The sequence below is a fragment of the Spinacia oleracea genome, chromosome 3 (assembly GCF_020520425.1).
Source record: "Spinacia oleracea cultivar Varoflay chromosome 3, BTI_SOV_V1, whole genome shotgun sequence".
In the NCBI taxonomy this organism is placed as follows: domain Eukaryota; kingdom Viridiplantae; phylum Streptophyta; class Magnoliopsida; order Caryophyllales; family Amaranthaceae; genus Spinacia; species Spinacia oleracea.
Window position 1 is genome coordinate 137,464,624 of NC_079489.1, and position 72,089 is coordinate 137,536,712.

Below are 72,089 nucleotides of genomic sequence, written 5' to 3' on the forward strand. Positions count from 1 at the left end.
ACAGTAACAATAACCCCTCACCTATCAACTAATAGAGAAAAAGTACAGGGGATGTGCCACATTTCCAAATGCTAAGAAGCTAGATACTGTATGTATATCATGTAGGAAAATAGCCCGGTTAAAAAAGATAAGCCCTTTGTTTTGTACATCAATATCAGACTCAGGGCATGCTTGGATTGAGGGTAATGTATTAAAGGGGTAATAAAAGTCAAACTAAGGTAATTGAAGGTGATGATGAGGAGATGAAGTGGTGGAAAAGGGAACAAGGTAGTGTTGGCAAGAAGAAAATAAAAAGGAAGGGGGAACAAATACCCTCATCATGGGGGAAATAGTTACCCACCATCCCACTAGGGTGATTATTACCCTCATTTGGGGGGTAATTACTTCCCCCCTTCCTCCCTTCTCTTCACAACACCACCACTACCACAACTTCTCATCACAATACCACCACACCACCCTCCTTGCAACCACCTCAATTCACCTTCATTGTCATTTTATTATGGTGGTTTGACTTTTATTACCCCCATAACCCATTACACTCAATCCAAGCGTGCCCTCAAAAGGAATAGTTTCAGACTGAAAAGGAATACTTTTAAAATAAATGGTTTACTAAGTGTAATCATTGATGCCATAATGAACTGAGCAATATTTCCACGGTGATCAGGACTGTTAGATGGATCTGTTGTAAGAAGAAGGGGACGTCTGCATTGTCACACAAAAGATGGCAATGCAGAGGGTGACACTGCAGAAGGATCAGTTAGGAAAAAATTAGTTAGAACATATGCAAAAAAGAGAGGATTTGGCAGAGCTGAAGAAACCAGAGAAAACTCGTGATTCAAAACAAAAAAAACTCGAAAACCAATACATCATCCACATCCACCAAACAAGCATATTAAAAACACAAATTGAATACATGAAGAAATCAGAACTAACAAGACTCGGGAATAAATAAATAAAACTCGAAAATGAAATTCTGCAAAGAAAACCCAGCTATCCAGAGTTTATCTGTCAAAATTTCTATCTACTTTTAAGCATTCCTACTACACTCAGATGTTGATGAGAGTTATAGGAAGTATATGTGTAGCTTAGATAGTTAACATTTGACATATTAACACTAATACTCGACTAATAAAAGAAAACTAAAATGAGAAAATTAAAACGAAACCCATAAACAACAAGAAAGGAATTAACACTTTCAATACACAAATCATGGAAATAAATCAATCAAAGAGAACAAATGAAATTTAATTTGAACTACAGAAGGATAAGTCAGAGAAAATTTAGTAAGAACATGCAAAAAAGAGAGGATGTGGCAGAGCTGTAGAAACCATAGAAAACTCAGGAATCAAAACAAAGAAAACTCGAAAACCAATACATCATCCACATCCACCAAATCAAGCATATTAAAAACACAAATTGAATACAGGAAGAAATCAGAACTAACAAGACTCGGGAATCAAAACAGAGAAAACTCGAAAATGAAATTCTGCAAAGAAAACCCAGCTATCCAGAGCAACCCTAAAACAGAAACTGCCGGAGAAAAGATCTGAACCCACAACCCCGAAATTTAAAAGCATACAAAACGAATCGATAAGCCGACTAACCGCAATGGAGCCGCCTGAATCCTAAGACCATAATTCCATCTTTCAATTAGACTATATGATACCTTTGATGATTCTAAAGCAAACCTATTATCTTCAAGTGAGTTTTTCTTCAAGTGAGTTTTGCTTCAGAAGCATAAAAGGTATTATTGGAACACCTTGCTAAGTACAGAACAACGATGATTATAGATCGAAGAAGAGGAAGGAAGATCAAAGAAAGGTAGCCATGGCAGATCTGGAGAGAAAAGAGGAGAGGCAAAGCTTAAGAAACCAATTAAAGAAAGGGAGATTAGGGAACGTGGCATTACCATAAGGCAATGGCTGAACGTAAAACAAAGCAAAAATACAAAACTTGTAACAAGCACACTTTGGGAGCAAAATTTTGGAGGAACTCATTTGCAGTGAGTAATATATATTTCAGACTACAATATGCTTACAGTAACTAACTAAAACTCAAAGAAAAGTACCTTTAAATGGTTAAGTTTTTCTATCATGCCAAGGTATGTACCCGGGCCTTCGGTCCTGCTTGATTCGTGCATTGTAAAACCACGGGCATGAGTTTCATATATTATTAGTTCTCTTTGTGGGTGCTTAAGAGGTAGATCTCCTTGCCAGTCAACTGAAATCATCAAAAACAAGTCAAAATTTTAGAACATCTAAAGATCCGCTAACGATAAAAACATCACTTTAGTCCTGCAACAATGTTCTAATTATATCTCTCCCAAACTTTCAGGTCTCTTCCAAAACGCAAGGTGCAAAAAATGGATAGTCAGACATTTGATTTTTTTTTATTTTTTTTAATGTGCATTTAGCAATTCTATCACATCAAATTCCTATACACGCTAATTTTATGACGGAGGACAATTCTAGGCGGGCTCACAGGAAAACATTTGCTCCCCGTCCCAGAATAATGAGTCACATTTGAATTTAACAGTTAAACCATAGATTTTCAAAAATTGCATCAAATTATGACACATAAAAAACAGTGTAAGGCGATCATTTTATAAGCATATGATATCATGATAAATGCTCAAAGTTGACAAAAATCGACTACACAAGTCAAATGTGGCATTTTATTACGAAACTGAGTAACAAAATCGTTGCATACATAAAATCCTGGCTACAGTGTACAGACTACAGGCTTATACGCCCATACGATCAGTTACTGTCTAATTCCCCCTTTAAAAAACAAACTGCAAAGCACATGGACGCATTCACTTCAATTGACCCACCAAAACCCTCAACGTCTCAAGCAGACTGTACCAAAAAAGACACGAGGACCATACAAAGTTACAAACCAAAATGGACCTCAATATATGTCTTAAATTCTTAATAATAAATGAAAGATTGAACCTATTCTTACTGAAGGAAATAATGCCCTTGGTCCAAGTATGCATTCTATGTTAAGTCTAATAAATGCGGTTCAGTATTAATTAACAAGTTAATAATTCAGTGAGATCAAGTGAGCTGAATGCCTAGCTAGAGGCCGCTTCAGTTCAAGTGGAATTAATGATATTAATCCACAGCTTACTCTTGACTGAACCCGTAGGGTCACACAAATAGTACGTAAACGGATCAAGTATTTAATGGCATTAAATACTCTATCTATGGATATTCGGAACCAACGGATCTTGGTTTCAGTGGGAGCTGAGATCGTCACAGGCAAGAAATGAATACTCCGGAAACGATGATATTACCGGAAACGGAAATATGGATCGTATCGGAAATATAAATATTATCCAAGTCGTAGATGTTGCCGGAAACGGAAACATGGTACGTATCGGAAAATATTATCGGAAATGGAAATATTACCAGAATCGGAAATATTGCCGGAAACGGAAATATTGTCAGAATCGGAAATATTACGGGAATCGGAAAATAATTCCGGAAACGGAAATATTAAATATTTGTTCGAAACGGAATTAATTCCGGAATCGGAAATGTTAAATATTGTTCGTATCGGAAATGAATTCCGGAATCGGAAATTTAATCGGAAGCGTATCGTACGAATAAGCATCGGACGAGGCCTGCCGGACGAGGCCCAGCACGAAGCCAGGCCATCGCCCAGCAAGCCAAGCGCGCCGCACAAACAGCCACGCCAGGCCCAGCGCAAGGCCAGGCCCAGCAGGCCGTGGCAGCGCGCACAGCGCGCGCAGCGCGCGCGGGAGCTGTGTGGGCTTGCAGCTCGCGCAGGCCTCGCTGCGTGGGCTGCTGCTCGTGCGCACGCATGGGCGGCCCATCGTGGCTGCCGTGTGTGCGTGTGTAAGTGTTTGTGTTCCTGCACGTTTCCTAAAACGTGCAGAGTTCGGTTAATGATTAAATTCCTAATTCTATTTGATAAATTAATTAAATTAGAGTTCTTGTAGGATTCTAGGTTTAATCAATTTGTATCTGAATAGGATTCCAATTCCCTTTCCATACCCCTATAAATATGTGGCCTGGGTTCACAATTTATAACGAGTTTCAAAGTATTCAAAGTGAGTTTTTGAGAGAAAAATTCAGCCACACATCTTGCTCAAAAGTGCCGAAAATTCTAGTACCTTAAGGGCGATTCTAGTTGGTCAATCTTAAGGCGGATCCGGACGTGCTGTGGACTATCTACGGAGGGACGACACTTGGAGTCCTAAAGACTTGTTCTGGTTCGGTTCGGGCGCAGCTAGGGAGGGCACGCAACAAAGAGTATGCATCTAAATTATGCTATATGATTATGTGTAAATAATATGTAATCCTGGGTTAATGGTTGTTTCCGCATGATTTATGTAATATCATATGTATCATAACCTAACAGTGGTATCACGAGCCCCTTATTATTTTCATAATCTAATTTGCATAAACATGGTTAAATATTACAAATTTGCAAGAATTAAAAGGGGTGATTAATTTTCGTAATTGTTAATTAATTGCAAATTGCGTTTATTTAATTATACGTACGCAGTTTTTCGGCAGTTTCTTCGTTACTCATCCAAATCGAGTGATTTTTGTCTCAATTCCGCATGTAAAAGGCATTCTAAAATTTTGACAAAAATCACTTTTCGAACCCAGAATTCTAAAATTCGAAGCCTAACTATGACTTTTCGAAGGTTTTAGTTTTTCGAATGCAAAATTTCGTAAATTTAAGATGTTAAATTAAATATTTGCGATTCTTGTTGATAAATCTTGAATTTTTGATTGACCTACTGTATATGTTTAACAAGTTTGAATGCCTAACCTTGTTAATTATGCAATCTAATTTGTAATTATGATTAATTTGTTGAAAATTAGAATAATTTAGAATTAATTTGATTTTCATAATTAATTATAATTTAATTAGAAACCTATGATTAAAAACCACCATAAAAATTGTAAATTTATGATAAATTTTAAATTTTTATGACCTAGACTTGAATCCATAACAATCGGAAATCAATTGAATAATAAATTTTCGATTTTTCGCCCTAAAATTATGAAATTAATAATATTTATTAATTTGTCATTAATTTTATAAATTTTAAATTTTTTATGCGATTCGTTCATATAACTTGCACGCACAAAGCAATGGACGCTTCGTGTTACCCTTAAGGGGTGTTGTATAGTGCGGGCATGCGACGACGAGCAAGGGAGCTCGTCGCCCGTGCGGCACGAATGCAATGAGCAAGGCATGGTGCACGTGCACAAGGCAGCAGCCCTGCCTTGTGTCGTGGGCCACGAGCAATGGACGAATGGGCATGGGCGAAGGGCGAGCCAAGGCAGTCGCGTGTGGGCAGCAAGCGAGCTGCGCCACAACGCGCACTGCCTCGCGCAAGAGCGCGCAGCCTCGCGCGCGGCGAGCACAAGCTCGCGTGCCACGAGCGCTGCGCCCAGCGTTGCTCGCGCGCACAGCGAGCGATGTCGCGCGCCCAGCGAGCGATGGCTCGCACGCACAGCGCGCGCCCAGCGAGCGATGTCGCGCGCACTGTGAGCGATGGCTCGCGTGCGACGAGCGCTGGCGCGCGCGCAGCGTGCAATGGAAATGCAGCAGCTATGCGACGAGCGCATGGGCTGCGCGCACATGGCCAACGATGGCTGTGTGCGAGCGGCCCATGGGCGTGCAATGCGTAGGGTGTTTGCGTTACGATTAGATCGTTTTGAATGTTTAATTTGAAAATTTCAGTTCACGTAATTTTAATTAATTTTAAAATTAATAATTTAAATTATTTTCTTGGATTTTAATTTTGAATATTGTAATTATAATAAATGTTATTTATTCTAATTATTTTACTAAAATTAAAATCATGAATTAATTTAAATACGACTGAAATTAAATTAAACTTTTTGGATTCAATTATAAATTTATATGAGCTTTAAATTTTAATTAAATTTGTATGTTTCCGGTTAGACTAGAAATACATTTTTATGTTTAAAATTAGTAAAGCATATGAATTTATTGGTTTAAGTGGGAGCGCTTTTAGTCATAAACTCTTGATTAGGTCTACAAATCCTTAAGGTTAAAACAACTTGATTAGAATTAATAAGGACTGAATAATTGGTAGATTATTGGTGCCCTTGATTAATTGCTGCAAATGTTTAAGTGATGCATAATGTGTTTTACTAACCAGCTATGTGGGCCATTCATGATAATGAATGGGTGAATGGTATATATATTGTATATGTACTGTTTTGCAGGTTATGAAGTGACTAGTATGGCCCAAATAGGATAGAAAATATGGTCTGCGTACCATTAATTTGAATGTAATTGGTCTGAAGTACCAAAGTTATTTTTCAATTCAAATATGGTCTGCGTACCATCAAATAGTTGTAATTAGTTATAGCTTATCCTGTTTGAAGAAAATGGTGCCTCCCACGGAGATTTTCAAGACGGACTTTGAAGTTAAAGCTTCAAGATGAAGTCGGGCCATACTAGATCACAAATATCTTATGCATGTTTTAAGTTATTTATTGCTTTTAAATATGTCTTAAAATGCATGAGATCAAAAGCTTGATTATGTTGCATGATTAAGGATTTTAGTTCACTTAAAATCTAACCAACATAGTAAGAGCCTTAAGTTCCAAACTTAAAAATTGAGTTTAAAGGTGCCATGCCAAAATATACACTTGCTTGGATATCCTTTACATCAATCTAGTAATAGTTTTCGCTCAGCGAGGTGTTACTTATTGGTCCTAAAGGGGCAAGGTACACAAATAATTGTGAGTACATGTTAGTTTTGGTGAAACTCAACGATATAAGTAAGGAGTCCTTTTATGTCGTGGCAAAATCGATAGGTTTACCTAATAAGTTCTTAGACGTACCTATCAACCAAGAATAGTTTCTAGACTATTAGCAAAAGGCTTTTGCTTACCTAAGATGTTCTAGGATTAAGTCGACAAACTGTGCTTAGTTCTTCAATGATTTTAGGATCTTGGAATCATTTTATTCACACCTGCCGGAACACATAACTTGAATAAAATGCTTAATAAACATTGAATTATGCATGTATGCTAGAATTTAAGTTTATTAAGAGAAACTGTGAATGGTTATTTATTTGTTTATTCTTTTCAATTGTAGTTTTAATATGGCAAACAACAATCAAAACATCATCATGGGTTCTGAGCTTATGGTCAAGCTAAACCTGACAAATTTTCTTGAATGGGAAGCTAAGCTAGTTGAAATAGTCAAACTCAATGGACTTGAGTATGTACTGTCATATCCCATGCCAAGCTACTATGCCAGAGACATGACCCCTGAGAGATTTTACGCCTGGGATGCGGATCTCAAAAAGGTTATGAGTCTCATGCTGAACAATATTCCTGATGATTGGGCTAAAAGGTTTGTAGCCTATGAACCTTTTACGCTCATCAAGAATCTGAGGGATATCTGTCGTGGAAGTACGGAGGACAGGGACCTGAACGTCCATGAGTTGATTGAATCAATGTCTGGTCTAAAGGTTAGTTCTCCCAACAGGTGTTATAGGATGGAGGTCCAAGAAACACATGTTCAGCTCCTTCGCACTAAACAGAGGGTAGGCGTCCCACTGAGGTTCCATGTGGATCTTATGTGTTCATATTTTGATCGCCTAAGTCTACTAGGAACACCAATAAGCGAAAGGATGGCAGTCTCTGTCTTGCTCAATTCACTACACAGTGGGTTTGGTCGCTTCAAGCAACTATACCTAAGTGAACCAAGAGAAGAAACAGTTTCAGAATTTATTCACCTTGTCAGAAAGGCTGAAGTAGTACTGGACTGTGAAGCCAAAGATTTACTCAAGGCTAGAAAGAGACCATTCAAGAAAGGTGGAAAGTCCAAGGGCAATGCTAAATCAAAGCAGGACAAGTCCACATCAAGCTGTCTTTATTGTGATGGAATAGGCCATTACAAAAGAGAATGTCCAAAGCTAAAGGAAAATCAGAAGAACGGAACAGTCGTTCCATCTTCAGGTATTTTCGTTATAGACTGTATACTTGCTAATTCAACTTCTTGGGTATTAGATACAGGTTGTGGCTCACACTTATGTTTCAATCCACAGGGACTAAGAAGAAGTAGAAAGTTAAGCAAGGGTGAAGTCGACCTACGAGTGGGAAATGGAGCACGGATTGCTGCATTAGCTGTAGGAACTTACTATTTGTCGTTGCCCTCCGGGCTAGTTTTGGAACTGGAAGAATGTTTCCATGTTCCAAGTCTTACTAAAAACATCATTTCAGTTTCTTGCTTAGATGCAAAGGGATTTTCTTTTTTAATAAAAGACAATAGTTGTTCGTTTTATTTTAAAGAGATGTTTTATGGATCTGCTAGATTAGTCAATGGACTTTATTTATTAGATCACGACAAACAAGTATATAACATAAATACCAAAAAGGCCAAAAGAATGATTCAGATCTCACCTATCTGTGGCATTGTCGATTAGGCCATATAAACTTGAAACGCTTAGAAAGACTTCAAAAGGAAGGAATTCTAGAACCATTTGACTTAGAGGATTATGGTAAATGCGAATCATGTTTACTTGGCAAAATGACAAAGCAACCTTTCTCTAAAGTTGGAGAAAGAGCAAATGAACTATTGGGCTTAATCCATACAGATGTATGTGGACCAATGAGTACAAATGCTAGAGGTGGTTTCAGCTACTTTATCACTTTCACTGATGACTTCAGTAGGTATGGTTATGTCTACCTAATGAAGCATAAGTCTGAATCCTTTGACAAATTCAAGGAATTTCAGAGTGAAGTAGAGAATCAATTAGGCAAGAAGATTAAAGCACTGCGGTCTGATAGAGGCGGTGAATATCTGAGCTATGAATTTGATGACCATCTGAAAGAATGTGGAATTCTATCAGAATTGACTCCTCCTGGAACACCACAATGGAACGGTGTGTCGGAACGGAGGAACAAAACCTTGCTAGACATGGTCAGGTCAATGATGGGTCAGGCCGAACTTCCATTAGAATTTTGGGGACATGCACTAAATACAGCTGCACTCACTATAAATAGAGCTCCGTCTAAAGCTGTCGAAAAGACTCCATACGAATTATGGTTTGGAAAGCCTCCAAATGTGTCTTTTCTTAAGATTTGGGGATGTGAAGTATACGTCAAACGATTAATTTCAGACAAAGTTCATCCAAAATCTGACAAATGTATCCTTGTGGGCTATCCAAAGGAAACAAAGGGGTATTACTTCTACAATACATCTGAGAACAAAGTGTTTGTTGCTCGAGATGGTGTCTTTTTGGAGAAAGATCACATTTCCAAAATGACAAGTGGGAGAAAAGTAGACCTCGAAGAAATTCGAGTCGAACAACAAACTCTAGAGAATGCTCAAGATGACATTCAGGATGAAACTCAGAGATCTTTAGAAGAATCTGGTGAGAATCATGGTCAATCTAGAAATGTTACCCCGCGTAGATCGCAAAGATATAGATCTCAACCGGAAAGGTACTTAGGTATTTTGACGAACGAGAGCTATGACGTTCTATTACTTGAAAGTGATGAACCTGCGACTTACAAACAAGCTATGACGAGCCCTAGCTCCAAGCAGTGGCAAGAAGCCATGCAATCTGAATTAGACTCCATGTCTGAAAACCAAGTATGGGATTTGGTCGATTTGCCAGATGGCTACCAAGCCATTGGAAGCAAATGGGTTTTCAAACTGAAAAAGGACAAGGATGGGAAACTTGAAGTTTTCAAAGATAGATTGGTTGCAAAAGGTTACAGGCAAGTCCACGGTGTGGATTACGATGAAAACTTTTCACCAGTTGCAATGCTAAAGTCTATTCGAATAATGTTAGCAATCGCTGCATATTACGATTACGAAATATGGCAGATGGATGTCAAAACTGCTTTCTTAAACGGCGTTTTAACAGAAACTGTGTTTATGACACAGCCTGAAGGTTTTGAGGATCCAAAGAATGCTAAAAAGGTATGCAAGCTAAAGAAGTCAATCTACGGATTGAAGCAGGCATCCAGGAGCTGGAATATACGTTTTGATGAAGCAGTCAGTGACTTTGGTTTCATCAAGAACGCAGACGAATCTTGTGTATACAAGAAGGTCAGTGGGAGAAAAATTGCTTTCCTAGTATTATATGTCGACGACATATTGCTTATCGGAAATGACATTCCTATGTTGAACTCTGTCAAGATTTGGCTTGGGAAATGTTTTTCGATGAAGGATCTAGGAGAAGCACTGTACATATTGGGCATTAAGATTTACAGAGATAGATCTAAAAAGATGATTGGACTTAGTCAAAGCACTTATATCAATAAGGTGCTTGATAGGTTCAAGATGGCGGACTCCAAGCGAGGCTACCTACCCATGTCTCATGGAATGACTCTAAGCAAGACTCAGTGCCCAAAAACACTTGATGAGCGTAGACGAATGAATGGGATTCCATATGCATCATTGATTGGTTCAATAATGTATGCTATGATATGTACACGCCCGGATGTTGCGTACGCACTCAGTGCTACGAGCAGATACCAGTCAGACCCAGGAGAGGTGCATTGGACTGCTGCCAAGAACATTCTGAAGTACCTGAAAAGGCACAAAGATGACTTCCTGGTCTATGGTGGAGATGATGAATTAATTGTTAAAGGCTATACGGACGCAAGTTTCCAAACCGACAAAGATGATTTCAGATCACAGTCTGGGTTTGTCTTCTGCCTCAACGGAGGAGCAGTAAGCTGGAAAAGTGCTAAGCAAAGCACCATTGCGGATTCTACAACTGAAGCGGAGTACATTGCTGCACATGAAGCAGCAAAGGAAGCTATATGGCTAAGGAAGTTCATAGGTGAACTTGGTGTAGTCCCCTCCATTAAAGGACCAATAGCCCTGTATTGTGATAATAACGGAGCTATTGCACAGGCAAAAGAGCCTAGACACCACCAGAGAGTCAAGCATGTACTTCGTAGATTTCACCTTCTACGAGAGTTCGTTGAAAGAAAAGAAGTCGAGATAAGCAAAATTGGAACTGATGACAACATATTAGATCCATTAACTAAACCTCTGCCGCAAGCGAAGCACAACTCGCACACTGCAGCTTTGGGAATCAAGCATATTGGAGAATGGCTTTGATGTCTCTGTTTAATGTTTTAAAGTTTTAGAGTTTAAATCTTTGTAAAACATTATTGGTTAATCATTCACAATAAATGAAAAGAATTCATTTTTCCATTTAATTTGTGGTTTATTAAATGATGAGTCCCTTCAATTTGACGATATATTCAAGATAGACTGTCAGGACCAGTCCTGTGACTAAGAAATGTCTATCAAGTGAACTTGAATGTCAAAGGTTGAAAATGGTCCCTAATCGGAGTTTTCTATAAAATTGGACGCATAGAAAACGTTAGACGATTAGAATGCAAGATGACTAGTAGTTCTGTTTCTTGAACTATGTGGACATGGCAATGTCATAATCATTTGCATAGATACTTACTTTGGGAAGACTAGTATCGGACAAGACCTATGAAACTTTACTGTAAGAGATGAAAGTCTGTCATAAGTAAATTTCATTAAATTATTAGACACTAAATCCTCAATACCTGAGTGATTTGAGATTACTTGTTTGAGAACTGGTTGCTTTGACGTTGACCAACCGTCGCACCGTAAAAGGAGGCTATAAAGGCAACGCTCAGGTAATCACCTATCAAACGAAGTCTAATCTCAAGATCGCAAGATTGGGATTGTCCTCCCATAAATCGGGATGAGATGCTTAAAAGTTGTACAAGGCCACTCGGAGAGCTAGAAACTGTGAAATGCATGGCCGTGCTCGGATGAATCATAGGCTATGATTATCTGTTTATTTGATCAGTTGAACTCTGAAACCGAGGAACACCTCTGGACATAATAAGGATGACAACTCTTACCTTATGTTCAAGAGCAAGCATCGAGCGACAAAGGAATTAGGAAATGCACACTTGTCCCTAAGGACAAGTGGGAGACTGAAGGAAATAATGCCCTTGGTCCAAGTATGCATTCTATGTTAAGTCTAATAAATGCGGTTCAGTATTAATTAACAAGTTAATAATTCAGTGAGATCAAGTGAGCTGAATGCCTAGCTAGAGGCCGCTTCAGTTCAAGTGGAATTAATGATATTAATCCACAGCTTACTCTTGACTGAACCCGTAGGGTCACACAAATAGTACGTAAACGGATCAAGTATTTAATGGCATTAAATACTCTATCTATGGATATTCGGAACCGACGGATCTTGGTTTCAGTGGGAGCTGAGATCGTCACAAGCAAGAAATGAATACTCCGGAAACGATGATATTACCGGAAACGGAAATATGGATCGTATCGGAAATATAAATATTATCCAAGTCGTAGATGTTGCCGGAAACGGAAACATGGTACGTATCGGAAAATATTATCGGAAATGGAAATATTACCAGAATCGGAAATATTGCCGGAAACGGAAATATTGTCAGAATCGGAAATATTACCGGAATCGGAAAATAATTCCGGAAACGGAAATATTAAATATTTGTTCGAAACGGAATTAATTCCGGAATCGGAAATGTTAAATATTGTTCGTATCGGAAATGAATTCCGGAATCGGAAATTTAATCGGAAGCGTATCGTACGAATAAGCATCGGAAGAGGCCTGCCGGACGAGGCCCAGCACGAAGCCAGGCCATCGCCCAGCAAGCCAAGCGCGCCGCACAAACAGCCACGCCAGGCCCAGCGCAAGGCCAGGCCCAGCAGGCCGTGGCAGCGCGCACAGCGCGCGCAGCGCGCGCGGGAGCTGTGTGGGCTTGCAGCTCGCGCAGGCCTCGCTGCGTGGGCTGCTGCTCGTGCGCACGCATGGCGGCCCATCGTGGCTGCCGTGTGTGCGTGTGTAAGTGTTTGTGTTCGTGCACGTTTCCTAAAACGTGCAGAGTTCGGTTAATGATTAAATTCCTAATTCTATTTGATAAATTAATTAAATTAGAGTTCTTGTAGGATTCTAGGTTTAATCAATTTGTATCTGAATAGGATTCCAATTCCCTTTCCATACCCCTATAAATATGTGGCCTGGGTTCACAATTTATAACGAGTTTCAAAGTATTCAAAGTGAGTTTTTGAGAGAAAAATTCAGCCACACATCTTGCTCAAAAGTGCCGAAAATTCTAGTACCTTAAGGGCGATTCTAGTTGGTCAGTCTTAAGGCGGATCCGGACGTGCTGTGGACTATCTACGGAGGGACGACACTTGGAGTCCTAAAGACTTGTTCTGGTTCGGTTCGGGCGCAGCTAGGGAGGGCACGCAACAAAGAGTATGCATCTAAATTATGCTATATGATTATGTGTAAATAATATGTAATCCTGGGTTAATGGTTGTTTCCGCATGATTTATGTAATATCATATGTATCATAACCTAACACTTACCACCCTCAATAAGTCCAAATTCATGAAAAAGACTAAATTGCTATCATGAAACTTTATGACATCTAAGAAATGCGGCTAACCATAAGTTCCCATTTATAGTTGGTTCTAATTATTTGATCATGACATCCAATAACAAAATACTACACCAATGTAATAAAGCAATAATCATCTCTAAATTAAGATGGATCCAGGACATAAAGCATGCATTGTCATCTACAAGATTTCAGCATGTAAATCTCCTAACATAGTGACAACAATGTCATTGGCAAGTAACAGAGCATGAAAAAAACATAAAGGAACGAATAGGAGGAAGAATTTCACCTCACAACATCTCACCCGAAAAATGAAACGCAAATATCCCAAATTTAATACGAAGTAAACAACAATACAACTCAATTCTTCTAAACATGAAGATATAACATTCCAATCACGTCAGGACAACCAGAGTATATAGCAACTGATATCCGAAGTTTAATTAATAAACAATCAACACAACTTGTTTTCATTTCTTGTTCATGTCATTTCAGTTTCTGTAAACATGAACAACATAACCATTCCAAGAAGAGTATACCAATATGTACCTAATCGAACAAACCAACAAAATCACCCCAAATTAAATTAATCTAATTTACACAATTCAAACTAATTACCAACAAAACCCTAATTACCAACCATTTCTCACACAAAATTAAATTAAATTCAAGAAATAAAAACTAAATTAAAAAATAGAGATACCTTGCGAACCAAGTGAGAAGCTCAGCACCAACTTTTGAATCAAAAACTTCTTGTTGTCGGCAAAAAAAAAATCAAAAATCAAAATAAAAAAATCGAATAATGTCAGAGATCTATCGAAGAAAATGGTGAAAACTTCAAAACATCGCATCAAATTTATCAAAGATCTGACCTAATAATAGCAGCAAAAGACTTTGTAAAGGGAGTTGCTCAGATGATGAATAATAGCAGCAAAAAACATCGCGAATATCTGACCTTTTAGAATTGAAACCCTAATTTTGCAAAAAACTTCAAAAGTCACCGATCACTTTGTAAATTTGGATTTGAGATTGATAGTTAGGAGTGATAATGGTTTGGTAGTTGATGGAGTGAATTATGAAAAAGAAATGAAAGAGCTTTGAACCCTAGAATGGCTGGGAGTGTTTGCTGAGAAGAGAAAAGGGGAAATCTGAATGAAAGAAGGGTTTAATGTTGAAGCAAGGACTGAGAGGAAGGGCACAAAAGATAAATGGTAGGAATATAAGGGCATTTTGGTCAGGGGACTCACTCTTAAAAGGTTGTAGATTCAGTTTAATGTTAGAGATTCCTTGTATTGACTAGACCTAGTTATTGGGCGGGTTGAGGTGGGTCACTAACTGGGCTGGTCATTTGCGGGTTATAGAAAAATACTTGCGGGTCACAAGGGTCAGGGTCACAAGGGTCAGGGTCGGGTCATAACCAAAAGCTAATATGGTATATAGCGGGTCAGGGTCATAGCCAAAAAAAGGTATTAAAACCTACAGAACACATCTATATAAAAAGTTACGTCTTTTGTGTTATATTGATCTTCAACTTTCTTCATCTTGTGTATAAAAAAGGGAATAGCAATTAGTTTTATTAATAGACTGTTTTGTTTCATAAAAAAGGGAATAGCAATTAGTCTAGAGAGAGAAAGTCTAGAGACAAAAATCAAACTTGTTCTCTTATAATACATTTTGAAGATCAGGGATCATGGATCCCCATCAAAAACCACCGGATGATTCATGTATGGTTGATATACCCATAATAGAAAAAGGAAATCAAGAGGCACACAATTTACAACATATTGGGTTAACTCAAGGTCAAGCCAAACAAACGTTTAGGGAGGCGGTAGCCTATTCATCGCAATGGTTCTCGGAGGCAAAAAAGATTATCAACACCACTATGGAATGGGAGGAACAGGCGGATTTACCACCGCAAGAAGATATGACTGTACAATTTAGCAAGATCACTTTGGATAGACTACGATCTTCATGGAAACTAACTTTAATGGGAAAGTGTTTGGGGATTCAGGTTAAACCGACGTATATGGAAACAAGGGTAAGATCAATGTGGAGGACCAAGGGAGCCCTAGAGGTAATTGATATTGGAAAATTAAAATGTGTTTCTTTTCCGTTTTGGTCAATCAGATGATTATGAGAAAGCTTTGTTTGGAGGGCCATGGTTTATTATGGACCACTATTTGATGATGACTACGTGGAAACCAAATTTCAGACCTTCTATCAATAGCTTTGATAACATGTCAGTTTTGATCCGTATTGAGGAACTACCAGTGGAGTACTATGATAAAGAAGCATTGTTCGAGATAGCAAAGATCATCGGAAAACCGATTAGGGTGGACTATGCGACGGACAAAATCACCAGAGCCAGGTTTGCAAGAGTTTGTGTTGATCTTGATTTGTCAAAACCATTGGTAACACGTGTCTGGGTGGGGGGGTGTTGGCAATCAATTTTGTATGAAAATCTTTCCACACTGTGTTTTGCATGTGGAAAAGTTGGACACGTAAAACACATGTGTCCCACAAATGAGTGCAGGCCCAGGGAGACAGTACAGGCCCAGAGTGGGGATCATAACCAATCGCAACCAGAGGAAGCTGGGCCACTAGAAGATGCAATTCGTGTTTTAAGTAAGAAAGCCAATAACAATACGGATAGGGTGATCCAGGATAAAGAAGAACAGGAGAGATATGGGCCATGGATTATGATCCAACAGAAAAGGAACAATAAGCCCAATAAGGGAAGATAAAGAGAGGACAATACCAGAATTAACGAATATAAGAAGGGAGGAATAGGAAGAGAAGGAATTGCAAAGCATAATAGTACTTCAGAAGCTCAAAGGAATATGGTGGGGCAATTGGATAACCAATGGAGGGAGAGAGTTTTTTCGGCAACGCCAATTCCCAAGAAACACAATAATGATGGAAACTATCGAACAACGGAATGAAGTAAAGAAGCAAATGAGAAAGGAGAGGCTGCCATATACTTGTCCAACACCTTTGAACACTTGGCTCATGAGGATGATTCAACTACTCCCATTTGCAATTCTCAAAAGGATTTAAATCTCACGGTAAACCAAGATTAAGGCAAAATTCACTCATTGCTAAAAACCTTTCAACTTCCTACACTCGTCTTCAGCAAGATTCATCTTTCATCCAAAAAGAAAATGAGCAACAAGGAGAAGGTGCAAAGTTCTTGCATGTCCACTCAACCAACACAAAGACAGTTCCAGAGGAGGGGGAGAAGCAATTGGATAGAGAGGGGGCCACGATTCATCAAAAACATGGGAGAAACATCTTCGATGGAAGGGGAATTGCAGCAAGCCCAATGTCCATTGACGCAATCGAAAACACTTCAGCTCTTTCCGGAGGAGATAGGGATGCTACCATGTGCGACGGAGAGGAGACCAAGGATGATGGAAGCGGATCTGTTTCACCCGAATTACAGAAGACAAATGGACCCGATAAGAAGCCCGACACCCAGGCCCAGGTTGACAATTGCGAACACGGAGATAATGCAGATACCAGCGGTAGGGGCGTCGCCGGATTTCAACCCGATCACCATGAGACCTTACCTAGTTCCACGGGTTCCAAACGCGGTAAAGATCGTACCCTTGCAGTTAGAAACTCAAGGACAAGACATGGGAAGGGAATTTCACCATACGGTCACTTACGTAACACAGAAGGAGGTGGTATGGGTCCAAGTCCAGGCCAGGTATTATCAACATTTGCTGGACCCACTGAGAATTTTCACGTACATCACTCCGATTCAATTGGAGGATGTGGGGATGATGGGGGTGTCGGAACACTGGCGGGATTGGGAGGAGTACTTCCGGCCGCCAATACCACGAACGAGGGAGGTATCTAGTGTGTGGTTGGAGAAGCCAATTCCAAGTTTAAATATGAAAATCTGTGTATGGAATGTGCGAGGAGCCTCAAGGGATGATTTTATACCTCATGCATGGGCGGTGATAGATGATCAACATCCTTCGCTTTTAGTTTTGTTGGAAACGAAAAGCGACGACCACAGAGCAAGAGAGGTTAGGAGAGAATTAAGGTTTGATGCATATAAAGTAGTATCTCCAGTTGAAAGAAGAGGTGGCATCTGGCTTTTCTGGAAAAAAACGGTGGATTTGATCTTGTTCTCGGCGGATATTAATCAATTCCATGGTTTGTTTCATTTTAAGAATGTAAAACCAGAGGTTTTAGTGACGGGCATGCATGCTCCAAGTGTTTCAGGTGTAAGGCATCAGTATTGGAGGGAAATGAGGGATAATCTTCCACCACCGGAAACACCTTGGATGGTGGTCGGAGATCTAAATGAAGTTACCACTGAGGAGGAGAAATTGGGTGGAAGACCTTTTCGTCCAAGTCAATGCAAGGATTTAAATGATTTCAAGGACGCAACAGGGTTGGTGGATGTGGGATACAATGGTTGTCCATATACATGGACAAATTCAAGGGAAGGTTTAGGCTTGATCAAGAAGACACTGGATCGTGCGATGGTGAATTCTCCATGGATGCAGACTTTCCCACACACCAAGGTACATCACTTACCACGAACTCATTCAGATCATGCTCCTTTATTAATTTCACTTTGTGATGATGTTGCAAAGGGTATGTATCCTTTTAGATGCAAAGAGGTGTGGATTGAGCACCCTCTGTTTCGTAATTTTTTGTTACTAATTGGGTAAGTAACAACAATGATTTTATCATAGGTAGGCAGGCTTTTTTAGAGAATATTAAATTATGGAATAGTAATGTTTTTGGAAATCTTAAAAATCAGAAAAAACGTTTGATCGCCCGAATTAATGGAATACAGATTGCTTTAGCCCATAAATATAGTAATTATCTGTATAATCTAGAGAAAATTTTGCTTAAAGAATTAAGGGATATTTTTAATAAGGAAAGGATTATTTGGGCTCAAAAGGCCGGTATAAATTGGCGGAAGTATGGGGATTATAACACTCGTTATTTTCACATGTTAGCGACCGTTAGGAAAACTCGGGGTAAGGTTTTTACCCTAAAGAATGAATCCGAGGTGTGGATTACTAATCCAGATGATTTAAAAAATATGGCAGTAGATTTTTTTGCAAAAATTTTCACTACGCAGCATTTAAATAGTCATTGGATCACAATCTCGAGTCCTAACAATGATTTGTTAGGTTATGATACATATGACATTACATAGATCATGCGGAAACAACCATTAACCCAGGACAACATATTATTTACACATAATCATATAGCATAATTTAGATGCATACTCTTTGTTGCGTGCCCTCCCTAGCTGCGCCCGAACCGAACAAGAACAAGTCTTTAGGACTCCAAGTGTCGTCCCTCCGTAGATAGTCCACAGCACGTCCGGATCCGCCTTAAGATTGACCAACTAGAATCGCCCTTAAGGTACTAGAAAATTTCGGCACTTTATGAGCAAGATGTGTGTTTTAATTTTCTCTCAAAAAACTCACTTTTGAATACTTTGAAACTTGTGTATAAATTATGACCCCTAGGCCTTTATTTATAGAGTTATGGAAAAGGAATCGTAATCCTAGTAGGATACGAATTAATTGAAATTAGAATCCTACATGAATTCTATTTAATTAATTTATCCAATTAGGAATAGAAATTTAATCATACACTGACTCTTGTAGATTCAGGAATCACGCATGAGCACAAACTCACACACACACGGCAGCCACAAGGGCTGCCCATGCGCGTGCGAGCAGCAGCCCACGCAGCGCGGCCCACGCATCCGTGGCCCTTGGCGCGCGCTGGGCCTGCCTTGCGGTAGGCCTGGGCGCTGCCTTGGCTGGGCTTGTGGCGCGCATGCTTGCTGGGCGATGGCCCCGGCTTCGTGCTGGGCCTTCGTCCGGCAAGCCTCGTCCGATGCTAATTCGTACGATACGCTTCCGATTAAATTTCCAGTTCCGGAATTTATTTTCGATACGAACAATATTTAATATTTCCGATTCCGGAATTAATTTCCGTTTCGAACAAATATTTAATATTTCCGTTTCCGGAATTATTTTCCGATTCCGGTAATATTTCCGATTCTGACAATATTTCCGTTTCCGGCAATATTTCCGATTCTGGTAATATTTCCATTTCCAATAATATTTTCCGATACGTACCATGTTTCCGTTTCCGGCAACATCTACGACTTGGATAATATTCATATTTCCGATACGATCCATATTTCCGTTTCCGGCAATATCATCGTTTCCGGAGTATTCATTTCTTGCCTGTGACGATCTTAGCTCCCACTGAAACCAAGATCCGTCGGTTCCGAATATTCATAGATGGAGTATTTAATGCCATTAAATACTTGATCCGTTTACGTACTATTTGTGTGACCCTACGGGTTCAGTCAAGAGTAAGCTGTGGATTAATATCATTAATTCCACTTGAACTGAAGCGGCCTCTAGCTAGGCATTCAGCTCACTTGATCTCACTGAATTATTAACTTGTTAATTAATACTGAACCGCATTTATTAGACTTAACATAGAATGCATACTTGGACCAAGGGCATTATTTCCTTCAGTCTCCCACTTGTCCTTAGGGACAAGTGTGCATTTCCTAATTCCTTTGTCGCTCGATGCTTGCTCTTGAACATAAGGTAAGAGTTGTCATCCTTATTATGTCCAGAGGTGTTCCTCGGTTTCAGAGTTCAACTGATCAAATAAACAGATAATCATAGCCTATGATTCATCCGAGCACGGCCATGCATTTCACAGTTTCTAGCTCTCCGAGTGGCCTTGTACAACTTTTAAGCATCTCATCCCGATTTATGGGAGGACAATCCCAATCTTGCGATCTTGAGATTAGACTTCGTTTGATAGGTGATTACCTGAGCGTTGCCTTTATAGCCTCCTTTTACGGTGCGACGGTTGGTCAACGTCAAAGCAACCAGTTCTCAAACAAGTAATCTCAAATCACTCAGGTATTGAGGATTTAGTGTCTAATAATTTAATGAAATTTACTTATGACAGACTTTCATCTCTTACAGTAAAGTTTCATAGGTCTTGTCCGATACTAGTCTTCCCAAAGTAAGTATCTATGCAAATGATTATGACATTGCCATGTCCACATAGTTCAAGAAACAGAACTACTAGTCATCTTGCATTCTAATCGTCTAACGTTTTCTATGCGTCCAATTTTATAGAAAACTCCGATTAGGGACCATTTTCAACCTTTGACATTCAAGTTCACTTGATAGACATTTCTTAGTCACAGGACTGGTCCTGACAGTCTATCTTGAATATATCGTCAAGTTGAAGGGACTCATCATTTAATAAACCACAAATTAAATGGAAAAATGAATTCCTTTCATTTATTGTGAATGATTAACCAATAATGTTTTACAAAGATTTAAACTCAAAAACTTTAAAACATTAAACAGAGACATCAAAGCCATTCTCCAATATGCTTGATTCCCATAGCTGCAGTGTGCGAGTTGTGCTTCGCTTGCGGCAGAGGTTTAGTTAATGGATCTGATATGTTGTCATCAGTTCCAATTTTGCTTATCTCGACTTCTTTTCTTTCAACGAACTCTCGTAGAAGGTGAAATCTACGAAGTACATGCTTGACTCTCTGGTGGTGTCTAGGCTCTTTTGCCTGTGCAATAGCTCCGTTATTATCACAATACAGGGCTATTGGTCCTTTAATGGAGGGGACTACACCAAGTTCTCCTATGAACTTCCTTAGCCATATAGCTTCCTTTGCTGCTTCATGTGCAGCAATGTACTCCGCTTCAGTTGTAGAATCCGCAATGGTGCTTTGCTTAGCACTTTTCCAGCTTACTGCTCCTCCGTTGAGGCAGAAGACAAACCCAGACTGTGATCTGAAATCATCTTTGTCGGTTTGGAAACTTGCGTCCGTATAGCCTTTAACAATTAATTCATCATCTCCACCATAGACCAGGAAGTCATCTTTGTGCCTTTTCAGGTACTTCAGAATGTTCTTGGCAGCAGTCCAATGCGCCTCTCCTGGGTCTGACTGGTATCTGCTCGTAGCACTGAGTGCGTACGCAACATCCGGGCGTGTACATATCATAGCATACATTATTGAACCAATCAATGATGCATATGGAATCCCATTCATTCGTCTACGCTCATCAAGTGTTTTTGGGCACTGAGTCTTGCTTAGAGTCATTCCATGAGACATGGGTAGGTAGCCTCGCTTGGAGTCCGCCATCTTGAACCTATCAAGCACCTTATTGATATAAGTGCTTTGACTAAGTCCAATCATCTTTTTAGATCTATCTCTGTAAATCTTGATGCCCAATATGTACTGTGCTTCTCCTAGATCCTTCATCGAAAAACATTTCCCAAGCCAAATCTTGACAGAGTTCAACATAGGAATGTCATTTCCGATAAGCAATATGTCGTCGACATATAATACTAGGAAAGCAATTTTGCTCCCACTGACCTTCTTGTATACACAAGATTCGTCCGCGTTCTTGATGAAACCAAAGTCACTGACTGCTTCATCAAAACGTATATTCCAGCTCCTGGATGCCTGCTTCAATCCGTAGATTGACTTCTTTAGCTTGCATACCTTTTTAGCATTCTTTGGATCCTCAAAACCTTCAGGCTGTGTCATAAACACAGTTTCTGTTAAAACGCCGTTTAAGAAAGCAGTTTTGACATCCATCTGCCATATTTCGTAATCGTAATATGCAGCGATTGCTAACATTATTCGAATAGACTTTAGCATTGCAACTGGTGAAAAGGTTTCATCATAATCCACACCGTGGACTTGCCTGTAACCTTTTGCAACCAATCTAGCTTTGAAAACTTCAAGTTTCCCATCCTTGTCCTTTTTCAGTTTGAAAACCCATTTGCTTCCAATGGCTTGGTAGCCATCTGGCAAATCGACCAAATCCCATACTTGGTTTTCAGACATGGAGTCTAATTCAGATTGCATGGCTTCTTGCCACTGCTTGGAGCTAGGGCTCGTCATAGCTTGCTTGTAAGTCGCAGGTTCATCACTTTCAAGTAATAGAACGTCATAGCTCTCGTTCGTCAAAATACCTAAGTACCTTTCCGGTTGAGATCTATATCTTTGCGATCTACGCGGGGTAACATTTCTAGATTGACCATGATTCTCACCAGATTCTTCTAAAGATCTCTGAGTTTCATCCCGAATGTCATCTTGAGCATTCTCTAGAGTTTGTTGTTCGACTCGAATTTCTTCGAGGTCTACTTTTCTCCCACTTGTCATTTTGGAAATGTGATCCTTCTCCAAAAAGACACCATCTCGAGCAACAAACACTTTGTTCTCAGATGTATTGTAGAAGTAATACCCCTTTGTTTCCTTTGGATAGCCCACAAGGATACATTTGTCAGATTTTGGATGAAGTTTGTCTGAAATTAATCGTTTGACGTAAACTTCACATCCCCAAATCTTAAGAAAAGACACATTTGGAGGCTTTCCAAACCATAATTCGTATGGAGTCTTTTCGACAGCTTTAGACGGAGCTCTATTTATAGTGAGTGCAGCTGTATTTAGTGCATGTCCCCAAAATTCTAATGGAAGTTCGGCCTGACCAATCATTGACCTGACCATGTCTAGCAAGGTTCTGTTCCTCCGTTCTGACACACCGTTCCATTGTGGTGTTCCAGGAGGAGTCAATTCTGATAGAATTCCACATTCTTTCAGATGGTCATCAAATTCATAGCTCAGATATTCACCGCCTCTATCAGACCGCAGTGCCTTAATCTTCTTGCCTAATTGATTCTCTACTTCACTCTGAAATTCCTTGAATTTGTCAAAGGATTCAGACTTATGCTTCATTAGGTAGACATAACCATACCTACTGAAGTCATCAGGGAAAGTGATAAAGTAACTGAAACCACCTCTAGCATTTGTACTCATTGGTCCACATACATCTGTATGGATTAAACCCAATAGTTCATTTGCTCTTTCTCCAACTTTGGAGAAAGGTTGCTTTGTCATTTTGCCAAGTAAACATGATTCGCATTTACCATAATCCTCTAAGTCAAATGGTTCTAGAATTCCTTCCCTTTGAAGTCTTTCTAAGCGTTTCAAGTTTATATGGCCTAATCGACAATGCCACAGATAGGTGAGATCTGAATCATCCTTTTTGGCCTTTTTGGTATTTATGTTATATACTTGTTTCTCGTGATCTAATAAATAAAGTCCATTGACTAATCTAGCAGATCCATAAAACATCTCTTTAAAATAAAACGAACAACTATTGTCTTTTATTATAAAGGAAAATCCCTTAGCATCTAAGCAAGAAACTGAAATGATGTTTTTAGTAAGACTTGGAACATGGAAACATTCTTCCAGTTCCAAAACTACCCCGGAGGGCAACGACAAATAGTAAGTTCCTACGGCTAATGCAGCAATCCGTGCTCCATTTCCCACTCGTAGGTCGACTTCACCCTTGCTTAACTTTCTACTTCTTCTTAGTCCCTGTGGATTGGAACATAAGTGTGAGCCACAACCTGTATCTAATACCCAAGAAGTTGAATTAGCAAGTATACAGTCTATAACGAAAATACCTGAAGATGGAACGACTGTTCCGTTCTTCTGATCTTCCTTTAGCTTCAAGCAATCTCTCTTCCAATGCCCCTTCTTCTTGCAGTAGAAGCATTCGGATTCAGAAGTGGGTTGACTGACCTTCCTCTTTGCAGATTTGGCGCCAGTTTGCTTAGTTGGGCTGGCCTTGTTGCCACCTTTCTTAGCATTCCTCTTCTTTCCAGATTTCTTGAACTTGCCCCCACGCACCATAAGCACATCCTGCTTATCACTTTTGAGCGTCTTTTCAGCGGTCTTCAGCATACCGTGAAGCTCAGTGAGCGTTTTGTCCAGACTATTCATACTGTAGTTCAGTTTGAACTGATCATACCCGCTATGAAGAGAATGGAGGATGGTGTCTATAGCCATTTCCTGAGAAAATTGCTGATCCAGCCGACTCATATTCTCAATGAGTCCAATCATTTTGAGAACATGTGGACTTACGGGCTCGCCTTTCTTAAGCTTGGTCTCAAGAATTTGCCTATGAGTCTCGAATCTTTCGACTCGAGCCAGATCTTGGAACATGTTCTTCAACTCACTGATGATTGTGAAAGCATCTGAGTTGATGAACGTTTTCTGCAGATCCGCACTCATGGTGGCGAGCATTAGACATTTCACATCCTTGTTGGCATCAATCCAACGATTGAGGGCAGCCTGAGTGACCCCGTCGCCAGGAGCTTCGGGCATCGCCTCATCTAGGACATACTCCTTTTCTTCCTGCATAAGAACTATTTGCAAGTTCCTTTGCCAGTCAAGGAAGTTTTTCCCGTTCAACTTCTCCTTTTCGAGAATTGATCGAATGTTGAATGAATTGTTGTTTGCCATATTAAAAACTACAATTGAAAAGAATAAACAAATAAATAACCATTCACATTTTCTCTTAATAAACTTAAATTCTAGCATACATGCATAATTCAATGTTTATTAAGCATTTTATTCAAGTTATGTGTTCCGGCAGGTGTGAATAAAATGATTCCAAGATCCTAAAATCATTGAAGAACTAAGCACAGTTTGTCGACTTAATCCTAGAACATCTTAGGTAAGCAAAAGCCTTTTGCTAATAGTCTAGAAACTATTCTTGGTTGATAGGTACGTCTAAGAACTTATTAGGTAAACCTATCGAATTTGCCACGACATAAAAGGACTCCTTACTTATATCGTTGAGTTTCACCAAAACTAACATGTACTCACAATTATTTGTGTACCTTGCCCCTTTAGGACCAATAAGTAACACCTCGCTGAGCGAAAACTATTACTAGATTGATGTAAAGGATATCCAAGCAAGTGTATATTTTGGCATGGCACCTTTTAACTCAATTTTTAAGTTTGGAACTTAAGGCTCTTACTATGTTGGTTAGATTTTAAGTGAACTAAAATCCTTAATCATGCAACATAATCAAGCTTTTGATCTCATGCATTTTAAGACATATTTAAAGCAATAAATAACTTAAAACATGCATAAGATATTTGTGATCTAATATGGCCCGACTTCATCTTGAAGCTTTGACTTCAAAGTCCGTCTTGAAAATCTCCGTGGGAGGCACCATTTTCTTCAAATAGGATAAGCTATAACTAATTACAACTATTTGATGGTTCGCAGACCATATTTGAATTGAAAAATAACTTTGGTACTTTAGACCAATTACATTCAAATTAATGGTACGCAGACCATATTTTCTATCCTATTTGGGCCATACTAGTCACTTCATAACCTGCAAAACAGTACATATACAATATATACCATTCACCCATTCATTATCATGAATGGCCCACATAGCTGGTTAGTAAAACACATTATGCATCACGTAAACATTTGCAGCAATTAATCAAGGGCACCAATAATCTACCAATTATTCAGTCCTTATTAATTCTAATCAAGTTGTTTTAACCTTAAGGATTTGTAGACCTAATCAAGAGTTTATGACTAAAAAGCGCTCCCACTTAAACCAATAAATTCATATGCTTTACCAATTTTAAACATAAAAATGTATTTCTAGTCCAACCGGAAACATACAAATTTAATTAAAATTTAAAGCTCATATCAATTTATAATTGAATCCAAAAATTTAATTTAATTTCAGTCGTATTTAAATTAATTCATGATTTTAATTTTAGTAAAATAATTAGAATAAATAACATTTATTATAATTATAATATTCAAAATTAAAATCCAAGAAAATAATTCAAATTATTAATTTTAAAATTAATTAAAATTACGTGAACTGAAATTTTCAAATTAAACATTCAAAACGATCTAATCGTAACGCAAACACCCTACGCGTTGCACGCCCATGGACCGTACGCACACAGCCATTGCTGGCCATGTGCGCGCAGCCCATGCGCTCGTCGCATAGCTGCTGCTTCCCTATCGCAAGCCTCCGCACACATCGTGCTCGCTGCGCGCGCCAGCGCTCATCGCACGCGAGCTATCGCTCGCAGTGCGCGCGCGCGACATCGCTCGCTGGGCGCGCGACATCGCTCGCTGGGCGCGCGAGCCATCGCTCGCTGGGCGCGCGACATCGCTCGCTGGGCGCGCGACATCGCTCGCTGGCGCGCGACATCGCTCGCTGGGCGCGCGACATCGCGCGCTGTGCGCGCGAGTGATGCTGGGCGCAGCGCTCGTGGCACGCGAGCTTGCGCTCGCTGCGCGCGAGGCTGCGCGCTCTTGTGCGAGGCAGCGCGCGCTGTGGCGCAGCTCGCTTGCTGCCCACACGCGACTGCCTTGGCTCGCCCTTCGCCCATGCCCATTCGTTCATTGCTCGTGGCACACGACACAAGGCAGGGCTGCTGCCTTGTGCTCGTGCACTACGCCCTTGCTCATTGCATTCGTGCCGCACGGGCGACGAGCTCCCTTGCTCGTCGTCGCATGCCCGCATTATACAACACCCCTTAAGGGTAACACGAAGCGTCCATTGCTTCGTGCGTGCAAGTTATATGAACGAATCGCATAAAAATTTAAAATTTATATTTAAAATTAATGACAAATTAATAAATATTATTAATTTCATAATTTTAGGGCGAAAAATCGAAAATTTATTATCCAATTGATTTCCGATTGTTATGGATTCAAGTCTAGGTCATAAAAATTTAAAATTTATCGTAAATTTACAATTTTTATGGTGGTTTTTAATCATAGGTTTCTAATTAAATTACAATTAATTATGAAAATCAAATTAATTCTAAATTATTCTAATTTTCAACAAATTAATCATAATTACAAATTAGATTGCATAATTAACAAGACTAGGCATTCAAACTTGTTAAACATATGCAGTAGGTCAATCAAAAATTCAAGATTTATCAACAAGAATCGCAAATATTTAATTTAACATCTTAAATTTACGAAATTTTGCATTCGAAAAACTAAAACCTTCGAAAAGTCATAGTTAGGCTTCGAATTTGAGAATTCTGGGTTCGGCAGAAAAATACTCTTTTTGTCAAAATTTTAGAATGCCTTTTACATGCGGAATTGACACAAAAATCACTCAATTCGGATGAGTAACGAAGAAACTGCCGAAAAACTGCGTACGTATAATTAAATAAACGCAATTTGCAATTAATTAACAATTACGAAAATTAATCACCCCTTTTAATTCTTGCAAATTTGTAATATTTAACCATGTTCATGCAATTTAGATTATGAAAATAATAAGGGGCTCGTGATACCACTGTTAGGTTATGATACATATGACATTACATAGATCATGCGGAAACAACCATTAACCCAGGACAACATATTATTTACACATAATCATATAGCATAATTTAGATGCATACTCTTTGTTGCGTGCCCTCCCTAGCTGCGCCCGAACCGAACAAGAACAAGTCTTTAGGACTCCAAGTGTCGTCCCTCCGTAGATAGTCCACAGCACGTCCGGATCCGCCTTAAGATTGACCAACTAGAATCGCCCTTAAGGTACTAGAAAATTTCGGCACTTTATGAGCAAGATGTGTGTTTTAATTTTCTCTCAAAAAACTCACTTTTGAATACTTTGAAACTTGTGTATAAATTATGACCCCTAGGCCTTTATTTATAGAGTTATGGAAAAGGAATCGTAATCCTAGTAGGATACGAATTAATTGAAATTAGAATCCTACATGAATTCTATTTAATTAATTTATCCAATTAGGAATAGAAATTTAATCATACACTGACTCTTGTAGATTCAGGAATCACGCATGAGCACAAACTCACACACACACGGCAGCCACAAGGGCTGCCCATGCGCGTGCGAGCAGCAGCCCACGCAGCGCGGCCCACGCATCCGTGGCCCTTGGCGCGCGCTGGGCCTGCCTTGCGGTAGGCCTGGGCGCTGCCTTGGCTGGGCTTGTGGCGCGCATGCTTGCTGGGCGATGGCCCCGGCTTCGTGCTGGGCCTTCGTCCGGCAAGCCTCGTCCGATGCTAATTCGTACGATACGCTTCCGATTAAATTTCCAGTTCCGGAATTTATTTCCGATACGAACAATATTTAATATTTCCGATTCCGGAATTAATTTCCGTTTCGAACAAATATTTAATATTTCCGTTTCCGGAATTATTTTCCGATTCCGGTAATATTTCCGATTCTGACAATATTTCCGTTTCCGGCAATATTTCCGATTCTGGTAATATTTCCATTTCCAATAATATTTTCCGATACGTACCATGTTTCCGTTTCCGGCAACATCTACGACTTGGATAATATTCATATTTCCGATACGATCCATATTTCCGTTTCCGGCAATATCATCGTTTCCGGAGTATTCATTTCTTGCCTGTGACGATCTTAGCTCCCACTGAAACCAAGATCCGTCGGTTCCGAATATTCATAGATGGAGTATTTAATGCCATTAAATACTTGATCCGTTTACGTACTATTTGTGTGACCCTACGGGTTCAGTCAAGAGTAAGCTGTGGATTAATATCATTAATTCCACTTGAACTGAAGCGGCCTCTAGCTAGGCATTCAGCTCACTTGATCTCACTGAATTATTAACTTGTTAATTAATACTGAACCGCATTTATTAGACTTAACATAGAATGCATACTTGGACCAAGGGCATTATTTCCTTCATGATTCAACAGAAATAGATTTGGGTCATGTAATTGATCCAGTTTCTAAAGAAGAGGTTAAACATAACTTGTTTTTAATGGATCCTATAAAGAGTCCAGGACCAGATGGTATTCAATCCGTTTTTTTCCAAAATTACTGGGAGGATTTAGGAGATAGTTTAACAAACTTTTGTAGGCATTGTTTTGACACTTCCTCCATTCCAAAAGCTATTAATGAATCTTATATCACACTCATTCCAAAGGTGGATAATCCAGAGTCAATGTCTGATTTCCGTCCAATTGGGCTTTGTAACACTATATATAAGTTGGTTACTAAATTAATTTCCAGTAGAGTTAGACCGGTACTTTCGCAAATAATTAGGCCACTACAGTCTAGCTTCATAAAAGGACGAGGCATAGAAGATAATGTGATAGTGGTTAAGGAGATGGCCCATTTGTTTCATAAATGCAGAAAACGGAATAACATTATGGCCCTAAAATTAGACTTAACTAAAGCCTACGACAGTCTTTAATGGAGTTTTATTCGGGAGACCCTAATGTTTTATCATTTCCCACAGAAGTTAATTGATTTGATCATGAGTTGTATTTGCACTTCTAATGTTACTGTGCTTTGGAATGGAGAGATTACAAAGAGTTTCACTCCAACGAGAGGAATAAGACAAGGTGATCCTCTTTCTTCTTACATTTTTGTGCTTTGTTTAGATACATTGTCCATCCTCATAGAGGATCAGGTGCGTATGGGGGGCTGGAAACCAATTAAAATGACTAAAAATATAGCGATGTCCCATGTTTTTTACGCGGACGATGTTTTCCTGTTTGGGAGTGCTACTACTTCTAATATGAACTTGATCATGCGGACTTTGGGTACTTTTAGTGATATGTCAGGTTTACAAATTAATATGAACAAATCAAGTCTCATTTTTCCTTTACATATGAGTCACGTGGTGCGCAACTCTAATGCCTCCCTTCATGGTTTCAAACACGGTACTTGTTTTGGAAAATATTTAGGGGTGGATATCAGACCGCATAAACTAAAGATAGCAAATTTCATGGGCCTTTTGGATAAGACTTTGGATAGAATTAGGGGATGGCAAGCGAAGCTTTTAAACATGGCGGGCAGATGTACTTTAATAAAATCAGTTTTGAATACTTTTCCTTTATATGCGATGCAAACCTCTATCCTCCCGATTAGGATTATTATATTAATTGAAAAACAATCCAGGAAATTCTTATGGAACAAGATTGATCGAAGTAGATATATTTCTAGAACTTTTTGGAACACTGTGACTAAACCAATGGGATTGGGGGGGACTGGGAATTAGAAGATTACGCGATTGGAATGTAGCATTCATGGAAAAATTAGGTTGGAAAGTTCTTAACGATCATGATAAGTTATGGATTAAATTTTTTAAGGAAAAGTATCTAAAGAAAAGTAATTTTTTAGATTGTATTCCAGGGTCGCATCAGTCTCCGATTTGGCGGGATATTTTAAAGGGTCGGTCCTTGTTGACCAAGGGTCTAAAGGTAGGAATAGGTGACGGGGAGTCCACTTCTCTTTGGTATCATCATTGGGTGGGATCGGAACCTCTCTATAAAGTAACCACTAGGGAGATCCCGGATAACATTAGTCATTGGCATGTTAGAGATATCATTAGGAATGGAAGTTGGAATATTGAGAGGATTAGGGATTTTGTTCCACCCTATATTTGTGACCTTATTAAGAGTGTACCCCTCTCAAAAAATGGAAATACAAAGGATTATATTAGATGGATACACACCAAGGATGGCCAATTCACAATAAAATCGGCTTATGCTTTGTCTTTTGAGTCTCCAGGTCCTGATGCCCCTTCTGTGTCTAGTTTTAACTAGAAAAATCTTTGGAAAATCAAAATTCCTTTTAAATACAAAATGCTTCTTTGGAATTGCTGTAATGAAATTATACCGGTGGCTCAAAAACTTCCATCTATTGTGGAATCTATTTCACCCATTTGTGTTCGATGTTATACTTCAGAAAACCACCTTCATTTGTTTAGGGATTGTTGGGAATCCTCAATTATCTGGAATTACATTTTTGAAAGAACAAAAGTTGCAACTGTCATAAACTTGCACTTGTTTTTTAATGCCAGTTGGAGGGATTGGATCACTTATAATTTAAATCAAAATCGGGCTTGGAAGGTTATGTTCATTACATCAATTTGGCATGTTTGGATTGCTAGAAACAAAACAGTTTTTGAATTAAAGGTCTCCAAACCCTTTTCAATTTACAACGCTTTGTTTATAGACCATGCTTCCATTTCTTATATTCTTCAGGTAAAAGAAACACCAGTTATCAGGGCTCCAAAACCAACCTGGTATCCACCCACTTATGATTATTTGAAGCTGAATGTGGATGGAAGTTGGAAGGATTTGAATGAAGCAGGTGGGGGGGGGGTGTTTAGGGGAGTTTCTGGGAATTGGTACATGGGTTTTTCAAGCAAGTATGATGCCTCCTTACCATTAGCAGCTGAATTATATGCTATCAGGGAAGGTTTAACCATGGCAGTGGATTATGATATACAGAATCTGGAGCTGGAAACAGATGCAACAATTTTAATCAAGCTTCTTCATAACCTAGATGACACATATCACCATGAGTTATCACCAGTAATCAACGACGTGGCTTGTCTCATGAGCAGATTCAGATCAATCGAATTTACATATATTCCGCGAAGCACCAACAAGGTAGCCCATTGTCTTGCACAGTACTCATTTGCTATGGAAGTTGGGCACAATATGTTCCTTAATCCACCACCATTTGCTAGAGTTGCGTATGAGGGGGATCTTGAAGGATTGAAGGCAATACCAGACTTGAACAAGACAATGGAGCAGGGTACACAAGAGGTGGGGGAGTCGAGTGCAGTAGCAACTTCCACAGATGCATCTGCAATTGTTAGCACACAGATCCTCTTTGGAACAATACCAACTACAGTTACAACAAGTGTTGCGAAATTGAAAAAGTGAGATGCAGGAGGGAAAGGAAAGCAACCAGTGAATGAAGATCACCAGCACAAGGAGTAGAATTGAAGGAAGAGTTTGTTGGCCAAACCTAAGCTTGAATGTCTACAAAATGGAGATTAATGTGTGGTGGCCTAGATAGTTTTTTGCGCAAGTTTTTGATGTATTATAGAAAACAGTTTACCTATCTTTTGGGGGTAGTGTTAGAGCAGCAATCCCAGGAGGAATGCCCATTGGTTGTAAACTTGATTAACAGTTAATATAATATCTACTTTTGCGTTAAAAAAAAGTGTTTCATGAATAAACATGAGCATGTCCACCCAGTTCCAAATGTATTTTACACATGTTCTATCTGCAACGAGATAGAAAATAAACTCAGATTTGCATCATCTTCTCCCTCAAAAACTGAGTATTGGCTTCTAATTTCCAATTGTTCCACTCTTTCAGGCAAGTTTGATTGAACTGATGAGAACCTTGGGCACGTAGGTGAACCAGATAGGTTTTAAATATCTAAATCAGTAAAATGGAGATTAAATCAGCGACTATACATTAATTGCCTTAAGCATATGTGCAGAATCTCTATTTCATATGCCGATTAATGCTGAATAGAAGCTAGTACATAACCAGAAATCGAAAGTCTACAGTAGAAGAATTTAACAATCAGAGAGAAAATTTACCAATCAGACGAGATTAACTGGAAAACAACATATGAGAAAATATTGCCATGGAGGCCGATGGATCGGTGAGGAATGAGGAGACAGAAAGGGAAACCTGAGATATTACGTATGAGGGAGGAGAGAGAAAGCAAAACAGGTTTGTATTTTAATTGACCATGTCTTGGCCCTTATATTTTTGTTTTAAAGTTGTTGGTCTTTTAAGAATACCCTATATATAATAACCGTATAAACAAATACTCTATAAGGACCATGTTCAATAAGAACATAAAAGGTCAATACCCTTTTAAAAGTAGCGCGACCCTTGTACCCATTAGACTACCATGTCCAATAACCAGCCCTAGTATTGACTAGTTTTATATGATTTTCTATGATGGTGTTACTTATATATGTTATTCATGTTATAGGTTCCTTGTATATACTGGTGGTACTTGACTTTCTATGATGGTATTATTTATACATTGTATTCGTTGTTACATTTTGTTGTTGTTGCAGTTTCATGTTAGAGGTTCCTTGTATAGACTGATATTACTTTATTTTCTATGATGGTGTTACTTTTAAATTTCGTTAACCAACGCGCTATGCTTATTTATAAATGTGAACACGCTGCACCATCAAGTTGATGGTGTGGCTGGTCAAATATAACACTTGAGGCTCCACTAGGGGCACTTTAAGGGATTGACCCGTGCGAGATTTCAACCTGATAGAGCATTTCATCTTATCTTAAAAACAAAAAATATTTACTACTACGTAATCACATTAAGGTACGTAGTTGAATATTATTCATCCCCCATCGCTTAAATATTACACCAATGACTACATTGTTTCTTACACATAATTAAAATCACAAAAAAATGGTCAAAGATCATGTGTGAATAGCATAATTAAAAGTCAACATAATGCGATATTTGTGGAACAGAAAAAGTAGACTAATATCAATTATTCATTGAGAACACTCAACAATGGCGTCGGACCGGACCCTCTTAAATATTCATGACGAGTAAAAACTTGGTAGGCCAAATTCCATACAACTAGTTATTGACCTGAACAATATAAGAGTGCATGTTTTCATTTAACGTGCACTTTCAATTTGAAGAAGGCAGTCGCATAGTAACTGTGGCTGACTGATCATAGTCATGTGATCAGCACCTTGAACCTCCTTGACTTGATCGACCTCACTATTCTCAATCATCCAACGTACAAATTCCTCATTAATTAATTCATCTTCTTTGCTTATCACATAGATTTTCTTAACAGAGCCATAACCGTTGCTTGAGAACCTCTTTGCAAGTTCTAAGTCCTGCAATTATAAAACATTTATTGGTTGACGGGTGGGAAATTAATAATGTTTATAAAGGCTGGGGTGGGAGTTAATAGAGGTTGACTTTCACTCATACGATTTTACTGATATAATGAGAAGTAATCAATAATTATGTTGAGTTCATTATAGCTAAAACATTTAAATCCATTGTAATCTTTAAACTTGGGCCATCGATATTCGGCAACTTTTATGTAAGACCGCCTTATCGAAAATATCACTTTGATGGTTTAACTAATTGGTTCTATTGCTTAACTAATTTGTTTAATTACTTAACTAAAAAGTTATGGTGCTTAACTAATTAGTTTCATTGCTTAAGTAATTGATTTCAGTGCTTAACTAATTAGTTTCAGTGATTAAATAATTAGTTTCAGTGATTAACTTATATAACACCAATGTGGTCTTTTGTGTAAGACCGCCTTATATAAAAGTTTGTAATTGATATTTAGTACATGTTTGGCCTAGCTTCCGAACAAGTTTGTGGAGGTTAGAAGCTGAAACTTGGCCTAATGTCTAAAATGATGGGAAAATAATCTCTATATAAAAACACATAGGCCAAACAGTATAAAACTATTTATGTTTCATAGGAGATTAGTAGTGCTTCTAAAATTTAAGATTTTAAGCCACACACTTCAAAATTTCTCTAGAAACAGTTTCTGCAAAACTACCTATAAAAAACAAAAACAACTTTCCAGAAATTTAGCCAAACAGGCCTTAGCATAACAAAAATTAGTTTTAAATTAAAAACTAGTAATGTCCAATTATAATCCTTTAATTCAATTTTACATTTCTTCTTCAACCTTTTCCTATGATTTGTTTGATTCTCAATTTTAAAGATGTCCCTCATTGTTACCTCTCTTACCATTTTATTTCTTGAAATAACAAGAAACTCATGTGGAAGAAAGATGATGATCAACAATACTACTTTTTTTTAACCGGAATGATGATGATATCCCCTAAAACATGTTCATTATTTAATTTGATGGAATGAAGAACCCAACGAATAATAATATTCTTTCATTAGTTGATCCTATTGATTGTTAATACGGAGTAAAACATAACTATCACAGCAATTCAGCAACTCCAATATATGGTTAAAAAAGGGGGTCTGTTTAAAAAAAAAAAAATGTGAGCATGTAGCCCATTATTAGTACATCAATAAATGATATAAACAGTTGTTAAAAATCTTATAGTTATTTTAAACAGGTAGCTCAAATAAATAAATTTTTTAAATTAAATATTATAGGGAGCTATAATTTATTATAGCCCACCAATGTGAAAATATGTAGCTTAAATTAATTGTAACTAAAAATTTGATGACAAACTTAGCCACAACACCTTATAGACCATTAAAGTTGCTCTTAAAACATCAAGTGTTGATTTTTAGTGGAGATGTGTTTATGTGGATGTAAAACCCGCATGTACGGAAATAGTAGTGTAATTGATGACAAAAGTCACAAGAGATTAATTAGAGAAGAATTATTGCACTCATTCTCATTGATTCACTTTTCACCAAATACATCATCCTCTACATATAGCTTGACAGCAAATGAGAGAAGGCACTACAAGACAAAAGTAAGACAGCTCATAGTACTAAGGACTAGGGGATAATCAGGTGCATCACAGTGCACAATAAAGGAAAATAACAAACTAGTAAAATGGGTAATTAAACAAAGCAGCTCCCTCTCATCACTCCCCCTCAAGCTTGGGGTGCATCTCGGTAACTCCAAGCTTGGACAGAAGATAGTCATGTTGTGCAACAGGGAGGATTTTGGTTAGTATGTCAGCCAATTGTTCTGAGGTGCTCACATATGCAGGAACTATTTCACCACTTTGCACCTTGTCTCTCACAAAGTGTTGATCTATCTCCACATGCTTGGTTTTCTCATGAAGTACCGGATTTGTGGCAATGGAAATGGCTGCTTTATTGTCACACTTCAAGATGGCAGAGTTAATATTCTTGAGACCTAGATCTTTCAACAAAGAAGTCAGCCAAGTAACTTCACAAATTGTAAGAGCCATTGCTCTGTATTAGGCCTCAGCAGAAGACCTTGCTACCACCTGTTCTTTCTTGGCTTTCCATGATATTGGCGAGTCTCCTAATACGATACAATATCCCGTGGTTGACTTCCTTGTGACCGGGCAGCCTGCCCAATCACTATCACAGTAGGCAGTTAAGACCGCCGTTGACTCACTTACCAAGAGTATGCCTTTCCCAGGAGAGCTCAACAAATACCTCAATACTCTATATGCAGCTTGTAGATGAGAAGTAGTGGGTGATTGCATAAACTGAGCTAGAACTTGAACAGAAAAATTTATATCAGGTCTTGTGATGGTTAAGTACAACAATTTACCTACCAATCATTGATAATTTTCTGCATTTGGAAGTGGATCTCCCAAGGTGGGTGTGAGCTTCACATGACTGTCCATGGGTGATTGCAATGGTCTTGCCTTTGTCATACCAAATTCAGCGATCACATCACGAGCATACTTTTGTTGAGAAATAAAAATTCCAGACTTTGAGTGTCTATTTCTAGACCAAGAAAGTACCTGAGTTTGCCTAGATCCTTCATCTTGAACCGTTTTGACAACAAGGATTTTAAGTTATCAATTTCCTGTTGATTGTTGCCAGTGATCAACAAGTCATCAACATAAATGAGGATAGCCACAAAGCAGCTCCCTGATTGTTTTGTGAACAGAGAGTAGTCAGCTCTAGATTGGACGTAGCCAAATGATTTTAATGCCTCTGTCAATTTGGCAAACCATTGCCTAGGGGCTTGCTTAAGACCATACAAGGACTTGTTCAATTTGCAAACCCAATTGTCAGGTTTCTCCCCCTCTTCTTCACGCACGGGCAAACCTGGTCCCACATAACCCTTAGGCAATTTCATGTAAACATCTTCAACTAAGTCTCCATGTAGGAAGGCATTTTTAACATCCATTTGACAAGTGATCCAACCTTGCATTGCAGCAACGGCTAGGATGGACCTAACAGTTATCATTTTTGCAACAGGGGCAAAAGTTTGATCGAAGTCAATTCCAAGCCTTTGTCTACAACCCAAGATGACCAACCTAGCTTTGTTTCTTTCGACAGAACCATCAGAATTGCATTTGGTTTTATATATCCACTTGTTACCAATAGCCTTCTTGCCGGGTGGTAACTCAGTGAGCTCCCAAGTATTGTTGGATTCAAGGGCTGCCAACTCTTCATTCATCGCTGCTGTCCAGCAAGAGTGTTTAACAGCCTCCTTGAAAGAAGTGGGATCTGTACACTTTGTTACATTTGCTAGAAAACACCAGAACTCTAATGATACAGTTGTGTAAGCAAGTGTGGCAATGTGAACAGGTGAATTATTTGTTGCTGTGCAAGCAAACTTCTCATAATCTTTCATCCAAACTGGTGGTTTGATGGTTCTGTCAGATTTTCTGATTATAGGAGGTACGGGTGAGGGTGAAGAAGAAACAGGTGGTGTATTTGTGGGCGGAGGAAGATCAGGCTCAGTATTTGTGGGTTTAGGTTCAGTGTTTGTGGGTTCAGGAATCAATTGGAAGTACTCCTCATATTGAAGAGCAGGAGATATTTGAGGAGTTGTGGTTGGTATTGGTTGTAAGATGGATTCTAAAGTTGCGTTGTTATATGGGAAAATGTTCTCATGAAATTTAACATCATGTGATACAAACCTTTTCTGTGTCAGCAAGTTCATGAGAATATATCCCTTGGTGTTTGGTGGATATCCAAGGAAGATACAAGGAACACCCCTAGGACTTAATTTGTCAGGATGAATCACAGGAGTATAGGCAAAGGCCAAGCATCCAAACACCTTCATGATGTCGTAGTTTGGACGCTCCTTGTAGAGTTTCTCAAACGGAGTACGGTTAGCAAGAACCGGAGTGGGCAACCTATTAATGATGTATGCAGCAACTAACACACAATCCCCCCAAAAAGACAAGGGCAACCCAGCTTGAAATCTAAGAGCTCTGGTGATTTCAAGAACATGTTTGTGTTTCCTCTCGGCTCTCCTATTCTGTTGTGGTCTATCCACACATGAGGTTTGATGAAGTATTCCATAGCGAGAAAACAAGGGATTGACTTTAGTGTCATTCAACTCTAACGCATTATCAGAGCGAATGACTTTGACCTTTTTATCAAATTGAGTTCTTGCATAATTCACAAAGGTTTCAAGTACGTCCAAGGCCTGTGACTTTTCTTGCAACAAATATATCCAGGTTGTTCTACTGCAATCATCAACAATATTCAAAAAATATCTATACTTTCCCTTGGCCAAGACTTTATATGGACCCCATATGTCCGTGTGCACTATCTCAAAAGGTGTTGAAGCCATAGACTTACTAAGCTTGTATGGCAATTTAACATGTGCAGTCATAGGCACCTATCTGACTAGCAATGGCAGGGATTAACTTGAGTTTTGAAGGAAATAATGCCCTTGGTCAAAGTATGCATTCTATGTTAAGTTTAATAAATGCGGTTCAGTATTAATTAAACAAGTTAATAATTCAGTGAGATCAAGTGAGCTGAATGCCTAGCTAGAGGCCGCTTCAGTTCAAGTGGAATTAATGATATTAATCCACAGCTTACTCTTGACTGAACCCGTAGGGTCACACAAATAGTACGTAAACGGATCAAGTATTTAATGGCATTAAATACTCCATCTATGGATATTCGGAATCGACGGATCTTGGTTTCAGTGGGAGCTGAGATCGTCACAGGCAAAAGATGAATGCTCCGGAAACGATGATATTGCCGGAAACGGAAATATGGATCGTATCGGAAATATAAATATTATCCTAGTCGTAGATGTTGCCGGAAACGGAAACATGGTACGTATCGGAAAATATTATCGGAAATGGAAATATTGCCGAAATCGGAAATATTGCCGGAAACGGAAATATTGTCAGAATCGGAAATATTATCGGAATCGGAAAATAATTCCGGAAACGGAAATATTAAATATTTGTTCGAAACGGAAATTAATTCCGGAATCGGAAATATTAAATATTGTTCGTATCGGAAATGAATTCCGGAATCGGGAAATTAATCGGAAGCGTATCGTACGAATTAGCATCGGACGAGGCCTGCCAGACGAAGGCCCAGCACGAAGCCGGGCCATCGCCCAGCAAGCCAGCGCGCCACAACGCACCAGCCAAGGCTACGCCAGGCCCACCGCAAGGCAGGCCCAGCGCACGCCAACGCTGCGGCAGCGCGTGGGCCTCGTGGCAATGGGGCTGCGAGCTCGCGGGCTGCGCGCGCGCGCATGGCGCCCCTCGTGGGCTGCTGTGCGTGCGTGTGTGCGTTGGTGTGCTATACGAATCCTAAAGCTATCAGGTTTCGACTAATGATTAAATTCCTAAACCTAAAAGGATGAATTAATTAAATAAGAATTCTATTAGGATTCTAGTTTAATTAATTCGTATCCTAATAGGTTTACGATTCCCTTTCCATACCTCTATAAATAAAGGCCTAGGGTCATTATTTTGTATAGTGTATTCAAGTATTCAAAGTGATTTTTGAGAGCAAAAATTCAGTCATACAATTGCCTATACTAGCCGAAAATTCTAAGTACCTTAAGGGCGATCCTAGTTGCTCAAGCTTAAGGCGGATCCGGACGTGTTGTGGACTATCTACGGAGGGACGACACTTGGAGTCCTAAAGACTTGTTCTTGTTCGGTTCGGGCGCAGCTAGGGAAGGCACGCAACAAAGTGTATGCATCTAAACTATGCTAAATGATTATGTGTAAATAATATGCTTTCCTGGCTTTATGGTTTTTCCGCATGATTTATGAATTGTCATATGTATCATAACCTAACAGTGGTATCACGAACCTCTTATTATTTTCATAATCTAAATTGCATGAACATGGTTAAATATTACAAATTTGCAAGAATTAAAAGGGGTGATTAATTTTCGTAATTGTTAATTAATTGCAAATTGCGTTTATTTAATTATACGTACGCAGTTTTTCGGCAGTTTCTTCGTTACTCATCCAAATCGAGTGATTTTTGTGTCAATTCCGCATGTAAAAAGCATTCTAAAATTTTGACAAAAAAATAGTATTTTTCGGCCGAACCCAGAATTCTCAAATTCGAAGCCTAACTATGACTTTTCGGAGGTTTTAGTTTTTCGAATGCAAAATTTCGTAAATTTAAGATGTTAAATTAAATATTTGCGATTCTTGTTGATAAATCTTGAATTTTTGATTGACCTACTGTATATGTTTAACAAGTTTGAATGCCTAGCCTTGTTAATTATGCAATCTAATTTGTAATTATGATTAATTTGTTGAAAATTGGAATAATTTAGAATTAATTTGATTTTCATAATTAGTTATAATTTAATTAGATACCTATGATTAAAAACCACCATAAAAATTGTAAATTTATGTTAAATTTTAAATTTTATGACCTAGACTTGAACCCATGTTAATCGGAAATCAATTAAATAATAAATTTTCGATTTTTCGCCCTAAAATTATGAAATTAATATTGTTTATTAATTTGTCATTAATTTTAAATATAAATTTTAAATTTTTATGCGATTCGCTCATATAACTTGCACGCACAAAGCAATGGACGCTACGTGTTACCCTTAAGGGGTGTTGTATAGTGCGGGCATGTGACGACGAGCAAGGGAGCTCGTCGCCCATGCGGTACGAATGCAATGAGCAAGGCCATGGTGCACGAGCACAAGGCAGCAGCCCTGCCTTGTGTCGTGGGCTGTGTGCGATGGGCGAATGGGCGAGGGCGAGAGCAAGGCACGAGCAGTCGCGTGTGGGCAGCAAGCGAGCTGCGCCACAGCGCGCACTACCTCGCGCAAGCGTGCGGAGCCTCGCGCGCAGCGAGCGCAAGCTCGCGTGCCACGAGTGCTACGCCCAGCATCGATCGCTCGCGCGCAGCGAGCGCTATTGTGCGTGCGACGAGCGCTGCGCCCAGCGATGGCGTGCAGCGTGCTTGTTGCGACGTGCGACGAGCGCTGCGCCCAGCGATGGCAAGCAGCTTGCTTGTTGCGACGTGCGACGAGCGCTGCGCCCAGCGATGGGCTGCGGCAGCATGCTTGTTGCGTCGAGCGCTGGCGCGCGAAGCGAGCACCAGCTCGTGTGATGCCTTGCCATGGTGAGCAGCAGCGATGCGACGCAGCGCATGGGCTGCGCGCACATGGCCAGCGATGGTTGTGTGCGTGTGGCCCATGGGCGTGCGTTGCGTAGGATTGTTGCGTTGCGATTAAATCGTTTTGAAATTTTAATTTGAAATTTTCAGTTTACGTAATTTTAATTAATTTTAAAATTAATAATTTAAATTATTTTCTTGGATTTTAATTTTGAATATTGTAATTATAATAAATTTTATTTATTCTAATTATTTTACTAAAATTAAAATCATGAATTAATTTAAATACGACTGAAATTAAATTAAACTTTTTGGATTCAATTATAAATTTATATGAGCTTTAAATTTTAATTAAATTTGTATGTTTCCGGTTAGACTAGAAATACATTTTTATGGTTAAAATTAGTAAAGCATATGAATTTATTGGTTTAAGTGGGAGTCCTTTTTAGTCATAAACTCTTGATTAGATCTACAAATCCTTAAGGTTAAAACAACTTGATTAGAATTAATAAGGACTGAATAATTGGTAGATTATTGGTGCCCTTGATTAATTGCTGCAAATGTTTACGTGATGCATAATGTGTTTTACTAACCAGCTTTGTGGGCCATTCATGTTAATGAATGGGTGAATGGTATATATTGTATATGTACTGTTTTGCAGGTTATGAAGTGACTAGTATGACCCAAATAGGATAGAAAATATGGTCTGCGTACCATTAATTTGAATGTAATTGGTCTAAAGTACCAAAGTTGTTTTTCAATTCAAATATGGTCTGCGTACCATCAAATAGTTGTAATTAGTTTTAATTATAGCTTATCCTATTTGAAGAAAATGGTGCCTCCCACGGAGATTTTCAAGACGGACTTTGAAGTTAAAGCTTCAAGATGAAGTCGGGCCATACTAGATCACATTTATCTTATGCATGTTTTAAGTTATTTATTGTTTTTAAATATGTCTTAAAATGCATGAGATCAAAAGCTTGATTATGTTGCATGATTAAGGATTTTAGTTCACTTAAAATCTAACCAACATAGTAAGAGCCTTAAGTTCCAAACTTAAAAATTGAGTTAAAAGGTGCCATGCCAAAATATACACTTGCTTGGATATCCTTTACATCAATCTAGTAATAGTTTTCGCTCAGCGAGGTGTTACTTATTGGTCCTAAAGGGGCAAGGTACACAAATAATTGTGAGTACATGTTAGTTTTGGTGAAACTCAACGATATAAGTAAGGAGTCCTTTTATGTCGTGGCAAAATCGATAGGTTTACCTAATAAGTTCTTAGACGTACCTATCAACCAAGAATAGTTTCTAGACTATTAGCAAAAGGCTTTTGCTTACCTAAGATGTTTTAGGACTAAGTCGACAAACTGTGCTTAGTTCTTCAATGATTTTAGGATCTTGGAATCATTTTATTCACACCTGCCGGAACACATAACTTGAATAAAATGCTTAATGAACATTGAATTATGCATGTATGCTAGAATTTAAGTTTATTAAGAGAAACTGTGAATGGTTATTTATTTGTTTATTCTTTTCAATTGTAGTTTTAAATATGGCAAACAACAATCAAAACATCATTATGGGTTCTGAGCTTATGGTCAAGCTGAACCTGGCAAATTTTCTTGAATGGGAAGCTAAGCTAGTTGAAATAGTCAATTTCAATGGACTTGAGTATGTACTATCACATCCCATGCCAAGCTACTATGCCAGAGACATGACCCCTGAGAGATTTTACGCCTGGGATGCGGATCTCAAAAAGGTTATGAGTCTCATGCTGAACAATATCCCTGATGATTGGGCTAGAAGGTTTGTAGCCTATGAACCTTTTACGCTCATCAAGAATCTGAGGGATATCTTTCGTGGAAGCACGGAGGACAGGGACCTGAACGTCCATGAGTTGATTGAATCAATGTCTGGTCTAAAGGTTAGTTCTCCCAACAGGTGTTATAGGATGGAAGTCCAAGAAACACATGTTCAGCTCCTTCGCACTAAACAGAGGGTAGGCGTCCCACTGAGGTTCCATGTGGATCTTATGCGTTCATACTTTGATCGCCTAAGTCTACTAGGAACACCAATAAGCGAAAGGATGGCAGTCTCTATCTTGCTCAATTCACTACACAGTGGGTTTGGTCGCTTCAAGCAACTATACCTAAGTGAACCAAGAGAAGAAACAGTTGCAGAATTTGTTCACCTTGTCAGAAAGGCTGAAATAATACTGGACTGTGAAGCCAAAGATTTACTCAAGGCTAGAAGGAGACCGTTCAAGAAAAGTGGAAAGTCCAAGGGCGATGCTAAATCAAAGCAGGACAAGTCCACATCAAGCTGTCTTTATTGTGATGGAATAGGCCATTACAAAAGAGAATGTCCAAAGCTAAAGGAAGATCAGAAGAACGGAACAGTCGTTCCATCTTCAGGTATTTTCGTTATAGACTGTATACTTGCTAATTCAACTTCTTGGGTATTAGATACAGGTTGTGGCTCACACTTATGTTCCAATCCACAGGGACTAAGAAGAAGTATAAAGTTAAGCAAGGGAGAAGTCGACCTACTAGTGGGAAATGGAGCACGGATTGCTGCATTAGCTGTAGGAACTTATTATTTGTCGTTGCCCTCCGGGCTAGTTTTGGAACTGGAAGAGTGTTTCCATGTTCCAAGTCTTACTAAAAACATCATTTCAGTTTCTTGCTTAGATGCTAAGCGATTTTCCTTTTTAATAAAAGACAATAGTTGTTCGTTTTATTTTAAAGAGATGTTTTATGGATCTGCTAGATTAGTCAATGGACTTTATTTATTAGATCACGACAAACAAGTATATAACATAAATACCAAAAAGGCCAAAAAGGATGATTCAGATCTCACCTATCTGTGGCATTGTCGATTAGGCCATATAAACTTGAAACGCTTAGAAAGACTTCAAAAGGAAGAAATTCTAGAACCATTTGACTTAGAGGATTATGGTAAATGCGAATCATGTTTACTTGGCAAAATGACAAAGCAACCTTTCTCTAAAGTTGGAGAAAGAGCAAATGAACTATTGGGTTTAATCCATACAGATGTATGTGGACCAATGAGTACAAATGCTAGAGGTGGTTTCAGCTACTTTATAACTTTCACTGATGACTTCAGTAGATATGGTTATGTCTACCTAATGAAGCATAAGTCTGAATCCTTTGACAAATTCAAGGAATTTCAGAGTGAAGTAGAGAATCAATTAGGCAAGAAGATTAAGGCACTGCAGTCTGACAGAGGCGGTGAATATCTGAGCTATGAATTTGATGACCATCTGAAAGAATGTGGAATTCTATCAGAATTGACTCCTCCTGGAACACCACAATGAACAGAACCTTGCTAGACATGGTCAGGTCAATGATGGGTCAGGCCAAACTTCCATTAGAATTTTGGGGACATGCACTAAATACAGCTGCACTCACTATAAATAGAGCTCCATCTAAAGCTGTCGAAAAGACTCCATATGAATTATGGTTTGGAAAGCCTCCAAATGTGTCTTTTCTTAAGATTTGGGGATGTGAACTATACGTCAAACGATTAATTTCAGACAAACTTCATCCAAAATCTGACAAATGTATCCTTGTGGGCTATCCAAAGGAAACAAAGGGGTATTACTTCTACAATACATCTGAGAACAAGGTGTTTGTTGCTCGAGATGGTGTCTTTTTGGAGAAAGATCACATTTCCAAAATGACAAGTGGGAGAAAAGTAGACCTCGAAGAAATTCGAGTCAAACAACAAACTCTAGAGAATGCTCAAGATGACATTCAGGATGAAACTCAGAGATCTTTAGAAGAATCTGGTGAGAATCATGGTCAATCTAGAAATGTTACCCCGCGTAGATCGCAAAGATATAGATCTCAACCGGAAAGGTACTTAGGTATTTTGACGAACGAGAGCTATGACGTTCTATTACTTGAAAGTGATGAACCTGCGACTTACAAACAAGCTATGACGAGCCCTAGCTCCAAGCAATGGCAAGAAGCCATGCAATCTGAATTAGACTCCATGTCTGAAAACCAAGTATGGGATTTGGTCGATTTGCCAGATGGCTACCAAGCCATTGGAAGCAAATGGGTTTTCAAACTGAAAAAGGACAAGGATGGGAAACTTGAAGTTTTCAAAGATAGATTGGTTGCAAAAGGTTACAGGAAAGTCCACGGTGTGGATTACAATGAAACCTTTTCACCAGTTGCAATGCTAAAGTCTATTCGGATAATGTTAGCAATCGCTGCATATTACGATTACGAAATATGGCAGATGGATGTCAAAACTGCTTTCTTAAACGGCGTTTTAACAGAAACTGTGTTTATGACACAGCCTGAAGGTTTTGAGGATCCAAAGAATGCTAAAAAGGTATGCAAGCTAAAGAAGTCAATCTACGGATTGAAGCAGGCATCCAGGAGCTGGAATATACGTTTTGATGAAGCAGTCAGTGACTTTGGTTTCATCAAGAACGCAGACGAATCTTGTTTATACAAGAAGGTAAGTGGGAGCAAAATTGCTTTCCTAGTATTATATGTCGACGACATATTACTTATCGGAAATGACATTCCTATGTTGAACTCTGTCAAGATTTGGCTTGGGAAATGTTTTTCGATGAAAGATCTAGGAGAAGCACAGTACATATTGGGCATCAAGATTTACAGAGATAGATCTAAAAAGATGATTGGACTTAGTCAAAGCACTTATATCAATAAGGTGCTTGATAGGTTCAAGCTGGCAGACTCCAAGCGAGGCTACCTACCCATGTCTCATGGAATAACTCTAAGCAAGACTCAGTGCCCAAAAACACTTGATGAGCGTAGACGAATGAATGGGATTCCATATGCATCATTGATTGGTTCAATAATGTATGCTATGATATGTACACGCCCGGATGTTGCGTACGCACTCAGTGCTACGAGCAGATACCAGTCAGACCCAGGAGAGGCGCATTGGACTGCTGCCAAGAATATTCTGAAGTACCTGAAAAGGCACAAAGATGACTTCCTGATCTATGGTGGAGATGATGAATTAATTGTTAAAGGCTATACGGACGCAAGTTTCCAAACCGACAAAGATGATTTCAGATCACAGTCTGGGTTTGTCTTCTGCCTCAACAGAGGTGCAGTAAGCTGGAAAAGTGCTAAGCAAAGCACCATTGCGGATTCTACAACTGAAGCGGAGTACATTGCTGCACATGAAGCAGCAAAGGAAGCTATATGGCTAAGGAAGTTCATAGGTGAACTTGGTGTAGTCCCCTCCATTAAAGGACCAATAGCCCTGTATTGTGATAATAACGGAGCTATTGCACAGGCAAAGGAGCCTAGACACCACCAGAGAGTCAAGCATGTACTTCGTAGATTTCATCTTCTACGAGAGTTCGTTGAAAGAAAAGAAGTCGAGATAAACAAGATTGGAACTGATGACAACATATCAGATCCATTGACTAAACCTCTGCCGCAGGCGAAGCACAACTCGCACACTGCAGCTATGGGAATCAAGCATATTGGAGAATGGCTTTGATATCCCTGTTTAATGTTTTAAATTTTTAGAGTTTAAATCTTTGTAAAACATTATTGGTTAATCATTCACAATAAATGAAGAGAATTCATTTTTCCATTTAATTTGTGGTTTATTAAATGATGAGTCCCTTCAATTTGACGATATATTCAAGATAGACTGTCAGGACCAGTCCTGTGACTAAGAAATGTCTATCAAGTGAACTTGAATGTCAAAGGTTGAAAATGGTCCCTAGTCGGAGTTTTCTATAAAATTGGACGCATAGAAAACGTTAGACGATTAGAATGCAAGATGACTAGTAGTTCTGTTTCTTGAACTATGTGGACATGGCAATGTCATAATCATTTGCATAGATACTTACTTTGGGAAGACTAGTATCGGACAAGACCTATGAAACTTTACTGTAAGAGATGAAAATCTGTCATAAGTAAATTTCATTAAAATTATTAGACACTAAATCCTCAATACCTGAGTGATTTGAGATTACTTGTTTGAGAACTGGTTGCTTTGACGTTGACCAACCGTCGCACCGTAAAAGGAGGCTATAAAGGCAACGCTCAGGTAATCACCTATCAAACGAAGTCTAATCTCAAGATCGCAAGATTGGGATTGTCCTCCCATAAATCGGGATGAGATGCTTAAAAGTTGTACAAGGCCACTCGGAGAGCTAGAAACTGTGAAATGCATGACCGTGCTCGGATGAATCATAGGCTATGATTATCTGTTTATTTGATCAGTTGAACTCTGAAACCGAGGAACACCTCTGGACATAATAAGGATGACAACTCTTACCTTATGTTCAAGAGCAAGCATCGAGCGACAAAGGAATTAGGAAATGCACACTTGTCCCTAAGGACAAGTGGGAGACTGAAGGAAATAATGCCCTTGGTCCAAGTATGCATTCTATGTTAAGTCTAATAAATGCGGTTCAGTATTAATTAAACAAGTTAATAATTCAGTGAGATCAAGTGAGCTGAATGCCTAGCTAGAGGCCGCTTCAGTTCAAGTGGAATTAATGATATTAATCCACAGCTTACTCTTGACTGAACCCGTAGGGTCACACAAATAGTACGTAAACGGATCAAGTATTTAATGGCATTAAATACTCCATCTATGGATATTCGGAATCGACGGATCTTGGTTTCAGTGGGAGCTGAGATCGTCACAGGCAAAAGATGAATGCTCCGGAAACGATGATATTGCCGGAAACGGAAATATGGATCGTATCGGAAATAAAAATATTATCCAAGTCGTAGATGTTGCCGGAAACGGAAACATGGTACGTATCGGAAAATATTATCGGAAATGGAAATATTGCCGGAATCGGAAATATTGCCGGAAACGGAAATATTGTCAGAATCGGAAATATTATCGGAATCGGAAAATAATTCCGGAAACGGAAATATTAAATATTTTTTCGAAACGGAAATTAATTCCGGAATCGGAAATATTAAATATTGTTCGTATCGAAAATGAATTCCGGAATCGGGAAATTAATCGGAAGCGTATCGTACGAATTAGCATCGGACGAGGCCTGCCAGACGAAGGCCCAGCACGAAGCCGGGCCATCACCCAGCAAGCCAGCGCGCCACAACGCACCAGCCAAGGCTACGCCAGGCCCACCGCAAGGCAGGCCCAGCGCGCGCCAACGCTGCGGCAGCGTGTGGGCCTCGTGGCAATGGGGCTGCGAGCACGCGGGCTGCGCGCGCGCATGGCGCCCCTCGTGGGCTGCTGTGCGTGCGTGTGTGTGTTGGTGTGCTATACGAATACTAAAGCTATCAGGTTTCGACTAATGATTAAATTCCTAAACCTAAAAGGATGAATTAATTAAATAAGAATTCTATTAAGATTCTAGTTTAATTAATTCGTATCCTAATAGGTTTACGATTCCCTTTCCATACCTCTATAAATAAAGGCCTAGGGTCATTATTTTGTATAGTGTATTCAAGTATTCAAAGTGATTTTTGAGAGCAAAAATTCGGTCATACAATTGCCTATACTAGCCGAAAATTCTAAGTACCTTAAGGGCGATCCTAGTTGGTCAAGCTTAAGGCGGATCCGGACGTGCTGTGGACTATCTACGGAGGGACAACACTTGGAGTCCTAAAGACTTGTTCTTGTTCGGTTCGGGCGCAGCTAGGGAAGGCACGCAACAAAGTGTATGCATCTAAACTATGCTAAATGATTATGTTTAAATAATATGCTTTCCTGGCTTTATGGTTTTTCCGCATGATTTATGAATTGTCATATGTATCATAACCTAACAAGTTTGGGTGTAGGTGCATACCCAAGCCTATTGTGCCATAAGGTATAAGATTCAACAGTTGCTAAATTGCTACTGTAATTCCTTCGTTCATAGTCACCAAAGGCAGCACACAGAGTGTTCATATCAACAGAATCTACAGGCACATCCAAAAGATAATACAACCCATTTTGGAGCTTACCAACTCCTTTGATTTTCCGAGACGCGTTGTCTTTGATCACACAAAATCCAGAATGAAAAGTAACTTGACAATTACTGTCTCTACTCAACTTGTTGACAGAAAGCAAATTATATTTGAAAGTAGGCACTCCCAATACATTTTTTAAAACAATACCATTAGGCAAGGCAATATCACCAATGCGTGAAATTTTAGACACATCACCATTTGGTAAATGTATACTAGGAACTTTATTCACATTCACAGAATTATGCATAATGTCAATGTTTGCCGTCATATGATCTGATGCACCAGAATCAACAATCCACATATTCATATCAGTTGAAACATTGCAACAAGTAACCATACCACTAAAAGCATGATCTAGTTCATCATCTGTCTCTGAAGTGGAAGCAGGGGTTGAAGACATACCAGAGAATTTCTTCAAGAACTGCTCAAATTGTGGTGCCGAGAAAGTTACAGAGCCGTGATCTGAGAAAAAATCTGAACTACTGCTTGCTAAAGCAGCAGTCTTAACCTCACCTTTTCCACAGTTCTTGGGCCACTTGCTCTTAGTATTACTTGCACCACTCTTTTGTTGTTGTTGTTGTCGATATTTGGGATGCCACTTTGGGTACCCAATCACAGTGAAACATTTGTTAGCATAGTGACCTTTACCTCCACAAGCTGTGCAAGAAACTTCAGAGTTTCTGCTAAACATGGCTGCTGTCTCCATTTCTGTTTTTACAGGTCGCAGAACCTCCCTTTGAGACTCCTACTGTTGTATTGCCGAGCATGCTGTTTCAACTGTCGGAAGCGGAGACATAAGGAGAAATTGGCTACGTTGAGGACTATAGTCATCATCCAATCCGTTCAGGAACTCAAAGAGGCGATTTTCCTCATGTTGCCTCTCCATTGCTCGCAAAAATGTAGTTATATCATTTCCACTTGTTGTGATAGATGGAAGAGCACTCATTGAATCCAACTCCTACCACAAAGCACCCATCATAGTGTAGTATTGATGGACAGGAACTCCGTTTTGCTTGAGATTATATAAATCTCTCTTCAACTTGTATTTGCGAGATCCGTTTGTCAAGGAAAACTGTTTCTCAAGGCTGGACCAGATCAAACGAGCTATGTTTAAGAAAAGAATAGAACTTTTAATAGATTCAGATACTGAGCCATGGAGCCACCCAATCACGGTGGAATTACAGGTGTCCCATTGCTCCGCCTTTATGGCGTCATCGGTAGGGCGAAGAACAGTTCCCTTTACAAACCCCAGCTTCCGCTTCGAAGAGAGGGCAATCTGCATCGATCTTTGCCATGCCCGATAGTCGCTGGAACCGGTGAGTTTGGAGACGGCGACGGAGTAAGAACTCTCGGAGGGATGAAGATAAAGCGGGCTCGTCACATCTATGGCGACGGGGTTGGAAACGACGTTCTCAAAACTTCCTGCCATTTGGATATCAAGGGAAAGCAGATCCAAAACGTCTTTAGGTCAAAATTGATTTGGGGGAAAAAAAAAATTGAGAAAGATCGTATTTTGTTGGATGAGCTTCGAATGAACTTTGGCTTTTAATTCTCTTGCCTAATTATTTCTCTTAATGCTCCGATACCATGATGACAAAAGTCACAAGAGATTAATTAGAGAGGAATTATTGCACTCATTCTCATTGATTCACTGTTCACCAAATACATCATCCTCTACATATAGCTTGACAGCAAATGAGAGAAGGCACTACAAGACAAAAGTAAGACAGCTCATAGTACTAAGGACTAGGGGATAATCAGGTGCATCACAGTGCACAATAAAGGAAAATAACAAACTAGTAAAATGGGTAATTAAACAAAGCAACTCCCTCTCATCAGTAATATTTTTTGTATGGCCGTGATTGGTTCTTTAACATAAAGGGTGAAGATTGAATATTATTATAATGGCTAGATTTTCTTTGCGGTCATTGAAAAGATTTCTTTATTTTGTACATTGAAAAATCAAGTAAAAAAAGTTAACATGAATTGAGACACTGAATTAAATTTTGAAAAAAGGGGAAAAAAAAGGATTTATACCTGGACAGGTGATAAGGCCAAACAGTGCTGCAGAAATTGGGGTCCAAAGACAGCTGCTGTCAAGGGCTGTTGTTTAGAACCATATGTCCAAAACTTTGTGTCAAACCAGCCATCTTCAGGGACCGACTCAACAAACTTCAAACACATAAAACAATCAGCACTTTTAATTCAAATTAATACAAATATAATTACTCGTATACTAGCTATCCTCTACTCAACTCAATCATTATTAAAATTGCGATTTAAATCATAAAATTCTATGTCTTAGATAAGGTCTTATGATTTAATTTGGAATTTTATATTTTTAATTTGACTAGCGAAAATCTCGTAAATTTGAAGAAAGTTATTAATAGGTTAATATTATTAACTATTACGGAGTACTTATTTAACTATTAAACAACTGTACGTATATTTCTGTTCTTAGCGTTTTTTTTTACCTATAATATAAGCACTTTAATGAAATTTAAGAATAAAACTTTGATTATACTTGTTCGTAGAATCGTAAGACTCTTCAATTCGATTTTACGATTCGATTCTAAGCTACTATCCAATTCAACGTAGAATCTCAATTTTGATAATCTTGCTCTACTCAGTTAAATAATAGAGTCCCTCAAAAAAAAAAAGTAAATTAAAAGATTATGTCTTTCGATCAAAATGATAATTAAAAAATAGTTTTCTACATCCGCTAAACACATACTCTGTATAAATTAATTACCTTATTCAGAACAAAAGAGGGTTGGTGTACAGTATCTGGCATAATAGCAGTTAAAAAAACAGCAGCTGAAATCTTATCAGGAAACATTTCCATAGCAAAGGCAATGTTCATTCCTCCAAGGCTATGCCCAACAAGGATGACCTTCTCATCAATAGACAACGATGCCATGAAATCTAACAACGGTTTGCTGTACTCTTCGAAGCTTAGAACATCTTCGATTGCTTTCGTGTTGATTCCAGAAGCTTCCATGTCTAGTGCTGTGACCTTGTGCCCTGCTTTTTTAAGCAAGGGTATGAGCTTGTACCAACACCATGCTCCTTGACACATCCCATGAACTAACACAAAGTGTTTCTCCTGTTTCTTTCCCTCCATTTTTATTTACTCTTCTTTCGATCTGTTTATACTTTTAATTGTTTCTGATTTAAGGATCTACTAGTTTGTATATTGATTCGCTATTTATAATATGAGTACAAGAATTAGCCAACTGTAATCAAGTTTGTTTGGGGGAAATGGGGGGGAACTCATATTTTTAGGTCTCAAGTTCGAACCTCGTATGTGAATGGGGTTTCTCTATAACATATTAGGTGCACCCGGATGCACCAGAAATTATGTGAGAGATCACCCATGGGCATAAAAGTAGCCTTGGGTGCACGGTGCACTCAGGTACACCTAATACTTTTCAGGGTTTCCCTTACCATCGCCCTACTTTGCGTAGCTGAGGTTACTGGCCTTAGATAGATATTGGTTCGGAAATGTCATTTTTCTTACCAATAAATAAATAAAAGCTAAGTAGGTACGTAATAACCTATACAAAGAAGAAAATAATATTTCATACGTTCCTTAAATATCGCACCATTTAAATTTTTACACTGTTTACACTAAATTTTTGGTCTATCTTTTGTAATTTAAACATATCTTTTGTAATTTAAACATAAGAAAAATTGTAATTATGTGAGATCTTGTTAGGTTCCTACTAAGTAGGTCTTTTTGTGGTAATTTTTTGTCAGCAAATGGTTGTCAAAGAAGTTTGATGGATTGAGGAAATTAACATTCAATATGGGATGTTGTCGATTTTGGGCAATGATGCCAATGAATCTAACACAATGTTGCGTCCACTATTTTTGGCCTTAATTTCAAGCCCCATTACATTGTTTGCAAGTCTTTATCCACAATTTTGGCAAATTGGCAATGGGCAATGGGCAATTGGCGATTTGGCGTCTAGTCTATGTTATGGACAATGGCCTTGTTTTTTTGGCTTAATTGCAGTTTCAAGACTTATTTCGCAGTTCAGTCCATTTAAATTAAGTTCAGTTTAAGTCAATTTAATTAAACTTATTATTATTATTATCATTATTGAAACAATAAAAGCGTTTACACAAAGTTGGATGGGAGCCTAGAACTAATATTACTAACTGAGCCCCGACACCCTTATTCAAGGCAAAACACAACCGATGAAAAAGAAAAGATCGAATGTTAGCATTATTGGCGTTACTCTGAGCAGCCTGTGTGACCTTAGACATAAACTCGAGGGCATCACTCCCTAGTTCTCCAAAAGTTGAGAAAGCAAAAGCAATTAAACTGGACCCGTTATCTATGCACTTCGCTTCATACTTTTTCTTCTTCCTGGCAACAACATTAGAGACAGCAGCTCCAGGAATAAAAGCATCAACACCTGACCCGATAAAGGGAGACACACCTATGACATCCAAGCATACATTTTTCCCTTTGTCCCAAGAATAGACAAAAAGGTCAGCAGGTCGGAGATCTTTCCCTTCCTCGAACAGAAAACCTAAAGGCATCTCCTTTTGCACAACAACCCCAGCATGAGTACATATATCACCCAACACATCCCGAACTAAGTTATGGCGGAACTTAAGGTCAATATCATTGCCACAATGCACAACATGATCCCCGAAGCGATCTATAATTTTGGATGAGCAAAATGGACAAGTAAAGTCAGCAGGAAACATAGGAATCGCAAGGCGATAACACAGAACACACCTGAATTGACTTTGATGCATCGTCTTCCCTAACCCCTCAATTGGAAGTGATTGCAAGAAGTCTAAAGATCGAGTGTGCCCCTCGGTTACTAATGAGTATAGCCTTTTCTCTAGTACTTGGGTTGTACTAGCTCACCAACTTTTTCTCTACCATATCAAAGTACACTATAGCCAACCTTTTCATAAACGCGGGGGGGCATTTGATGGGTGCTTTCTAATAAAATTCACATTAATTTACGATCACTTACCTTTTGTACATGCATGCCTTGGCAATTGGTTCTTTGTAAAATGTCATTTGAAATAAGTATTGCACATGCTTTCATTTATACAAATGCAATTATGATCGCGCGTAATGCATGGTTAAAAAGAAAGTACTACAATTACATTTGTATGAATTTACTATGATTATAATTAATATATGGGTGATTGTCAAATTTTATTATCTCTATTATATAAGCCAACTCCTGAGGGTTTTTAAGTAAATTAAATTTTCGTGTCCCCTTTTAAAAAGACTAAAAGACCCTCCCACACCCCCCCTCCAAACAGCTACTGTCATTCCACCTTCCATCAAAACCGTCCACCCCAAATTTCGCCCCCCACCCCCCGCAAAAACCTCCATCCCAAAATCTTCGGTTCTCTCTTTCTCTCAAATCAGTTCTCAATTTTTTTTTGCGTTTTTTTCTCTCTCTCTCAAATCTTCAGTTCTCTCTTTAGATGTGGATCTCAAATCTTCAGTTATACATTTCTCTCTCATAGGGTTTTTTTTGTCTTCAAATATCTCCGCCATCTCACCGCCGTTTCCCCTAAACGAAGTCCTTTTTGGGCGGGTATTGGGTCCGATTCTGGATTGGGATCGAGGTTGTTGATGAACGGTGGGTTCGGTTTGAGAGAGGGTGGTTGAGGAGGAAGAAGAGGAGAGTGTGGTGGATCAGGAAAGAGATTCCGACGGTGGTGGGTGGGTAAAGGTGGAGGATCTGACGGTGGGAATGGATTCGGGTTTGGGATTGAAAGAGGTAATTCTTATTTCTTTAATCTTCAGATGATTAAATTTCATTTTTTCACAGTAATTCTGAGATCTGGAGATTTTGTTGATCATGTGTGTTTTCGGATTTTGGTTTGAATTTCTTAACAGCAATTCGTCAATGTCAAAGAACTCTTTCTTCTGATCTCAACGACCAGGTCTCCTTTTCTTTATGTTCTGCTTAATTATGAATTAGTTCATCAATTAATTACATTTAATAATTTTTTTTTTGTTATTCGATTATCTTAGCAGGTGTTGGTTGAAGGAAATTCGCATAATCGTACAGCTGTTTTTCAAGGATCTGGCTTGAATAAACAAGTTCTTGCCCAGGTTTTGATCCTTTTCACTACTACCTTTTTCAGGTTTAATATTGTATTTTTTGATAAGATGTAATTTCCAAGGCATTTCTGTGAATTGGGATTGTTTGTTCATAATGTGAATTGCTGAATTTTCGTTGTTTTACTAAGGATTCAGAGTTATTAATTATTGAAAACTTGGCTCTTAGTTGTTTTTAGAATTTGATTAAAATGTGTAAGATTGTGATTTTGGGTAGTATAAAGTGTAAACATTACATTATAATTTTATGCTAAATGTTGATAGTCAGGTAATTAAATGATTTTAAAAGTTGTCTGGATCGAACTTCGGAGACTCCTTATTATAGAGATGAATTTATGCATCTTTTTTTGTTAATCTGATTTCAAAATTTTCATATAATACTTCAATTGATCGATTTCAATTGATTTTGGATTAAATTACATTAATTAGCAAGACATAAATTCAATCTCAATTTATTAACTTAAATTTTATTTGGAGTTAACCTTTCTGTCTATTTAAGGGGTGTTCGATCTCAATTTAAATAGACATAAATTCAATCTCAATTTCTTCAACAACCATTCGTAAATTTAAGGTCTTTTAATAGATTATTTGATTGTTTTGAGCTGCTAGAAGATTCATTATACCCTCTACCCTTTTACTCTCAAATCCTACGCGTCAAAAACGAAGTTCCCTACTTCTCTTCCTTCGCCGCTTCACTGCTTCACTCTCACGTACTTTCTCTCTACTCCCTTCACTGAAGATCTCAAATCCCTTATAGTGCAACAATGGAAGACCACTATTCCGTGCTTGGCTTAGTTTCCGTAGAAGAAGCTTATTTTTTGTTTTATGTGTGTGTCTTTTTGGGGGGGGGGGGGAGGGGGGGGGGGGGAGGGGGGGGGTGTCACCATTGTCACTCTGAGCTCTTTGCTTCAGTGACATTTGAGTATTTTGATTCAAGTTTATTGTTCTTGCAGGAATGAAAGGGCAGGACAAATGCTGGCATGTCCAACTCAGTCACTACTGCAATTCGTGAGAGTGTGCGTGGGATGGCAATTGGTAAAAAAAAAGAACACAAAGAAAGCAGATTGTGCAACTGTTGAACAGGTGGGTAAACATTATATTGTGGGTATAATTTTTTTTTCTTGAAAGTTTTTTGCTTTGCTTTTTCTTATAATATGATAATTCTTATAATTTGATAATGTAAACATTGACATATAGTTTTTGACTACTAAATGAGTAAATAAAATGAAAATCCATGCTTTTGGCATCATTTTTCGATCTGAGAAACCCTAGGATTTCCTTTTGTTTTCTCACTCTCCTCTTACATTTTTTTTAAATCTGCTTTCATTTTTTGTGGTCTATTGAGTATTATTTTCCAGGTATGTTTCGTATTATTATTCACCTGCATTTTGTGATTAGATGTTTTTTTTTCGGTTTAATTTGTGTATTTTGTGGTGAATTTGTGTGAGCATTTGTCTATAGACCTTTTTGTTTGTATTTATTTGAATTACTATTGTGAGTGGATTAGGGTTGAATTTTTATTTATGATGATTGATTTATAGAAATGGGTTTTTATGCTGAATTTGATGAGCTGATGTTGTGTTGAATTTTTATTCTTGCTTGAGATTATAGTTGTTTTTTATGGTTTGATTTGATTATTGATGTGAGAAGAGTAAAAATTAGGCAGTTATATAACTTTATTTCTTGAATCGAGTTCAGACATAGAGCAAGATTGTTTTTCTAGCTCGATCTTGAGCTGGAGGATAGCTCCAAATGTTGCCTTGTAAGATTGTTTAAGAGAAAGGGAATGAGCCATGAGCAATAGGGTTTCGGTGACATAATGTGCACTAAAAAATGACAAGTTCTCGATGTAGCTCGAGTCTTGCATAAGATGCAGCTGTTAGATGTTATGAGTTGAAGAGTGCTATGTCAACCAATGGTGGAAATAGTTAGGACAACCCTAAAACAACCAGTGGAACTGCAATTTAGCTCTTTTGAATTTTTTCTGGATCTGATTGGGTTTCTAGAGTTCTGGGTTTTCTTCCAATTGTAGGTTTGATTCCTGAAATTAATCTTAGTGTCTGGTTCATTAAACCAAAATGAAATTTGCAATGTATAGGGAAAGTGCTCACAACAGAGCACTCTGATTGAGGCCTTGGTTTCAAAAGGAATATTTGATGTGATCTTTGTAGTGTTCTTGAACATATACTTCCGCTTCACGGGTTGTAGAAGTCAACAACCCTTTGGATTACTGCGGTCCTTCAGTGCAAAGACATATGTCTCTTTTTTCATCTAGGTTAAGATTTGGAAGATCGTTGCATCTTTAGCTGTTGTTCGTGGATTATGTATTTGTATACAACTTAAACTGATAGATTCCTTCTAGATATTATAGTGAGTGTAAGACGTTGCATGTGTACTTTGTTTCAGTTTTCAGTTCCTTTTTCGTTTAATAGTTGGCTATGTAATTCTGATTCTGCTCCAGGAAGTTCAAATGTTCATATTCTTTTAGTGTTTGTTTTGTACTGGAAGATTTATAATGTAGTTGATGACGATCCTGCCTTAAACAAGTCTTTGCATTTGCACAACAGCTAATACAACAACGATGGCTTGGTTTGATTGATGCATCATCTATGGTTCTACAAGCAAATCCCGCTGCATTCTCGAGATCCCTTGCATTTCATGAAATTGTATAATGAGAAGCAGATGAGTAACATAACATAAATGTTGCTTGACTGGAATTTGATCAATGTAATCTTATTTAGATAGTGACTTAAAGTAGATTTTGATGAGTTTGTCAATACGCAATTTTTAGGTTTTATCCAATCTCGCACGCATCGCGTGCATATAAGACTAGTATTAAATAGCATAAGCACACGATATGTAGAAAGATTAAATATCGTAAATACGCGTTACGCAAAAAGATAGAAATAACATAAACTACATGATATTAAAGGCTAATAAAAGACTTACAGTAGTTTTAAAAGGTGTTTGAGGATGATTATCAAAGTTGAATGGTGAACTATAAAATCTACTTATATAAATAGACAAATCATGGGTATAAAATAAAATTATATGTAGATGGTAGTTTATAATATTGGTTTACTATTATTGTACTATTTTATGTGGATCAATGCGATTATACTACATAGTGCACAAGATGTTAGTTTTTTTTTTTTTTTTTTGGTTAAGATAAGAAAGAGTATCCTTAAAGGGATACCAAAGAAAATCTGGTGCCCATCTAAGTAGATGAGCACAAAACGTTAGTAATTAAAAGGCGGATAATTCTTTTACAAAGATGATTATTATATGACTAATAAATATTGGAAAACATAATTTGGGATAATTTTTTAATACTGTGAGTTGAAATGAAATTGAGTGATAATTTTATTGCATTTGTTTTGGGTAATTACCCAATTTACTTAGCTTGATATTTTCCTCAAGAAAGTAACTACCCAATTTCATTGTTTCTTCATTGATTGGAATTATCAGATTTCGTCAATATATGCATATTTTTCTATGATCATATTCCTTGATTTTTTATAATTACCTTTATTAATTGTTCTTTCATGGTATTATGAAGATGTTCCATATGACTATTGTTCATAGTTATTCATATGTCAAATCCTACAATACTAAGCTTTCGGTCAATATATCGTCCATGAATTGGGTCAATAATCATATTCCTTGATTTTCTCACATTGTACGTTTTCCTTGTTTAATTGTATTCCTTTATTTTCTTAAATTGTACATTTTTCTTGTTTAATTTTTTTATGTAATATAATTTGAATAATTTAATTGTGATGAAGGGTAATATAGTCTATTCTAAAGGGGACACTAAAAGTGAAATTACTAAATTAACCCCAGGAGTTTCCTTATATAATAGAGATTTACCTATTATATCCATAACAAAATTCATGATTTGATAACCGGTTTTTGCATATCATGTATATATTAGGTAAGTTAAATATTACAATTATATATTAGTCAAAAGATACTCCTTGATTACAGCCATAATGGCAGCATAACCGTAGCAATCAAAGGATATATTATATTAATTAATTTTTTAATTTTAATAAATTGTCAGTTTTAGAAATTCAATAATTATTTCAAAAATTCAAAAACTTTTAAACTCTCCAAATGTATAGAAATTCAGGAATATAGGAATAATTAAGACATAATAAAAAAAAAATCAAAAAATCACAAATTAATTCAAAATTTCAGAAAATAATCATAAGTTAGCTAATAAATTCAGAAAATAATCCCAAAAAATTCAGAAAAAATAAATCAACAACTAAATTAAATGAACACCATAATACATTTAGAACACCAAATATGCATCATATTACTTACTTCTTTCGTAGGTTTTTTCCCAAGATTTGTTGATTTTTCTCCTTGATTCGTCTCCACTTTTGATCGAACTCAGAAAAAATCACAAATTAATTCAAAAATCAAAAACAATAAATTAACTCATAAATTCAGAAAATAATCATAAAAATTGAGATAAAATCACAAATTAATTCAAAATTTAGAGATAAAGTAACTGAATTTTAGTAACTACAGAGAAGTCGGCGTACGGACCAATTATCACACCGGGTATGTTTCCCCTCTCTCAAATTATGCTGAAACCATTCATGAAAAGGTTTATTGAAGTATTCCTCATCATTAATCCAAGAATTCAAAATAAAAAAATCGAAATTGAAAACCAAAATAAATTTTGCTCGTGAAAACCTATACTTAGACTTAATCATTAATCTACAACCAAAATAAATAAGCAGGATCTAGGAGTTCTTAAATTGGATATGTCTAAAGCCTATGACCGGGTGAATTGGCTTTTCCTTCTAAAAGTGCTTAGGATGTATGGGTTTCCACCATCATGGCTTCATCTCATACACCAATGTATTTCGACGGTATCTTACAAGGTTCTAGTTAATGGAAAAACTTCACCAGCCTTCAAGCCATCGTGTGGTCCACGTCAGGGGGACCCATTATCCCCGTACCTCTTTCTATTTTGTATGGATATTCTATCCCATATGCTCTTGATGGCCGAAAGTATCAAACAAATTCAAGGAATCAAAATTTCGAGACGTTCACCTTCCATCTCCCATCTATTTTTTGCGAATGATGCTATGATGTTCTTCAAGCCTAGTGTGAGTTATGGTACCAACTTGATTGGCATTCTGGAAAGGTTTGGAGAAGATTCGGGTCAGAAACTAAATTATATGAAATTTTTTGTAAAGTTCTCTCCAAAGATGAATCCATATTTAAAGGAAGACTTGAAAAGAATTTTGGCAATGACGAAAGTTGATAATATAGGAAGCCATTTGGGAGTACCAATAGACTTGGAAAGGAAGAAGTCGACTTCTTTTCAACCTTTGGTTAATACGGTTACTAATAAGGTTCTATCATAGGCTAATCTTCTCATTTCTCAACCAGCAAAACTCATTCTGATTCAATCTATCCTCCTAAGCTAGCTTATCCATCCATGTGATGAGATGTTTTAAGTGTTAGGTTATGATACATATGACAATTCATAAATCATGCGGAAAAACCATAAAGCCAGGAAAGAATATTATTTACACATAATCATTTAGCATAGTTTAGATGCATACACTTTGTTACGTGCCTTCCCTAGCTGCGCCCGAACCGAACAAGAACAAGTCTTTAGGACTCCAAGTGTCGTCCCTCCGTAGATAGTCCACAGCACGTCCGGATCCGCCTTAAGCTTGAGCAACTAGGATCGCCCTTAAGGTACTTAGAATTTTCGGCTAGTATAGGCAATTGTATGACTGAATTTTTGCTCTCAAAAATCACTTTGAATACTTGAATACTCTATGCAAAATAATGACCCTAGGCCTTTATTTATAGAGGTATGGAAAGGGAATCGTTATCCTATTAGGATACGAATTAATTAAACTAGAATCCTAATAGAATTCTTATTTAATTAATTCATCCTTTTAGGTTTAGGAATTTAATCATATGTCGAAACCTGATAACTTTAGGATTCGTATAGCTCACAAACACACACACGCACGCATAGCAGCCCACGAGGGGCGCCATGCGCGCGCGCGCAGCCCGCGAGCTCGCAGCCCATTGCCACGAGGCCCACACGCTGCCGCAGCGTTGGCGCGCGCTGGGCCTGCCTTGCGGTGGGCCTGGCGCAGCCTTGGCTGGTGCGTTGTGGCGCGCTGGCATGCTGGGCGATGGCCCGGCTTCGTGCTGGGCCTTCGTCCGGCAGGCCTCGTCCGATGCTAATTCGTATGATACGCTTCCGATTAATTTCCCGATTCCGGAATTCATTTCCGATACGAACAATATTTAATATTTCCGATTCCGGAATTAATTTCCGTTTCAAACAAATATTTAATATTTCCGTTTCCGATAATATTTCCGATTCTGACAATATTTCCGTTTCCGGCAATATTTCCGATTCCGGCAATATTTCCATTTCCGATAATATTTTCCGATACGTACCATTTTTCCGTTTCCGGCAACATCTACGACTTGGATAATATTTATATTTCCGATACGATCCATATTTCCGTTTCCGGCAATATCATCGTTTCCGGAGCATTCATTTCTTGCCTGTGATAATCTCAGCTCCCACTGAAACCAAGATCCGTCGATTCCGAATATCCATAGATGGAGTATTTAATGCCATTAAATTCTTGATCCGTTTACGTACTATTTGTGTGACCCTACGGGTTCAGTCAAGAGTAAGCTGTGGATTAATATCATTAATTCCACTTGAACTGAAGCGGCCTCTAGCTAGGCGTTCAGCTCACTTGATCTCACTGAATTTATTAACTTGTTAATTAATACTGAACCGCACTTATTAGACTTAACATAGAATGCATACTTGGACCAAGGGCATTATTTCCTTCAGTCTCCCACTTGTCCTTAGGGACAAGTGTGCATCTCCTAATTCCTTTGTCGCTCGATGCTTGCTCTTGAACATAAGGTAAGAGTTGTCATCCTTATTATGTCCAGAGGTGTTCCTCGGTTTCAGAGTTCAACTGATCAAATAAACAGATAATCATAGCCTATGATTCATCCGAGCACGGCCATGCATTTCACAGTTTCTAGCTCTCCGAGTGGTCTTGTACAACTTTTAAGCATCTCATCCCGATTTATGGGAGGACAATCCCAATCTTGCGATCTTGAGATTAGACTTCGTTTGATAGGTGATTACCTGAGCGTTGCCTTTATAGCCTCCTTTTACGGTGTGACGGTTGGTCAACGTCAAAGCAACCAGTTCTCAAACAAGTAATCTCAAATCACTCAGGTATTGAGGATTTAGTGTCTAATAATTTTAATGAAATTTACTTATGACAGATTTTCATCTCTTACAGTAAAGTTTCATAGGTCTTGTCCGATACTATTCTTCCCAAAGTAAGTATCTATGCAAATGATTATGACATTGCCATGTCCACATAGTTCAAGAAACAGAACTACTAGTCATCTTGCATTCTAATCGTCTAACGTTTTCTATGCGTCCAATTTTATAGAAAACTCCGACTAGGGACCATTTTCAACCTTTGACATTCAAGTTCACTTGATAGACATTTCTTAGTCACAGGACTGGTCCTGACAGTCTATCTTGAATATATTGTCAAATTGACGGGACTCATCATTTAATACTAAACCAAGATTAAATGGAATATGAAAATACATTTCATATATGATAAATGTTCAACCCCAATGTTTTACAACCATGGGCCTCAAACCCATCTTTAAAACAGTTCATGGAATTTCAAAGCTATGCTTGATTTCCAGTGCTACAACGTGACTATTGCTTCTCACTTGTTGCATAGGTTTAGTTATCACGCTTTGCCAATCTTAACATCCTTTTCATCGAATGTTCTTCGAGATATGATGATAAGAACTTTTGAGTATGTTTATTTTGTGATCTAGTCTTTCTTGCTACATTAGTGGTTCTACGCATTTTGCAATGAAGAACCATTAAGTCAACAGACATGTGATCTTCCCAAGTTCAATGAAGAACTCATATAAACAACTCTATTTTATTGCTTCTTAGGCAATAATTACTTTTACTTCAACTGTATAGGTTGCTAGTGATGCTTTGTTTGGATCTACTTATCCAAGCAGTTCACAAATATGTGGAAGACTCTCCAACTATATCTTAGAACATAGAAATTATTATTTTAATTTCCCACGCAACAACTCATGGTCTTCAATCCATGTTGCCATTTTAAAACACGATGCTCTTTAGCTCGTCCTTGTCAATGGTTAACTCCAAAGGGTCTTGCTTGATCCTTTGCCAGTGTTTATGCGTGTAGCATCAATATTTAGCATATCTTTATTTCCTTGAATCAAGAACTATTCCTATGTACCTTTTCAAGTACCATAAGTGTTCTTGATCTCAATCTAGTTGATCTTCACTTAGATCAATAGAGATTGGTATATGTTCGTCATGCCTAAAGTCATACGATACGTTTTTGGCGATCCTCATATTATATTATATACATGATAAATTCTTTTGCAGAATAATTCCCAATTGAATTCTATTCATGTAACTTTAGCTCATTCAGTTACAGTAGATACTGAATCCAACTAAATTCTTTGACATATAATATAGGTGAAGAATCTCATTATATTCTTTGATGTTTAACTTAGTAAATGCTTATACATAGTTCAAACATTCATTACTTAGATTTATTCATATGGATCGAATATCTCCAATGGAGTCTTTCGTGTTTGATTTAGTAAATGCCATTACTAAACAATATCATAAGATCTTTGTAAATAGATCTTAATACCCAGTATGTACTAAGTTTCGCCTTGGTCCATCATTGATGAATAATTTCAAACCTAAGTCATTAGCATTTTAATGTTATTTCACAATAGAGAGATATGTGTGATACACATAGGACCAAATAAGTTTTACGTATTCCCACTAAACTTCTTATATATCTATAAGAATCATGTATATTTTATGAAACTAAAATGCTTATTAGCTTCACTAAAATACAGTTCCAATTCCCAATTGCTTGCTTAAATCTGTACTTAGATTTCATAAGTTAGCATTCCTTTTCAAGCATTTAATTGGATCCACAAATCCTATGAGATGCCATGTACATAGTTTTCTTCCAACATTTGATTGAGGAATACGTTTTGTCATCCAATTGTCATATGTACCAATATGCAATCATTGCTTGAGTTATAGACTTAAGCATTACGATTTTGCTTGAGGTTTCAACACAATCCATGCCATGAATTTGCTTGTAACCTTTAGCAACTAATCTAGCTTTGTGTTGTGAACACAATTCCATGTTTGATGGTTTTTATCTTTAAAACAAACTTGCAACCAATAGGTGTGAAACTATTCTTGCAAATCAACAAAATTTCAATTTTGTCATCAAAACATTGAGTATGTTTTATGGCATCTAACCATTTAAAACATTTGAGTCTATATATGGCCTCTAACCATTTTTAGGGAATCTGGGTTTCGTCATAGCTTTCTTACAAGTCACAAACTCATTTAATCTACATGATAATAGTTTGACTGCAAGTTGTAGGTTTCTTCACTATCTAATAGAAGAATCTTATAGTTTCATTGACCAGAACTCTATGTTTCTTTACTATCTAATAGAAGAATCTCATAGTTCCAGTGACTTGAACTCTATGCCTACTTGGGTATAGAACATCAAACAATAGAATATCAACAGGAACTTTGAGAGTCCTTTGAATATTCTATTCTCTTTGAAGCACTTGCAAAGTCTTCTAAGAGATGTCTATTCTTTAAAGCCACTTCTAAAGTCCTTAAAGAATAAGTTCGGTTTTTCTGAAGCACTTCGAAAAGCCTCCGGAATGTCCGTTTATGTTTGTTGTTCGCCTCGAAGACTTTCGAGGTCTATTTTCTCCCACTTGTCATTTTGGAAACGAATCTCCAAAAGGACATTATTTCGAGCAAACAAACATTATGTTCTCAAAAATTCGTGGTAGAAACAATACCCTTGTGTCTCATTTGAATAAATCACAATGAAACATATATCTATACTTGGGCCTTAGTTTGTTGAATAACAAACACTAAGCTCCCACTGAGTTTAGGAACTCTTTAGATATATTATGAAAAGATATTCTGAAATTACTTTTCAATAGTTTTGACGAATTTGGTTTAGTTTGGTGGTAGTTGAGCATTTTGTTTTAGAAATTATAGGAAAAGTCTTTATGATTCATCATTGATCGAATCAAGTACTAATCGACTTCGATCATTCCAACTTAGATATGCCATATCTTATGGAGCTAGATTGTGAATTTTATTTCACACAATCATTGATGATCATTCTTGACTTAAGTAATCATCAACATGATCTAACCTAGATCTTTATGATTTCTTGCCAAGTGGATTTTATACTTCTGAATCTTTGAACTAGCCAAACAGATTCAACTTATATCACATTTGAGTAAATAAACCTATATTCACTCAAATCCATAAAGTCATAAAACCTTTCTTTAGCTTTGAACTCTATTGTCTAGGCGTTCTAACAATAGTTCATATCTTTTGTTACTTTCAACAAGTAAGACTAGTTGTCTTAAATTGATCTAGAAATCAATCAACTTTCAAAAGTCTATCAAAATAGAGATTTTGAATGTTAACTTGTTGATATGGTCTAAGCAACAGTGCCAAAGATTAGTGGAACTCAAATCAAGGGGTTGATTTGAACCTAGTAAAGTTTTTATTGTTAAAGAGTTGTTTGTTTTAATCAAGCATATTGACTCATCCCGTAAATGACCATTTCATTCAAATAAACAAACAAACATTGTTTTTGTTTTTCTTGAATGTGAGTCTTTCTGTGTTTGAAAAACAGAAATTTAGATATGCTGATTATGGAACAAAATAGCCATTAAGTTCCAGCCTTTGAAAGGACTTAAAACAAACTAGATGACCCTACAACTAATGTAGCATTGCCATGCTTCATTTCCCACTTGTAGGCCATTAGTGTAGCCTAGCTTCCATTGTTTGAGTTATTACCGAAGTAAGAACCTCAAGCGGTATATGATACCAAGGAAGTTTGATTGCTAGGTCACTGTTCTTTAAACATTTACTTTTAGGTAGAAACGGAATTGTAAATTCCTTTCATTTGTTCCTTGTTTTCCTATTTCTTGTACCCTTTCTTATAGTTTTAAGAATTGAATTCTCTAGTGTTGACTTTTATACTTTGTTAGACATGTCCAATGTCACCAACAAGGTTCTTTACCATTTTCATTTATGTTGAATATTTTGTTTCAACTAGATGATCTTACTAGAAGCTTCTAAAGTTCTCTAAGCATCGATCTATTCGAATGTCTAGGGACTAGACTCATTCGAGATTTAAATGGAAAAAAGATTTTAGGTTGTTAACCATTGGTAAAGCTGAGCGTTTAAACTCAATGCTTTATGATCTCAAAACTACATTGTATTTTGAATTCACAAGCACCAATTGGTTTGTCATTCGATTTTGATATTCGAAAACAACCATAAAAGTCGCTAAAAGAAAGGTACATTTTAAATTGCTCATTTTCTCTCATTTCCGTGAATCGTTCTTGAATTCACTACCAATCAAGGAAATTTACTGTTACCTTTCTAAAAGGATTTATTTCAGTGCAAGATATTTAATTATAAACAATAATTAAAACATACATTGAAGCATGCAAAGTCTAAACATTTATCATGAATAATAACTTGAAAATTAAAGCAATCATGCAATTTAAACAAGTCATTAGCATTTTATTCGAGTTTATTGTTCCGGCAGGTGTGAATAAAATGATTCCAAGATCCTAAAATCATTGAAGAACTAAGCACAGTTTGTCGACTTAATCCTAAAACATCTTAGGTAAGCAAAAGCCTTTTGCTAATAGTCTAGAAACTATTCTTGGTTGATAGGTACGTCTAAGAACTTATTAGGTAAACCTATCGATTTTGCCACGACATAAAAGGACTCCTTAGTTATATCGTTGAGTTTCACCAAAACTAACATGTACTCACAATTATTTGTGTACCTTGCCCCTTTAGGACCAATAAGTAACACTCGCTGAGCGAAAACTATTACTAGATTGATGTAAAGGATATCCAAGCAAGTGTATATTTTGGCATGGCACCTTTTAACTCAATTTTTAAGTTTGGAACTTAAGGCTCTTACTATGTTGGTTAGATTTTAAGTGAACTAAAATCATTAATCATGCAACATAATCAAGCTTTTGATCTCATGCATTTTAAGACATATTTAAAAGCAATAAATAACTTAAAACATGCATAAGATAAATGTGATCTAGTATGGCCCGACTTCATCTTGAAGCTTTAACTTCAAAGTCCGTCTTGAAAATCTCCGTGGGAGGCACCATTTTCTTCAAATAGGATAAGCTATAATTAAAAACTAATTACAACTATTTGATGGTACGCAGACCATATTTGAATTGAAAAACAACTTTGGTACTTTAGACCAATTACATTCAAATTAATGGTACGCAGACCATATTTTCTATCCTATTTGGGCCATACTAGTCACTTCATAACCTGCAAAACAGTACATATACAATATATACCATTCACCCATTCATTATCATGAATGGCCCACATAGCTGGTTAGTAAAACACATTATGCATCACATAAACATTTGCAGCAATTAATCAAGGGCACCAATAATCTACCAATTATTCAGTCCTTATTAATTCTAATCAAGTTGTTTTAACCTTAAGGATTTGTAGACCTAATCAAGAGTTTATGACTAAAAAGGGCTCCCACTTAAACCAATAAATTCATATGCTTTACTAATTTTAAACATAAAAATGTATTTCTAGTCTAATCAGAAACATACAAATTTAATTAAAATTTAAAGCTCATATAAATTTATAATTGAATCCAAAAAGTTTAATTTAATTTCAATCGTATTTAAATTAATTCATGATTTTAATTTTAGTAAAATAATTAGAATAAATAAAATTTATTATAATTACAATATTCAAAATTAAAATCCAAGAAAATAATTTAAATTATTAATTTTAAAATTAATTAAAATTACGTAAACTGAAAATTTCAAATTAAAATTTCAAAACGATCTAATCGCAACGCAACAATCCCACGCAACGCACACCCATGGGCCACACGCACACAGCCATCGCTGGCCATGTGCGCACAGCCCATGCGCTGCGTCACATCGCTGCTGCTCACCATCGCAAGGCATCACGCGAGCTGGTGCTCGCTGCGCGCGCCAGCGCTCGACGCAACAAGCATGCTGCCGCAGCCCATCGCTGGGCGCATCGCTCGTCGCACGTCGCAACTAGCAAGCAGCTCGCCATCGCTGGGCGCAGCGCTCGTCGCACGTCGCAACAAGCACGCTGCACGCCATCGCTGGGCGCAGCGCTCGTCGCACGCACACTAGCGCTCGCTGCGCGCGAGGCTCCGCATGCTTGCGTGAGGCAGTGCGCGCTGTGGCGCAGCTCGCTTGCTGCCCACACGCGATTGCTCGTGCCTTACTCTCGCCCTCGCCCATTCGCCCATCGCACACAGCCCACGACACAAGGCAGGGCTGCTGCCTTGTGCTCGTGCACCATGGCCTTGCTCATTGCATTCGTACCGCATGGGCGACGAGCTCCCTTGCTCGTCGTCACATGCCCGCACTATACAACACCCCTTAAGGGTAACACGTAGCGTCCATTGCTTTGTGCGTGCAAGTTATATGAGCGAATCGCATAAAAATTTGAAATTTATATTCAAAATTAATGACAAATTAATAAATAATATTAATTTCATAATTTTAGGGCGAAAAATCGAAAATTTATTATTTAATTGATTTCCGATTAACATGGATTCATGTCTAGGTCATAAAAATTTAAAATTTAACATAAATTTACCATTTTTATGGTGGTTTTTAATCATAGGTATCTAATTAAATTATAACTAATTATGAAAATCAAATTAATTCTAAATTATTCCAATTTTCAACAAATTAATCATAATTACAAATTAGATTGCATAATTAACAAGGCTAGGCATTCAAACTTGTTAAACATATACAGTAGGTCAATCAAAAATTCAAGATTTATCAACAAGAATCGCAAATATTTAATTTAACATCTTAAATTTACGAAATTTTGCATTCGAAAAACTAAAACCTCCGAAAAGTCATAGTTAGGCTTCGAATTTGAGAATTCTGGGTTCGGCCGAAAAACACTATTTTTGTCAAAATTTTAGAATGCCTTTTACATGCGGAATTGACACAAAAATCACTCGATTTGGATGAGTAACGAAGAAACTGCCGAAAAACTGCGTACGTATAATTAAAAAAACGAAATTTGCAATTAATTAACAATTACGAAAATTAATCACCCCTTTTAATTCTTGCAAATTTGTAATATTTAACCATGTTCATGCAATTTAGATTATGAAAATAATAAGAGGCTCGTGATACCACTGTTAGGTTATGATACATATGACAATTCATAAATCATGCGGAAAACCATAAAGCCAGGAAAGCATATTATTTACACATAATCATTTAGCATAGTTTAGATGCATACACTTTGTTGCGTGCCTTCCCTAGCTGCGCCCGAACCGAACAAGAACAAGTCTTTAGGACTCCAAGTGTCGTCCCTCCGTAGATAGTCCACAGCACGTCCGGATCCGCCTTAAGCTTGACCAACTAGGATCGCCTTTAAGGTATTTAGAATTTTCGGCTAGTATAGGCAATTGTATGACTGAATTTTTGCTCTCAAAAATCACTTTGATTACTTGAATACTCTATGCAAAATAATGACCCTAGGCCTTTATTTATAGAGGTCTGGAAAGGGAATCGTTATCCTATTAGGATACGAATTAATTAAACTAGAATTCTAATAGAATTCTTATTTAATTAATTCATCCTTTTAGGTTTAGGAATTTAATCATATGTCGAAACCTGATAACTTTAGGATTCGTATAGCTCACAAACACACACACGCACGCACAGCAGCCCACGAGGGGCGCCATGCGCGCGCGCGCAGCCCGCGAGCTCGCAGCCCATTGCCACGAGGCCCACACGCTGCCGCAGCGTTGGCGCGCGCTGGGCCTGCCTTGCGTGAAGGAAATAATGCCCTTGGTCCAAGTATGCATTCTATGATAAGTCCAATAAATGCGGTTCAGTATTGATTAACAAGTTAATAATTCAGTGAGATCAAGTGAGCTGAATGCCTAGCTAGAGGCCGCTTCAGTTCAAGTGGAATTAATGATATTAATCCACAGCTTACTCTTGACTGAACCCGTAGGGTCACACAAATAGTACGTAAACGGATCAAGTATTTAATGGCATTAAATACTCCATCTATGAATATTCGGAATCGACGGATCTTGGTTTCAGTGGGAGCTGAGATCGTCACAGGCAAGAAATGAATACTCCGGAAACGATGATATTGCCGGAAACGGAAATATGGATCGTATCGGAAATATAAATATTATCCAAGTCGTAGATGTTGCCGGAAACGGAAACATGGTACGTATCGGAAAATATTATCGGAAATGGAAATATTGCCAGAATCGGAAATATTGCCGGAAACGGAAATATTGTCAGAATCGGAAAAATGATCGGAATCGGAAAATAATTCCGGAAACGGAAATATTAAATATTTGTTCGAAACGGAAATTAATTTCGGAATCGGAAATGTTAAATATTGTTCGTATCGGAAATGAATTTCGGAATCGGAAATTTAATCGGAAGCGTATCGTACGAATAAGCATCGGACGAGGCCTGCCGGACGAGGGCCCAGCTCGAAGCCAGGCCATCGCCCAGCAAGCCAAACGCGCGCCACAAGCCCAGCCAAGGCAGCGCCCAGGCCTACCGCAAGGCAGGCCCAGCGCGCGCCAAGGCCGCAGCTGCATGGGCCTCGCTGCGTGGGCTGCTGCTCGCACGCACGCGCATGGGCGGCCCATCGTGGCTGCCGTGTGTGTGTGTGTGAGTTTGTGTTCATGCACGATTCCTAAAACGTGCAGAGTTCGGTTAATGATTAAATTCCTAATTCTATTTGATAAATTAATTAATTAGAGTTCTTGTAGGATTCTAAGTTTAATTAATTCGTATCCTAATAGGATTCCAATTCTCTTTCCATACCCCTATAAATATGTGGCCTGGGTTCACAATTTATAACGAGTTTTCAAGTATTCAAAGTGGTTTTTGAGAGAAAAATTCAGTCACACATCTTGCTCAAAAGTGCCGAAAATTCTAGTACCTTAAGGGCGATTCTAGTTGGTCAATCTTAAGGCGGATCCGGACGTGCTGTGGACTATCTACGGAGGGATGACACTTGGAGTCCTAAAGACTTGTTCTTGCTCGGTTCGAGCGCAGCTAGGGAGGGCACGCAACAAAGAGTATGCATCTAAATTATGCTATATGATTAAGTGTAAATAATATGTATTCCTGGGTTAATGGTTGTTTCCGCATGATTTATGTAATATCATATGTATCATTACCTATCAGTTGTATCACGAGCCCCTTATTATTTTCATAATCTAATTTGCATGAACATGGTTAAATATTACAAATTTGCAAGAATTAAAAGGGGTGATTAATTTTCGTAATTGTTAATTAATTGCAAATTGCGTTTATTTAATTATACGTACGCAGTTTTTCGGCAGTTTCTTCGTTACTCATCCAAATCGAGTGTTTTTTGTGTCAATTCCGCATGTAAAAGGCATTCTAAAATTTTGAAGCCTAACTATGACTTTTCGAAGGTTTTAGTTTTTCGAATGCAAAATTTCGTAAATTTAAGATGTTAAATTAAATATTTGCGATTCTTGTTGATAAATCTTGAATTTTTGATTGACCTACTGTATATGTTTAACAAGTTTGAATGCCTATCCTTGTTAATTATGCAATCTAATTTGTAATTATGATTAATTTGTTGAAAATTAGAATAATTTA

At 38.0% G+C, this 72,089-nt stretch overlaps 2 protein-coding genes across 2 annotated transcripts; one reads left to right on the forward strand and one right to left on the reverse strand.

The window, feature by feature from the left end:
- The first annotated feature begins 30,943 nt into the window (after positions 1 to 30,943).
- On the forward strand, positions 30,944 to 32,035 carry LOC130470113 (uncharacterized). Its single transcript, XM_056839704.1, has one exon. It carries the CDS (start codon positions 30,944 to 30,946, stop codon positions 32,033 to 32,035), a length of 1,092 nt encoding a protein of 363 aa, XP_056695682.1.
- Positions 32,036 to 33,440: 1,405 nt separating this feature from the next.
- On the reverse strand, positions 33,441 to 52,413 carry LOC110780389 (salicylic acid-binding protein 2-like). Its single transcript, XM_056840839.1, has 3 exons — positions 51,864 to 52,413; positions 51,149 to 51,283; positions 33,441 to 34,003 (listed from the first exon to the last, which is right to left on the reverse strand). Exons 1-3 carry the CDS (start codon positions 52,233 to 52,235, stop codon positions 33,776 to 33,778), a joined length of 735 nt encoding a protein of 244 aa, XP_056696817.1. The 5' UTR covers positions 52,236 to 52,413; the 3' UTR covers positions 33,441 to 33,775.
- Positions 52,414 to 72,089: the final 19,676 nt, after the last annotated feature.

What these genes read in the sequence shown, in the direction of transcription:
- LOC110780389 (XM_056840839.1), bottom strand. Translation starts at nt 52,235, where the DNA reads ATGGAGGGAAAGAAACAGGAGAAACACTTTGTGTTAGTTCATGGGATG. An exon ending in CCTCTTTTGTTCTGAATAAG is followed by an intron (nt 51,284 to 51,863) that starts GTAATTAATTTA and finishes ATGTGTTTGAAG; the next exon opens with TTTGTTGAGTCGGTCCCTGA. An exon ending in TGGCCTTATCACCTGTCCAG is followed by an intron (nt 34,004 to 51,148) that starts GTATAAATCCTT and finishes TTATAATTGCAG; the next exon opens with GACTTAGAACTTGCAAAGAG.
- LOC130470113 (XM_056839704.1), top strand. Translation starts at nt 30,944, where the DNA reads ATGCTTCTTTGGAATTGCTGTAATGAAATTATACCGGTGGCTCAAAAA.